General features: G+C 44.1%; 2 protein-coding genes across 4 annotated transcripts in view; both read left to right on the plus strand.

The window, feature by feature from the left end:
• aqp12 (aquaporin 12) overlaps positions 1-2,893 on the plus strand; it is a 6,691-nt gene extending 3,798 nt beyond the window's left edge. The window contains exons 2-3 of the mRNA XM_048542632.1: positions 874-990; positions 2,041-2,893. Of these exons, the coding sequence (XP_048398589.1) occupies positions 874-990; positions 2,041-2,222 (299 nt within the window). The 3' untranslated portion in view covers positions 2,223-2,893. The remainder of the gene's footprint in view (positions 1-873; positions 991-2,040) is intronic.
• Positions 2,894-25,968: 23,075 nt separating this feature from the next.
• On the plus strand, positions 25,969-59,719 carry LOC125457900 (single-pass membrane and coiled-coil domain-containing protein 1-like). 3 transcript variants are annotated; one of them, XM_059650853.1, is made up of 4 exons: positions 25,969-26,140; positions 26,259-26,422; positions 52,196-52,345; positions 59,144-59,719. In XM_059650853.1, the coding sequence occupies exons 2-4, from the start codon at positions 26,289-26,291 to the stop codon at positions 59,589-59,591; spliced, it is 732 nt and encodes a 243-aa protein (XP_059506836.1). In that variant the 5' UTR covers positions 25,969-26,140; positions 26,259-26,288; the 3' UTR covers positions 59,592-59,719. The 3 variants fall into 3 exon arrangements, with proteins under 3 accessions (XP_059506836.1, XP_048398604.1, XP_059506838.1); XM_048542647.2 differs by having other exon boundaries at positions 25,970-26,122; XM_059650855.1 differs by lacking the exon at positions 25,969-26,140 and adding an exon at positions 49,117-49,163 and having other exon boundaries at positions 26,309-26,422.
• The last annotated feature ends 1,229 nt before the right edge of the window (positions 59,720-60,948 follow it).

The raw sequence follows: 60,948 nt of genomic DNA on the forward strand, positions 1-60,948 counted from the left end.
ACACACAATCACTCTCTCTCACACGCACGTGCATGCACACACAAACACACACACATACACACACAAACACATACTCACACACACTTACACACACTATCTCTCCCTCACACACACTTTCTCTCTCTCTCCCTCACACACTCTCCCCCTACTGACATGCACCCCCCTACATACATATACACACACACACACACACTCTGATCCCCCCCGCCTCACTTACACACACCCACTCTCTTTCTCCCCTCCCACACACACACACATGAATCTATGGAATGAATTTGGATTTGCAGATACACTTTATTTTGTTCAAAAAGCACACCATTTATAGATAGTCAATGTGGGATTTTATAAATTCCCACTTCAGAAACAAAACCAGTCTCACTTGAAACTAAAACACAGGTTCTAAACAAGATCTCACAACTAACATGCATTTGTCTGACCTAAAATGTCACCTCTTCTTTGCACTGATAAAACCTTTAGTTCTCTCAGGACAGTGACTTGAAAGGAATTCAGTGATTTACATATACATATTAATCGATTGAACCTTTCAAACTGTTTAAAGATTTAACAGCATCTTAGGCTTGTTTAGTACATCCTCATCAGTGTGACCCTTTGACCTTTTACTTGTAAATTCTGTGTCTGATACTACCTCCCTCACTAACACCTGAAGGAGGAGCGAGGCTCCGAAAGCTTGTGTTTTCAAATAAATCTGTTGGACTATAACCTGGCATCGTGTGATTTCTAACCTTGTCCACCCCAGTCCAACACCAGCACCTCCGCATCATGATTGGCGACGTTAGCCATGCCCTATGACAGACTCTGAGAGGGAGTTGGATTTATTGCTTTGTGATCTGTTACTTTGACTTTCCCCTGCAGCTGGCCCATACACGACAGCTCTGTTTAACCCAGCACTTGCATTCTCAGCCACGTTCCACTGTTCTGGAAATACACTGTCAGAATACATGCTGGTCTACTGGCTCAGTCCATTCATTGGTGAGTACCAGCAATCCTCTTTCTCATTCATGAAGGCTAAGAGTCCAAATTTTAGTGCTCTGCGCATCAATGCTATTCTCTCAATGGCTAATCGAACTGAACTGTTGATATTTGTAAGGACAATTTAATATAATGCATCATTTACATGCCTGCTTTGCATTGATGGTGTTTCAGACATATGTGCAACAGTAGCTGCATTGTTTTATCTCTGAGATTATGCACTTATCCTATTAATGTTTCTGTAACGGAATTACTGCTATATAGCCAACACTTCAGACTACTACCATATGTCATCTTATAATATGTGCTTTAGTCACGTTATTTGCAATACCAGAGAAACAATAAGGAGCAAAACCAAAAAGTAGTCAATAACTGGTGGTTAAAATGGAAAAGAGAGCCAGTGAACAAATATGTTTCTGAACCTTCACAAAAAGTAAGCTCCAACTGAGTAATAATCCCTGCAGAGGCACCTTTAGAAATGTAGCTCTTAGCCTTACTGCTGGCTACAATAGACTGAGCCACACTCACCAAGTTGATCTTTGCCATGAGCTGTATTTACTGATCCCAGTTAGAATATTGGGAATTACAAGAGGCCTCAGTGACACTGGCTAGGAACGGGAGATCAGTCTGGGTTCACAGTTCTGATCACCATCCAGTAACGCCACGTTTCCGCGTGGGTGAACAGCTGGATCAGAGGGGTGGCCTCAGGTTATGTTTTGGAATTGCCCAGCACCATCAGGAGTGGGGGAAAATAGTAGCAGAAAAGAGGAAGAATTTACTTAGATTCCAAGTGATTCTTGTGGGTTAGATGGGGAACACAAACTGATTAGTGGGAGATCCTTGTTCACAACGAAGAGCAACTTTGCGATAACAGGTTAAATTGTTACACTTCCAGTGGATAATGGATAGGTCAAGTCATCATAGACAAGTGATCTGCTTGACAGGTTCTTGTGATGATTTATAAGGCTGACAACTCCCAAATGCAATCATGAAACTGTGGTTCACTCATACTCCACTGGATCTGACTCTACCCGGGCTCCTCTGTTACAGCAACAATTTTGGCCATCTTTTTGTTCAATGGAAACATCCCTCGGCTTTTCTGCAAAAATCTCCTCTACACGCAACGGACAAAGTACAAAATTCCCAAAGGAAATTCAGCACGGGATCGGGAAGAGAACAAGTCGGTCAGCAGTCAAGGAAAGGAGGGTCTTGGAAGAGGAGCTCAAAGATGAACCTCCAGATCAGGAAAACACGTGAGACCTGAGGTTTGATATGAGAAGTCTGTTTGCAAACCATGTGTTTTATTTAGTGGAGTGATGCACTGCCCGGAAAGATGGTGAAACTGGGTCTGTTATTAATTTTCCAAAGGAAATTGGTCATATATGCCGATAAGAATTACAACAGACACTAGACAATAGGTGCTGGAGTAGGCCATTCGGCCCTTCAAGCCAGCATCACCATTCATTATGATCATGGCTGATCATCCACAATCAATATCCTGTTCCTGCCTTATCCCCATAACCCTTGCATGCAGTTGGGAAAAAAAAGTCGGGTACGGTGCCAGTTGGGTAGCTCATTCAAATTTCCACCACAAAGAGTTGAATGACCTTTGTCTTCACTCTAAGATTCTGTGATTCCAACATCAGAATTTTAAGGGAGTGGCATGTGTTTAAAAGTCCCCACTGCGGCTTATTTCAGTGCTGAGTGTCTCAACTTGTGTACAACGTAATTATATTTGAGTCAACTCCTTTAGACCCTGTTTGCCTGTTAGAGAAAAGTAACTGGAAGGATTTGTATGGTGTAATGTGCTGGTAGCTGTGTCTCAGTTTCTCCCACTAGTGTTACTCTGATTGTCTCACATCACTGACAATAACCACTGCAGTTGGTACACATGAATGCCAAAACAGACATTTGAGTTAAGAATAAAAGTATTCCAGAATGATTTTTTGTTGACATTATTTACCAGACTGCTTTTAAAGGGATCCAGGGTTGGTTTATGTCTGTAGCTTACTCTTGTAGGCTGAATGGTCTCCATCTTCATGAAGTCTTTCTACACTCATGGAATAAGGTAGACTAGGGAAAGCTCACTTTTTTGTGGAAAGTAATTTAGTCTTTGGTGATCTGTGGGCCAGATTCAAACCTTCATGGAACGATTAGAGTGCAGAAGGAGGCCATTTGGCCCATCATGTCTGCATGGGCTCTCCTAATGAGCAATTCACTTAGGTTAGTCATCCTGCCTTCTTCCTGTAATTTTGTGCATTCTTCCTTTTCAGGTAACAATCTTCCTGCTTTTTGCACGTCTTGTTGAACCTACTACTGTCACACTCTCAGGCAGTGAGTGCATTCCAGATCCTAACTACTCACATATGAAAAGCTTTTATCTTCCTCTCTCTTTTGCCCCCTTTGCTAATTACTTTAAATCTGTGCTCTCTCATTCATGATCCTTTCAGTTCTGGGGGTAAGCAGCTCATCCATTTTTACTCTGTCAAGATCCTTTCTGATTTTCAGGACTTGAATCAGATCTCCTCTCGGCCTTCTCTAAGGAAACGTTCTCCAAACTATCTTCCCAACTAACATTTGTCATCCCGTGAATCATTCTCACAAATCTTTGCTGCACTCTCTCCAGTGCCTTTAGACCCTTCTTATTGAACGCAATACTCCAGTCATGAATGAACTAATGTCTTTTTTTTTCTTATACATTCACGGGTTAAGGGTATCACTGGCTAGGCAGCATTTATTGCCCATCCCTACTCATCCAGAGGACAGTTAAGAGTCAACCACATTGCTGTGGGTCTGGGGTCACATGTGGGCTAGGCCGAGTAAGATTCGTGAATCAGATGCGTTTTTCCTGACAATCAACAATGGATTCATGGCCATCATTAGACTGTTAATTCCAGGTATTGTTTTAATTGAATTCAAACTCCAACATCTGATATGAGCCCCAAATCATTACCTGGGTCTTTGGATGAACAGTCTGGTTACAGTACCACTGGGCCACACCTCCACATGCAAGTTCAATATAACTTGGGGCCTGGGTGGGATGCTCTTCAGAAAGTTGTTGTGGACTCAATGGGCAGAATGGCCTGCTTCCACACTGAGGATTCTATGATGATTCTAAACTTCCTGTCTCTTGTATACCATGCCCCCATCAACAAAGTCAAAGGTACAGTATGTTTTACTTAATGCCCTATCTACCTGCCCTGTAACTTTTAATGATTAACTCAAATGCACACCCAGGTTCTTCTGCTCCCTGGACCCCTTTAGATTTGTCTCCTTTATTTTGTATTACTTCTCCAATTTCGTCCAACAAAATATGTCCTTCTCACACCTCTCCATATTGAATTTAATTCACTATGTGTCTGCCCATTCCACCAATCCAGATATCTCCTTTTGGAGTTCCATGCTGTCCTCTCACAGTTCATGATACATTCAAGTTTTGTATCATCTGCAAGCTTTGGAACTGTTCCCAGCACACAAAGGTCTAGCTCATGAATATATGCCAGGAAAGTCAAGGGTCCCAAAACTGACTCCTGGGGACCTCAACTACAAACTTCCTCCAGCCCAAATAAACATCTAGTAACCATTACTCTCTGTTTCCTATCCATGATGCTACTTGTTATAATTTAAGCTGTAACTTTGCTCTCATATTTAAATCCTCTGTCGTGCTTCAAACAGGAAGGTAGGGGTAAGGCTGGGGAGGCTCACAGACTCCTTGAGGACCTAAGGAAGTGTCTGTGACTCTTGTTGTGATTCTGATGTCAAAGTGGACCCTTACAGACATCCCAAATCATGGACTTGAGTCAGCAATGTTATTAAGATGTGACTTTTTGATACAATTTAGAATACAGATACTCCAATCATACAGATTGAACCCCCCCTAAGAGACAGGCATTTCCATGCTCACAAACTGAACTCCATGTCAGAGAAATGAACCTCATACACAGATTGAAATCGACACGTAAAAGGTGTATATTATTTTCTGAGATTGGTTGTATACAGGCCACTAATAGAAAAGGGAATGAAACATTGCCCATAATGTTGACAGTACCATTTGAAAATGAGGTTGTTGGCTTGCTCGCCGAGCTGCCTTGTTCTCAGTTAGTCACCGTACTAGGTAACATCATCTGATGAAGGCCTCTGATGAAGTGATGTTGTCCTACTCCGCTTGGAATTTGTACTGTTTCGTCCGTCATGGTGAGTCATGTCATTTCTGGTTTTGTTCTGTATGGGTTTGTATATGGGGTCCAAATCTATAAGTTTGTCCAATGTAGTTTACAAAATACTATGTAACTACTGCTGCAAACATTACATTGGACAGACAGGAAGGAAGATAGCCATAACACAAACATCAGCTGGCAGCAAATGGCATGAACTTTCCTTAATATAAGTACATTCTGACAATGAAGGCCATCCGTTTAACTGGGACAGCAGAACCACAGTAGCCCAAGCCAAACATAGACACACACGGGAATTCCTAGAGTCATTGTTCTTAACCCATAATGCAGTCAACAAACCAACAGAATTGGACCCCATGTACAAATCCGTACAGATCTAAACCAGAAATGACACGACTCACCATAATGGACCAAACAGTATAAATTCCATGTGGAGTAGAACAACATCACTTCATTGGAGGCCTCACTGATGATGTCACCGAGCGTGGTGATGAAACGTCTGAAGGAGAACAAGCCAGCTCGGCGAGCAAGTCAACAGCCTCAACCACAACCCGAGTTAAAAGTCTTTGCAAAAACCTTAAACCATTGAGAATCCCAGAGTTGATCTATTTTGGCATGTACAATTTTCCATTTATGCTTTCAAGTTGTTTTCTGTTTGGAACTGAATTGCCTCTTTTCAATTTGCAGCTTTAAACTTCCCATTTGAATTATTCCAAAAGCATTCACACATCATAAACAAAGGACTTGTGGCTTGCAGGTGGTGAACAGGTTTTACAGAACCAGGAGGTGAATTAGTCACTGCAGAATTCCTAGTACCTCACCTACGCTTGTAGTTACAATATTTATATGGCTGGTTCAATTCAATTTCTGGTCAATGATAACCCTCGGGATTATTATTGGTAGGGGATTCAGTGGATTTGTATGAATTTATCATGATTTAATTACAATGGGTTACTTTCCTAGTGGCTGTGAACAGCTTCCCAACTACTTAAGCCTACTCAAAATTTGAGAAACTCCACACAAACATCTTGTGATAACAAAGTGTGAAGCTGGATGAACACAGAAGGCCAAGCAGCATCTCAGGAGCACAAAAGCTGACATTTCGGGCCTAGACCCTTCATCTTGTTCCTAGTGAAACTCTCGGTGGCAGTGTTACATTTTCTTTTCTGCACAAACATAGACACTGCAAAGGAGACGTGAAGCTACCGGCTTGCCTTTGAAACATTTGCTGGAGTCTTTTCAAACCATTGAAAAAAAGTGGCTCTGAGCTTTTTGGCTTTACAAATCAACCACCAGAGAAAATATCAGAGATGTGGGAGTGTGATCAGGCACAGAACATCCTGTCGCTGTTTGCCCAACCATCATCTTTGTCATCCTTTCTTGGTTTCTAGTGTAATGCTTACTTGTTTAAGAATGCCATGAAAGAACTACAATTTTATTTGTGTTCTGCTTTTACTATAGGTCCACTCTGGCTACATACTGTTTTTTTTTAAGTATGGTCACTTTAATGTGCCTATCAGGAAAAGACCATCAATTTCAGCCTTTGCTCACCCAGATACTGCAATATTGTATTGATATTCAATAGTGTTATCATTAAATAATAAGGGAAAGAGGTTCATTTCTCTCCTGTTAGAGATAGACATTGTCTAGCACATGTGTGATGTGAATGCTGTTTGCAACTTAGTAGCCCCAAGCCTGAACATTGGCTCTTGCTACATATGGGCTTGAATTGCCTCACTATCTGAGATGTTGCAAATGGTGTGGAACATTACACAACCATCAGTGGGTGTTCCCACCACTGAGCTCAGGATGGATGAAAAGTCAATGATAATGCAGCTGAAGGTGGTAGGGCCTAGTTTTAGCTCAAAGTTGCATTAAAATCTGGAATCAATGATCTCGGTGGACCCCAAACTGAGAGCATCGGTGAGCAGGTATATACCACATATGTACTACTTGATACCACTGGTTGACAACATCTTGTGGACAGAACATACTTGGGCAAGTTTCCATAATGCTAGGTTGATGCCAGTGTTGTAGCCAGGAACAAGTTTGTTCAGGAGCACAAGTCTTCAGTACTGCTGCCAAGATGTTGTCAGGGCCATTACTCTTCGCAGAATCCTGTGCCTTCAGTCAGATCTTGATATCATGTCTGAAGACTGGTATTTATGATGCTGGAGACCTGAGAAGATGGCCAAATTGGATGATCTGTTCAATACGATCTGGCTGAAGATGATCACAGTGTTTCTTGGCTTGTTTTTTTGAACTGATGTGCTGGGTTCCTCCATCACTGCGAATATCCTTGGAGCCTCCCACCCCAATTTGTTGTTTAATTGTCCACCATTATTCACAAGCAGATGTACCATTTCTCCACAGCTTCGATCTGATCTATTGGTTGAGATTGTTTAGCTCTCTGTAGCATACAGTTTCCATGGTTTATAGCATGCATAGAAATATACAGAAATCTGCACCAGAAAAGTATGGATGATCTGTCATTGAGAACATGGATTTTTGGGTACAAAGGGAATTAAGGGATATGGGAATGGTGTAGGAAGATGGAAGATTCATATTGAATGGTAATCAGGCTGCTAAGGACAAAAAGCCTACTCTTGATTCTAAAAGTGTCTTGATGAGGAATGCTGAGCAATCGAAGTATTAAGACAAGGAGCATAGGCACTGCTGGATAATGTTAAAGATATATTAGGGTGGTACAGTGGCTCAGTGGTTAGCACTCTGACTCACAGCGCCAGGGACCCGGCTTTGATTGCACCCTCAAGTGACTGTCTGTGTCGAGTTTGCACATTCTCCCCGTGTCTGCGTGGGTTTCCTCCGAGTGCTCCGGTTTCCTCCCACAGTCCAAAGGCGTGCAGTTAGGTGGATTGGCCATGGGAAATTGCCCGTAGTGTCCAGGGATGTGTAGATTAGGTGGGGAAGCCATGGGACATGCAGGATTACAGAGACATGTTGCAGAAATGGCGTGCTCTTCAGAGGGTTGGTGTGGACTTGATGGGCCGAATGGCAGTCTTCCGCGTTGATGGATTCTATGATTCTATATCAGCATGTTTGTGAGCGAGGTATCACTATTGTGATGCTCACAGAGAGGAGAATTTGATTGACATCTGTATCAGAGCAGCTGTGCTCTAGACAGATGGATTAGATGAAGGGGAGGCTCTTTTAACAGAGTGGTGAGTCTGTCTTGTGGGCCAGTGATAGTGTCCCTACCTCTGGGTTGGGAGAGCTGGCTTCACGTCCCACCTTCTCCAGTGGTGTGTAATAACACCTCTGAACAGGATGATTGTAAAAATAATTTAACACTGAGTGGTGAGGCCCTCTTGTGGTGCAGTCATAGTGTCTTTACATCTGTGCTGGGGGCACCAGGTTCAAGTGCTCCAGATGTCTGTCATTTAATCACTGAACAAGTTGATTAGGCGAAGAAAAGCTTCACTACTAAGTGATGAAACAGTGTGGGAGAAATCTTGGTGCTTTGAGATGATACTGAAATATATATCAGCATATTTGAGAAGGGACAGCAGTGTCATATTAGACATTATGGCATGTGGCAGTAAGTTATGCAGGAAAGGACATTTTCACTTTGATCAATGCCCACAATATATTACTGAATGGTCTGGGATATCATTGTATGCATTTGAATGATTGTTGGTTAGGGGATACTAAGGGGCTTTAAAAACTCTGGTAAAGCAGAGATATCCTTGATGAAGGGTCTAGGCCCGAAACGTCAGCTTTTGTGCTCCTGAGATGCTGCTGGGCCTGCTGTGTTCATGCAGCTCCACACTTTGTTATCTTCGATATCCTTGAATATTTCCTTTTCCACTTGCTTGCGAATCCTTAGCTGCAGAGAAATCACCAGCAAAGCCTTTAAGATCAAGCCCGAATCTACAATGTGAGCTAGAAACCCAAAAGGACTAGACTAGTACAGTCAGCTGCCTCGGAAGTCAATAAGATGCCAAACAATGGTACACTTACCACATGGTGAAGCTAGATTTCTCTTCTTAAAGACAGGCTGTCTATCCTCAAGGTAGCTGCACTTAAGATGGGCAGAACTTAATTGTTAGAAAATAGAACAAAGATTGGAGAGGATATTTCAGAATGAAGGATGCATAGTTGATTCTATTAGTGACAGAGCTGGGTGGGAGAATAGACAATCAGGTTCTTAATGGGACCAGAAGGCCTGAGAAGTGTTAGGTTAATTCCTAGCATCTAAACCCTAAAGACCTGGCAGCTGAGCTGCAAGAAGTTACCTCACACAGGTAGTCAAGGCTAGCCAATGCACCTTCACATGACATCTCAACCCCACCACATTCCATAAAATTCTCGGACAGCTCAATTTACCACACCCTTAGCAGCATTCATTGGCACTCGGGGCTCGTGCCTTATGTCCAGACTCTCCAGCTCACCCGCACACCCCGTCAATGCTGCTAACTTCACAACCACCCCTTTCAGCCTACGTGTTCCTCCAGCTGTTCAACAATGGCAGGCAGTGCGAAACGTGATCTCTCACTTCCTCCTTCGTCTCTTAGAGTACAAGGTGATACCCAATGGAAGGAAGCAGAGTAAAACCAGCTAGTGATGACAGTACCTTCATTTGCTGAGCTCTAAGGAGGTAATGATGTTCAGCATTGTGGGGTTAGCTGAGTCACTGGTGCCTGTACAGGTATCAAGGTCTGAGATATCACTGAGACCTGAGGATAATGGTTTGTTTCTGATTTATTTGCCTTCTCATCTCCTAGCTCCTGTGATGACATCTTAAAAGGAGGGCATTCCGTACGCTGTGCCCATGTTAGCTCTCTGAAAGATAGTCACAAACCTGTTTTCTGCCATTAGGAGCAGTTTCTCCATGTCTACTCTTGCCAGACACTGCAAATTTTAAGCAACTTGATCACATCTCCTCTCAACCTCTACTTCCACTAAGGAAGACAGCTGCAACTTCACTAACCTGTTCATCTGACTGGGGTCTCACATCCTGGAACCATTTTCTAAATCTCTTCTGTGTCCTCCCCAGAGCCTTCACATCAGTGTGGTCTCCAGGACTGTGCCCAATGTCACGCCATGTTCTCTATGCTTCTGTATTCCATGACCAGAACTTTGTTACTGAGGTCAATAGCTTGAGTTGGAAAATTCCCCAGATTGCCTCTGGAGAAATTGCCTCAAATAGTACAGTCTTCATTCTGGGGGTGGCTGGGAGTTCGGGGGTCTATAGAAACGACAATGGGGGGAGAAACAGGCACTGAGTCAGGGTGGTTAACAGCCCATGGTTTTCCAGCATTTTGCCTCAGTTGGTCGGTTACACTTAAAACTACACTTATCTGTGTTCTGTTATCACTTATGTGTTCTGTGCCCATATGTTCTGGTAAACCCTGACTGTGTGGCCCCTATTTACCACAACATTTCTGCATGGACTGATCTGCTCAACCATAACTTTGGTGTCCCAGTCCTCGATTAAATCATTTCTCTTTCTCAACCAAGCTAATCCCATGTTATGGCCCTCATCTCCACTCCCTTAGGCTAAGGGTTGCAGAGCTAAATAGATATGGCAGATAACTGGTTGAGCCATTTGAGGTCAGATCTGGCTGGACTACGTTCAACACTATTGAGTTCTTTTCCCCTTTGCTGATACTGCTCAATGTTCTATTGGAATGCAAAGATAACGCCTGGTATGTTTTGTCTTCTGTGAACCATCTATTTAAGCTCCTTTCTTCTATCTTCTCCATCATCACCTCCAGCCAGAATTAAGAAGTCCTTATGGACTTATAACTTAAGATCGAGACCACCTGATCAGTCACCTCTCTAATGTTTCACTAGCTTTCTAAAGACCAAACTTCTTGACTTGTCCTAGATCTGAAATCGCAACTTCTTTTAGTTCTTTCCCAACTCCCCTCATGTCCTCACTAAACTCATCTGGTCCACAAAACCCATCTTCTGCTCCCTTGAACTTCTTTCCACTGATCTCCAACTTCTCTTCCTGACCCCTACGTGAGATGGTATGGGAGAGAAGGAGTGTGTGTGTGTGTGTGTGTGTGTGTGTGTGTGTGTGTGTGTGGACTTACAGGATGCACAACAATGCAAAGTCGCTGAGCAGAGGCTGATAGCCAAGTTCCATGCCCAGGAGGACGGCCTCAACCGGCATCTGGAGTTCATGTTGCACGACAGGTGACCCCACCATACTATACACTCTCACATGGACATACACACGCACACACACACATATACAAACTCTCTCTCTCTCGCACACTCTCATTCTTTCTCTCACACACATACACTCACATCTCTCCCTCTCTGTCCCACTCCCTCTCCCCCATCACACGCATGTACACACTCTCTCTCCACCTGCTCCACACACACACATACACACTCTCTCTCTTTCCCCCAAACACACACACCTCTCTCTCTTTCTCTCCCCCAACAACCCTCCCCAACTCCTCTTCACACACACACTCTCTCCCCCAACCTGCACCTCCCCCCCCCACACACGCACACACACACACACGTGAATCATGGGGTATATTTGTATTTGCAGATATATTTTGTTCAAAGAGCACATAGTTTGTAGACAGTCAGTCAATGTGGTGTTTTATAAATTCCTACTTTAGAAACAAAACCAGTCTGACTCGAAACCAAAACACAAACAGATTCTAATCAAAGCTTCACAACTAACATGCATTTGTCTGACCTAAAATGTCACCTTTTCTTTGCACTGATAAAACTTCTAGTTCTCTCAGGACCATAACTTGAAAGGAATTCAGTGATTTACATATACATATTAATCAATTAAAATCTTCTAACTGATTAAAGATTTAACAGCATCTTGGGTTTGTTTAATACATCCTCATCACAGCTGTGACCCTTTGACCTTTTACTTGTAAATTCTGTTCTGATACTCCCTCCCTCACTAACACCTGAAGGAGGAGCGAGGCTCCGAAAGCTTGTGTTTTCAAATAAACCTGTTGGACTATAACCTGTTGTTGTGTGATTTCTGACTTTGTCCACTCATGCACTTCCACATCCTGAAAATTCACATTATGTGTGTTCTTATTTATCTATGTAAATCAAAGGGATAATTATCATAATTAAATTGGCAACTTACTGTTTCACACGCAGTGTGTGCAGTTGATGTGCTGCAGTTAAATACAAAAATTAATTTTAGCACTCAACCCACTAGCCACTCAAACCCATTTCATCTTGGCAATTAAATTTACCCCCACGGTGTCTCTGTGTCTAGCGACTCCCATCATTTGTAAGAGAAATCTTTTGTCTGAATAAATGCTGTTTGTCCTCTTAGAATTCCCTGAAGCAATTTGAATGGTCTGGTTGAGACATTCTGCAGCCATATTGAAACTACGCGCTGGTAATATTCTCAGTAAAACAACTCTCCAGGACAAGAGATAACCCAATATGGAGCTGGATGAACACAGCAGGCCAGGCAGCATCAGAGGAGCAGGAAGGCTGACGTTTCAGGTCTGGACCCTTCTTCAGAAATGGAGGAGGAGAAGGGGATTCTGAAATAAATAGAGAGGGGCGGGAAGTGATGGAAGGTGGATAAAGGAGCATAGCGGTGGAGAGGGGACGAACAGGTCAAGGAGGCGGGGATGGAGCCAGTAAAGGTGAGTGTAGGTGTGGAGTTAGGGTGGGATTTGGTCAGTCAGGGGAAGACAGACAGGTCAAGGAGGCAGGATGTAGCAGGTAGGTAGGAGGAGGTGGTGGGGGTTGGTCAGTGAGGTGGGAGAAGCCGATAGGTGGGAGAGAAGACAGACAGGTCAAGGGGGCAAGGATGAGTTCGGCTGGTTTTGGCATCTTAGGAGCAGGAAAGCTGACGTTTCGGGCCTAGACCCTTCATCAGAAATGGGGGAGGGGAAGGGGGTTCTGAAATAAATAGGGACAGAGGGGGAGGTGGATTGAAGATGGATAGAGGAGAAGATAGGTGGAGAGGAGACAGACAAGTTAAAGAGGTGGGGCTGGAGCCTGTAAAGGTGAGTATAGGTGGAGAGGTAAGGAGGAGATTGGTCAGTCCAGGAAGGGCAGACAGGTCAAGGGTACAGGATGATGTTAGTGGGTAGGGAATGGGGGTGTGGCTTGAGGTGGGAGGAGGGGATAGTTGAGAAGAAGAACACCGTTAGGGAGGCGGGGATGAGCTGGGATGGTTTTGGGATGCGGTAGGGGGAGGAAAGATTTTCAAGAACCGCAACATCCTGCCCACAGTGGTCGAGAACGCTCTCAACTGTGTCTCCCGCATTTCCCACAATGCAGCTCTCACACCCCGTCCCTGCAATAACAACCGAAACAGAAACCCCCTTGTCCTCACATACCACCCCACCAACCTCTGGATCCAACGCTTCATCCTCTGACACTTCCGCCATCTACAATCCGACCCCACCACCAAAGACATTTTTCCCTCCCCACCCTTGTCTGCTTTCCAGAGGGACCACTCTCTCCGTGACTCCCTTGTCCGCTCCACACTCCCCTCCAGCCACACCACACCCAGCACTTTTGCCTGCAACCGCAGGAAGTGCTACACCTGCCCCCACACCTCCTCCCTCACCCCCATCGCAGGCCCCAAGAAGACTTTCCACATCAAGCAGATGTTCACCTGCCAATGTGGTTTCCTGTATCCGCTGTACCCGTTGTGGCCTCCTCTACATTGGGGAAACCCAGCGGAAGCTTGGGGACCGCTTTGCAGAACACCTATGCTTCGTTCGCAATAAACAGCTGAACCTCCCAGTTGCAAACCATTTCAACTCCCCCTCCCATTTGTCAGACGACTTGTCCATCCTGGGCCTCCTGCAGTGCCACAATGATGCCACCTGAAGGTTGCAGGAACAGCAACTCATATTCCGCTTGGGAACCCTGCAGCCCAATGGTATCAGTGTGGATTTCACCAGCTTCAAACTCTCCCCTTCCCCCACCGCATCCCAAAACCAGACCAGCTCATCCCCGCCTCCCTAACCCGTTCTTCCTCTCACCTATCCCCTCCTCCCAACTCAAGCTGCACCTCCATTTCATACCTACTAACCTCATCCCACCTCCTTGACCTGTCCGTCTTCCCTGGACTGACCTATCTCCTCCCTACCTCCCCACCTACACTCACCTTTACTGGCTCCATCCCTACCTCTTTAAATTGTCTGTCTCCTCTCCAACTATCTTTTCCTCTATTCATCTTCGTTCCGCCTCTCCCTCTCTCCCTACTTATTTAAGAACCCTTTTCCCCTCCCCCATGTCTGATTAAGTCTCTAGGCCCAAAACGTCAGCTTTCCTGGTCCTAAGATGCTGCTTGGCCTGCTGCGTTCATCCAGCTCCCCACCTTGTTATCTTGGATTCTCCAGCATCTGCAGTTCCTATTGTCTCTGGTTTTGGGATCAGTTGTTTATTGTAGGCCTTTGTTATTGTGAATGATTGCTGTCAAATCTTTTTCCCCTGCCCATTTCTTACTCTCCTGGGTAACAAAGTGTGGGGCTGGATGAACACAGCAGGCCAAGCAGCATCTTAGGAGCACAAAAGCTGATGTTTCAGGCCTAGACCCAGGTTTTCTGATGAAGGGTCTAGGCCCGAAACGTCAGCTTTTGTGCTCCTAAGATGCTGCTTGGCCTGCTGTGTTCATCCAGCTTCACACTTTGTTATCTCAGATTCTCCAGCATCTGCAGTTCCCATTATCTCTCTTACTCTCCTGGCACATTTTCTTTACTAAAACCCTCATTGTCCTGATATGACATCCATGATCTGTTTATTTTTTCCTGGAAGCAAACCCTTTAACAGCTTATACATTTTTTCCTTTGTGTCCCCACATCTTCTCTGTTAGCTCATCTCAATCTCTTCCCAAATTGCGCTTAGTGTGAGTATTTCCTTGGAGCATTGAATGATAAATATTTCCCATAATCTTATCCCGTCAGCCTGAAGGCCAAATTGTGAATGAAAAAGTTTGACAGGGTAGAAATAATCTTAAATTCAAGTTCATTATGCAACGCTGCAATTGTAAAAGTCATTGCAAGTGTGTTGACATGTCCTGTGAAATGATGACAGCACAGATCTCATTGTTCACTGCAGACTGTAGCTACAGGTAAATAACTATGAACTGCTCACATATAACCCTACTGGTTAGTACTCTAATCCGCCTTATAAAGCTCTTTATACACGTATACAGACAAACACACAAAATAATGATGTTATGGATAGAGGGAGAATCTGGGCTGAAAGTTCAGCATTCCATAGGGTCCACTGAGATGATCCTTTTGGATTGCTAGGACATGCTGCTCCTCAATCTCTCTCCTCCAGGTACTTTCACATGCTTGCAAGATGCACGGAACGACCAGTTCACAAATTACAAATCTCTGAAAATGGAAAGAAAAACCCTGCAAATGCTGGAAATCTGGAACTAAAACTGAAATTGCTGGAGAAACTCAGCAGATTCCAGCAACATCTGTGGACAGAGAGCAGAGTGAATATTTCGCATCTGGTGACCCTTCTTCGGAACTGCTGAGTTTCTCCAGCAATTTCTGTTTTTCTTAAAGAAGTCTCTGACACAGCTCACCGCAACTGTTGAGAGAAAATAAATTGGATTTCTTCAGGTTTTAATAGTATTTTATTTAACTGCAGAGAACAAGCAGAATCTCCCTTTCCTGAAGTCTGATAGTTTCTACCAATCTCCTCCACATCCTTCCCCAAGCAAGCTGTTCAGTTACCTTGCAGCCAAACACACAGTTGTCAGCAGGCAGAGGACCTTTGTCATTGACAACTGCAGACCAGAGGGACTGCTTCAGTGATACCCTCAAGGCCTCACTGGCAAAGTGTGGTATTCCCACAGACACCTAGGAATCACTAGCGCAAGACTGTCCCAAGTCGAGGAGGGCCATCTGGGAAGGTATTGAGCCCTTCGAGACTTGCTGTTGGGAAAAAGCGAAAGCTGGGCAAAAACAGCAAAAGGAGCATGCTGCCACACCAACACCCCACCCCCTATTTCCTGTGACCACCTTCTGCCCCAGGTGTAATGCAGCCTGCAGAAGCCATCTTAGAGTGGAAGAAAGTCATCCTTGTCTATGAGGGACCACCAATGATGATGATCCCATAATTCAATCAACAACTGGTTGTTGACTGAATTTCCCTCCCTACACACCCCGTGGCTTCAGCTCATCTGCTGTAAGGACCCCAACTGCTTGAACATCCAGACAAGGATACCAGCCATAAACTATGAACTGACTTAGTACTTGGTCACATGTACTTACCTCTACTTTTAATTTATAATTGTATGTGTGGAGTTTGAGTCCTCTGTTGTATTTCGGAATATAGATTAGCCATTTAATGTTTTGCACCCACACTGATTTCAGAACAATAAACTTGTTCTCTCACTTTGTTTAAAATCTCAATTAAAAACTATCTGGCTAATTCTTTACAATTAGTACATTAAACTTTTGGGTAAGCACATCTTTCAAATTGTTATACATATATGAGACGATCAAAGAAAGAAAGGATAAAACAGGAAAACAATTCTATTCTTTCTACCTGGTCATAATAGTATCTAATATAGTCACGTTTTCCAATACATATCATGATAATTCCAGTTATCTTATGCACACTCAATAATCATACTTGATAAAGCTTAAATTGTTAGTTCCCAGTTATGGCTCATGAACTCATAAGTGCCAATTGTTACATGATAGCCCCATGTCGTGAACCAGAGATTGTTCACATAAATGACATAACCAGTTTCTCAACGTGATCAGTTTACATAATTTAATAATTTGATTTATCATTTTGTTTGTAAACCCAGATTATATCTCTTAGCTTCAATTGCTTATATTTGGTTTGGAACCAACAGCAAATTAACAACATTTGGACAACATAGCCAAAATGCAGTGGTTGTAATGCTTACATTATTTGTAACGTCAATAACAGGAACCACAGAGAATCAACCTATTTTCATTCTGTGAAAAAGAAAGTGCTGGAGCCAGATGCGGAATGAAACTACAGAAAGCCACATACATTTAAACACCCAGATGTCCTGTAAAGATCAGAATTACTGAAAGTTGGTAAGTCACCTGGTGCAGATGGAATGCATGCTAGATTTCCGAAAGGTGCAGAAATTGAAAATAGCAAAGGCACTGACCACAGTTTTTCAATCCTCATTGGATATGGGCGAGCTGCCAGAGGACTGGAGGGTTGCTACTGTCATATGGCAATTCATGACAGCAATGAGGATAAATCAAGTAATTGCAGGACAATCAATTTAACATTGATGGTGGGAAGCTATTATCAAGATAAAATAAGTTTTCATTTGAAGAGACATAGACTAATCAAGGAGAACCAGCATAGGTTTTTAAAGGGAAGTCATTCCTGATTAATTTGCTAAAATTCTTTCATGAGGATATAGATAAGGCAGATTAGTGCTGATTTAAGAATCAGCGCTGTTTAACTCAAAGGATCTATCTTACTCCACAGATCACATAGAGATGCCCTTCACATCATGCTGAGATTGCAACCATACATTCATTCAGATCTTCCATATTTCCTGAATCTGTTATGTAACAGTCTACATAATTAGAAATGATCAGTCCAGTATAATATATTGAACTTAAAATGCTCAACAGTCTCTGTTTCCTGCTGCCTTGTGAATATTTGGTTGATATGATAATGTCACATATCCCTATTACTTCCATGTGGAGTTAGTGTAGGATAGTGTCACATATCATTTAATATACATTTAAGTCATATAAAACACTAAAAGCATCTGGTTCAAATTCTTCATCATAAGTCAAAGTGACAATAAAACACAAGCCTTTACATGCAGTATATAGGAAATGTATGTACCAATTAGGATCATAAATGCCAAGGACTCTTTTAGAATTTTGCAATTCTTTGGTCTTGGCTATTTACGTTAGTGTCAGCAAAACTAGATGGAGTTTTGCAAAGTGGTCCATCGCTTTGTAAACATTTTTTGTTTCGTTATGAAAGTCAAATTTGGATACCATTTGTCATCACATTGTCTGTGTGTGTGTGTGTGTGTGTGTGTGTGTGTGTGTGTGTGTGTGTGTGTGTGTGTGCTGTTAATACTGCTGCTATCATTTAGTTACAGAATATCTTTGTTGTGCATACATTTTATGTCCTAACTCTTACAGTCCTCATTGTAAAAGGCCTTATTTATAATGGACACCACCTTACAATTAGTATTCCCTTTTCACACTCCCCTTCTAAAAGTCTGTCTGGTACAAATGTTTATCTTCCTGGAGTGTTTTAATATATCTCAATATTAGATCATTTTATACAATGCCAATTGTCTTATTGTGCTGAATAACCTCTTGGTTACCATATATACATTCTACATAATTGAATTGTGTGATGATTACATGCTGCTTCTGCCAAAAGACAAAAAGGCTGTGTGCACCACAACAGAATGACAACAGGGCCAAGTGTTACTTATTGATTCTGCACTGTTACTGACTGTACCTCTGCCAGCTTTGTTGCTGATGGTGCAGCTTTCACTCATTAAAAACAGTGCTCACTGACTAGTTCGTTGGTAAATCATCTTGTCTAACTAACTGAGCCAAGTAAGAGTGGCAGCTGGAAACAAAGAATATGCAAAGATTTAGAAACAAAAACAAAGTTTCTGGAATAGCTCAGCAGGTCTAGCAGCATCTGTGAAGGAAAAATCACAGTTAATGTTTTGGGTCCAGCGACACTTCCTCAGAACAGAGTTGCCAGACCTGCTGAGCTTTTCCAGCAACTTTGTTTTTTTGTTCCTGATTTACAGCATCTGCAGGTCTTTTGGTTTTTATTTTGCAAAGATTTGGAGTTCCTGCCCAAAGGCACCTTTGGCAGTGTATGGAATATGGTTATTGGCCCAGCACTGCGATGATTGAAATGGCTCAAGATGTCAGAGTATGCCAGCAACACTAGTTCTTGGAATTTTTCCATTTGAGTGCACAGATCTCAAGGCTGGAATTTGCTGCCCAACACTTACAATTTTTTGATAGGCTTTGGGAGGTGAACAGGTGGGGAAAACACTATTTCTGCATGTTCTTAATTTCTGTAGGGTCAACTACTATATCATTGCATTGTGCCTGCCTTTAACAATTTGCAAGAGAACTATGTTCTGTAACCTATCTCCTATCAAATTTGCCTTAGGAATGTTGATCACTGGCATTGGCTATTGTCATGACAGTGGAGCAAAGATTCCATTCAATTTACCAGCCCATTTATTGCACAGGCCAGAGAAGAAATAACAGTTTTTAAAAAAGGGTAACCAACAACTTAGAAGGTTTTGGCACCATTGAGCAGGAGTAGTAAGGTGAGATCAACTGTAAGTTTCTCTTCTCTATCCCTTCTGCCCTTCTGTCCATAGCCGACCCTCTCAAAATAAATGAAATTCAGGGAAGCAGAGTTCAGGGAATCTACTCGTGGTATGTTAATGAGTCCATGCTACATATCTAGTTAACACCAAAGATGCTTCACACAAATGAAGAATCTAGGCCTGAGCTTCCACAATATATTGTCCATTAAGGCACCACTGTTGAGTACAACTCAACACTCATATAACAGCCATGCACTGACTCTGCATTTGAACTTGACTAATCTGTGATATGGACATCTTTGAGTCAGACACACAGCCAGTCTTGATATGATCTCTGTGATACTCTATACATTAACTCAGATAACATATACCACCATATTCTAGTTGGTGCAGATGTTTTGTAGTTTATTATTGACACAAACTATTTACGTTGCTCAAATATCACAGATGTAAACATATCTGGGTTCTGTGCTTGCTGGTTTTCAAGTACATCACATATACATAAGTGACTAATTTAGCACATTAGACTGGCTCCATTGAGATCCTGACGGAAGGTGGGAGAGTATTTTTGTGCTGGACTGTCATATATCAGGATATCATGTAACTGTTTTTAAGGTATGTTACCTATCTGGTCTAGAATCTATGCAACAACACAATAGTTTGTGCTCTTTAAAGTGACTTAAATTAAAAGTGTTAGCTCCAACACGCTAAGTGCCTAAGTGAAAAAGACACCATTCCAGAAGTCGAGTTTAAATAACAATTTCTGGTGGCACCAACAACTTATATTTATAGAGCTATATTAAAATGCTCAGTCAGTTCACAGGAGTTTTAAAATAATCTTGGACATTGAACTGCTTTAGATGGTGTTAGGGAAGATGATCAAAATATTGGTGGAAAGGATGATTTTTGTAGAATGAGGTGTAATGTCTGACAGTGCAACGTGCTAATGAATAACAGTCTACACTGTCACTGGAAGTGATGCAGTGTCACAAGATCATGCTTTCTCATGCCGCCTTGTAGTAACACAAAGCCACAGTAAGATTTTTCTTAAACAAAGTTTTCCTTACCTTAGAAGACTCTATAAATATTATTTAACAGTAGTAGAAACATCTTCCCTGTATCTGGCCTGTCTATCCGTTAGAATTTTATTTGTTTCAATGATCTCCCCTCTTGTTCATCTAAACTCTAGCAAATACAAGTCCAGTTGAACCAATCTTTCCTCATGCAAGAGTTCTGCTATCCCCAGTGTCAGACTGGTTAACTTTTGCTGCACTTAGTCTATGGCAAGTAATCTACAGGGGAAGGAAGTCCTCAAGCAGGTCCCAATCAAACAGAAGTTTGGCTAAATTGGCAGCCAAGATTTCCCAGATAATGCACTGCATCCAGCCTTGCTGGGAAGGCAATCAATAGTGTATTCAATGAGTGTTGTGCAGACAACATCTTCTCAGGCAAGAGATTTACAAAAAAAAAGCTATGTAAGGGATGAAATAAAAGCACTCAATGCCCACTTAAACTGCTAAAACATATCATTGTTGGGTAGGCGATAGTTAAAAAGCACACACAACAATGTATTTATACTTTTTTTCAAAGATTAGCACAGGCTTTCAGAGAACAATAGCACACCAGCCTAAAAGAAAAATGAATCAGGAACAGAAATATTGTCAGAATCTTGGATGAACACTGCACTTGTGGGATGACTTTACATTAACAAAGACAATTCAAGTGAGTGGCCAGGGATCAACATCAATAAGTGTTTTAGGTTGACAGGTACAAACATATCCCAAAAATGGCTCACTCAATGGTGCATGTAAAGTTTAAATGCAAACATGCAAGTAAACAAAACAGGGGAGGCAGGAAAAGTGTGAACCAATCACTAAAGCTAAATATTTCCAATGTGACAGGGAAAAAGCAAAAGCACTGAAATTGTCCCACGACAGAGTTGAAATGCCATTTTTTGCAAGAATGGTCACTTCCGAGCTGTGTACCACAGCAGAGTGTGCACAAAGGCAAGTTTTTGAACAGCATTAAGAGACATGAAATAGAAGATATCAACAATACAAGGGTCACTAGTTCTTCAGCAGTGGTAGGTAGAGACAGAGTCACAGATATAAATAAACTGTGACAAGATGGTATACAGTTAAGAATAGAGAAAGGACTGGAACAAAAACAGACTTTTCTGGAAAAGCTCAGCAGGTCTGGCAGCATCTGTGAAGAAAAATCAGAGTTAACGTTTTGGCTCCGATGACCCTTCATCAGATTGTTTTACAGAAAGAAAGTGACGGAGATATAATTTCCTCTCTCTCTCTCTCCTTTCCAGTAGAATCATGTAGATTAAAATTGTAGACAAATAAACAGATGTACAAGTACTGCTTGTGATTAATTGAAGAAAACATTTCACTGTAAATCTCTACCAGAATAGAGTCAACATTCATGGGTATAATTTGGGATTATTTTACATTATATATTTGTAACCTTGAAATAATCTGTGCTCCTTCAGTTGTAAATTCAGACAGAATGCTAGACACTGTTGTGCCAAACAAAAGATGTTTATTAAGATGGAAGGAAAACTCTGAGAAACGTTATTCAGATAATATCTACCAATACAGCCAGCATTGTGAACCTTGCATTCAACATGTGTAAATTCACACACAGCTTTAACAGTTAATAACTTTGTTAACACACTTCACGAAAATCATTCCAGTGGTATGTTGTAATGCATGGTTTTCTGCCCACATGTAAAACATAGTTAACAACATGGTTAATGCATGCATTTAAAATAGTCTGAATCTTTTTGGATAAGTAACAAAATAATAATTGTTATGAATGATAAATCTTAGAGGATGCAATGTAGGGACTTAATGCAATGATGCTGAGTAAACAGTGTGGTCCCGGCTTTAATTTGACCAGGTAACGTCACATTTCTGCAGGGCTTGTTGTCTTTAAACATAATGTCATTGACCACTCCTGTCAGAGGAGCTCACTTACCAAGTCAGCCAGCTCCTAATGAGTGCATTAAAGTTGCCTTACAAAAGAGATTCCAAACTGTGGCCTCCTCTGCTTTATCAGGTGGGGTATGAATGATCTAACTTTTCAAAGGAAAGCAGAGGAATGGATCCCGCATCAGCTAATGTCATTAAAACTACCGGTCCTGTCAGGGAGCTGTAACTTCCCAAGTGAGGGAGCAGTATCTCTTAATTGCTCTAATGCATGAACAATAGTGCAATGTCTTCAGGAGGAGAAGGAGAGACAGAACTTTAGGACTCCTCACATCCTACACCATCATTCCTCCATCCCCACCCCCATCCCATTGCCACCAATATCAATGCCTGCCCCCCACTTGTGCATGTACAGGAACTGATTACATTTGTAAAACATATGCTTCATTATTCAATGTTGTCTTGTGTAATTAATTATTCTGTAACATTGAAATTATTTCTGACTGTTAGATTTATTCCGGGATTTAGATTTCAAATCTCACCCTGTGTTCCTTGTACCCATGTCATTGGGTCAGAATTATATAGTTTAAGGTTATTTACATCCAAATTTGGGCAGGTGAATCATTTACCTAATGTCCCAAAGAGATATCCCACATTTGTGATTGGATGATTTCATCTGTGTCACATTGTTTTTCTCTATTTGACCAGGATAGAGGCACCAGCATACAGGAAAATCTATATTTGTAACTTTCATAATAGAATTGGCTTGTTACAGGAATTTACAGAATGCAGCAGCTTTCACAATCTTCCCAGCAACATGCCCAAATGATACGCCACTTCAATTGATTACACAGGGCATCAAACATTTAAAGACAATCCAACAATAGCAGTGGACATACATCAGAATCTTATGGATCCAAAGGTGTGCTCCTTATAGATTGCAGAGACAAGTAACAGCATGCGAGTTTAAACTGTGTCAAGAAAGAAGCCAAGCAGCAATGCTGGTCTAAACCTACACAAGGGCCTCAGAAAGGTGAACCTCCCTGGAGGTGAAGAGCAGCTTGAAGAGTTTGAAGTGTGTATTTGTACGATTTCTACAGAGAGTAATGCCTGTCTGCTTCCTCTACCAACCAACATGTTTAGGAAGCCACTCCACCCACAGAACAATACATGATATAGCACAGCATAGAAAGAGGATATTCGGCCCATCATATCCATGCCAGGATATTTTTCTGGAACTATTTCCATGACATCACTTGGATTTGATGTAATAATTTCACTTGGAGCCATGGAAGTTGATGTTCACAAAACAACATGACCCACTATCAGTAGTATCCTTACATACAGATGAGGAAGGACACCACTTTGATTGGGACAACACATCCATCCTTGGACAAGCCAAACAGAGACACGCACGCAAATTCCTAGAAGCATGGCATTCCAACCGGAACTCCATCGACAAACACATTGATTTGGAGCCAATCTACCATCCTCTGAGAAAAAGAACAGGAAATGACATCACCAACGCAGGAAATGACATCACCAACCCAAGGAAACCTAAACACATAAATAGAAAGTGGGACATAACACCAGCACTTTGTCGGAGGCTCACTGATGATGTTACCTAGAATGGTGACGAAACGTCTGAAAACTAACCTTCCAGCTCAGCAAGCAAACTCACGTCCCGTTCACTAAGTAGCGAGGAATGAAGGGACACATGAGAGGGGCTGAGGAGGAGGCAACTGCCTGGAAGCTCTGGGGTGGTGGTCCCTGCATGGGTGGCCACTGAAGCTGGAAGCACTTTGGCCCTTTGAATGTCCTTCGGGTCTGAAATCTTGCGGAGGAGTTTCCCCTGGCAATTCTGTGGGACCCTATTAGCTTCACATCCCTTTGGTTCCTGAATGCTTTGGAGAATGGTGCGTCGGAGACTGAGCAGTGATCTTATCGCGGATGGTAAAATCATGGGCACATAGATACGGTGAATGGCCAAGGCCTTTTCTGCAGGATAGGGGAGTCCAGATCTAGAGGGGCATAGGTTTAAGGTGAGGGGGGGGAGATTTAAAAGGGACCTCGGGGCAACATTTTCACACAGTGTGAGTACATGGAACAAGCAGCCAGAGGAATTGGTGGAGGTGGGTACAATTACAACACTTAAAAGATATTTGGACAGGTACAAAAGATACCAAAGACTTAGAGGGATATGAGCCAAACACACGCAAGTGGGACTAGTTCTAGTCAGGAAACCTGGTCAGCATGGACGAGCTGGGCTGAAGGACCTGCTTCCGTGCTGTGTGATTGCAATTGCATCAATTTCCTTCATTGGATTCGACCCATGAGGACATTCAGGGAAGAGTGTCCTGCAGGTAGCTCCATCCCCCAACCCCTGTAGACTCGGGACCTGAAAATGGACCCAACTTGCGAAAATAACTCATTCCCAGAGGATACCTCACCCCGGTTTGAATAGCCTCTTGTAGGCTGCCGTTACTAAACGGACACGGAAGAAAGCCACGTTAAAATATCGTGTGGAACAATAAACGCTGGGTCGCAGATCGCAAAAACCTTTCCTCTTACTTTATTTAGAAAGCTACAAATGCTTGCTGCGTTATTTACAGATCAGCACGCACACTGTCCTTACGAGTTTGCAATCACGGCATTCCAGGAATTATACGTCGGTTCACTGCAGTTGATTTTCCAAGTTTCCTGAAACAATTTATAAATGGGGCACTTCTTGTAGTTAATCATGGGCCTGCCGGTCATTTGAATGGCGGAGTGGACTGGGTTCCGTCCCCTGGCGAGCGCACATACACGGTCGGTCGAGATAGCATTCTGTGCGAAGTGTGTGTTGCTGCTAAAGACATGACCCGTTCTGCGACTTATTGGAATAAGACGGTGGACTGCTCGCGTTTTACCTACAATCGCATTACAGTCCATCACCTCAGGGCGATTACAAATCTGGAAAATATTCCTGAAGATCATTTGTGTGTTTTTTTTGTTTTGGCGGCGATTAATCTCAACACAAAATTCAAATTGGTAACGGCAGGAGTCACAGTGGCAGAAGTGATAAGCTGGAGCTGAACTGATCCCAGACACTGCACCCAGGTAATACACACACCGGAGGTCAGTCTTACGTCTACCGCACTTGTGTTCCAGTGACAGCAGTGCGGATCTGTACTGAAAGCAACAAACGGCTGGAGATCACAGCGGGTCAGGCGGCATCCGTGGAGAGAGACAGAGTCAGCTCACGTTTCGAGCCTGGGTGACTCTTCATCGGAGCCGAAGTTCTCAGTTCAGCGGAGATTTGATAGCACTGTTCTCGCTGGCGGTCCTGCCCTGTTTAGGGAGTGAGGCGGTCGGTCGGTGGGTACGGAATCGGCGACCCCGTTGCTCGCTGATATTGACAGTCCGCCGACATCGACCGCGCTGCCTCTTAGGTAGGCTGTGCTGTCAGAGCCCTAGCACACTCACAGTGTAAACCACCCCCACCCCCCCCACCCACCCCGGCCCCGTCACTGAGCACCGCCCCTCGGCTGCTGCAAACTTATTGCTGTTTGTCAGATCTAATCACTTTTAAATTTAGAATCTTTTGGTCAACACCAGGCTCAGGTTTCCGAGCAGCTAATGCAATAACACAGCCCTCTCCCACCCACCTGCAGCGTGAAGTTCCCATGATCGACTACTAGCACTTTGATGAAATTATGGTCTATTAAACTACTCCACTGGCCCACTGCCTCCAGGTGACACAATGTGGCGCGGTTAGCACCATTCTGTGCCCCAAGTTCTCGTTTATACTTATTGCAACGGTTTAAAACAGATGGCACGGTCGCCTCGCTGCTAACCCAGCTCTCTCTCTCTCTCTCTACCCCCTCGCAGCCTGTAATACGCTGGCAAGGCTGACTGAGAATGAACAGGCGGCCCGGGAAATCAGAGAGGCGGCGGGTCAACGCGGAGGAGCAAACGGGCAAAGCCGAGCGGCGAGAGTTGAAGGCTTCCTCGCAGAAGGTGTCCACGGAGCTTCTCAGGCACAGGATTGTCAGGTAAGGGGCAGGCTGAGGCAGTGGGTTTTACTGAATAAAAAAACCCCAAAAGAACTGCGGATGCTGTAAATCAGGAACAAAAACAAAGTTGCTGGAAAAGCTCAGCAGGTCTGGCAGCATCTGTGGAGGAGAAAACAGTTAACTAAGTTCTGAGGAAGGGTCACCGGACCCGAAACGTTAACTCTTGTTTTCTCCTCCACAGATGCTGCCAGACCTGCTGAGCTTTTCCAGCAACTTTGTTTTGGTGTAGCGGGTTTACTAGGCGAGCGAGGAGTGAAGTCAAAACTGGAAACTGCTGCACTGACTCGGCGGCACCCGTGGAGAGAGAAGCACAGTCCGGTGAGGACTTAAGTTTTTGAAAGAAGAGTCCTGCTGAGTTTCTCCAACACTTTCTGTCTTTTATTTCCTATCGTCAGCATCTGCCGGATTTTTCTTTTATTTGTGAGAAGTGAGCATGTGCTAAATTCAGCTACTATCCCGCCCGGGCTCGTATCCAGCTCTGAGCCAACAGGCGCCTCATGAATGCAACGGTGGTCGCCTGTGGTGCATAAGAAAGGACAAGCACTCACCCTACTCAATGCTAACCTTGTCGTATCCTTGCTGTCTGCTCCAGATGTTCCACTTATTTGTACTATCTCCTGGAACAACAAGGCTGCTCCCTTCGCTGGTCTTAGATTTCCTCCGTCATGGTGAAAGAAAGGTTGGGACAGTAAGATCCTGCACGTGTGTCGGCTTATTGGATGTGGTGCATAACATGAGAGAGGACTGGAGCAAGAGACTGGGTGAAGGCGATGTCTTGAATGAGAAGCAAGTTAGATTAATAATGAAGGCATTCATCGGACAAAGTGCAGGATCAGAAATTGTCAGAAGACCAGAAGAGCCTGTCTTAAGTAGAGTGGGTGAAGACAACATAAGCAGGAGGTGGATGTGTATTAGCAGTGGCACAGTGCGTTGTTGAGGCTGACACTGAGGAGGAATGTGATGCAGGGAACACCGTCATCTGCAAGGTGCCCCACCAAGCCACTCACCATCCTGACTTCTCTACAGAAGGAACATTGGACCCCAAACATTAACTCTGCTTTCTATCCACTGATGCTGAGTTTCTCCAGCGATTTCTGTTTTTGTTTCAGATTTCCAGCTGCAGTTCTGTGTTCTGTTTTGGAAAATATCTCACCGTTCCTTCAGTGTCACTGGGTTGAAATGCTGGAATTCCCTTCCTAATGGATACATGGACTGCAGCGGTACAAGAAGGTAGCTCACCATCACTTTCTCAAGGGAAACTAGGGACAGGCTGGCCTAGTCAGCAATGTCCATTCTCATGCTTGACTTCAAAAAACAGGGTGGTCACTGTGGTAGAGGAGAAGGGAGTCACTGTGACCACTTGTGATACAAGTTCTGGAGAAAGAAGCTGTACTCATCTTTATTTACCTTAAGAAGTTATCCAGCCTCTTCCTAACCTGCACCCAGGTGCTTGCATGATATTACTGCATATGATTTCCTGTCACCTCTAGCCAAGGTGCTTCATATTTTTTGCACTTCATAGAAAAGTATGTTCTCCTTATCTTTACCAGGAAAGTGTCTGAAAACTTGCAAGCACAATGCCTTCCACCATGGCTCACCAATCAGCACAAGAAGAAATGAAGGTGGAAAGTATATGAACATGAATGCCACATCCCTTTAAAAATGTGCCTTGGGCTTTTAAATATTCTGCATCAGGACCTACCATCAGGAACTGAATGGTAAAAGTATGTGGACAGCTAATCTACCAGGTAGAATATTAGTTGCCCGGCCACTGTTCATTTTATAGTGCGGTGCAAACATTAAAATCTCTTTCTGTCTTCTTAGTGCACTACCTCAGTTAGCTGAGCATCATTTTGAGACCTCAGGGGATTGTGATCCCTGTCCTGTTGTGAGTCACCCACACTCAGGTAAGAGTGTGTTTCTCAGGATTATGAGCATGACCAATGGTGGAAGAGCTGGTACCTTGACTGAAAACAGCTGCTCACAGGTGGAGGATCATTTAGGAAGGAGGTTTCTATATCCTTTAAGCTCACATGAGAAAGGCAATGGGAAACCACTTCATGCATTATTTCCTCTCATCTTATTTCTCTGAAATGGAAAATGGTAGGCTCTGAAGTAACTGAAGAAGAAAGCACAAATTGTTGAGGCATGAAGAAATAGGCAGAAGACTCCGCCCTTAGGTGGGGTCTCTAGAGAAAAATCCACAATCATATGACGAGTTTTAAAGTCATTTCATTAAGCACTAAGCAAGGATTTTAAGTTAAAATAAATCAAAGTTCATAGGTACAAGAAACAATTTGCCTAAGGTAGAACTGGAAACAACATTGAAAGGTATGATGGAATACAAAAAATGGGTAGCATTTCAATAATTAATACATAAGTTACTCCAAAAATATATTCCTTCAAGACACAAAATGCCCACAGAAAAAAGATCTAATCATAAGTTGGTAAGGTTGAAGATAGCACTGTCGGTGAAGATGCTTATAATATTGTCAACAATGGCAGTAAGTGAAAAGATTGGGAGGATATCAGAATTAAGTAAAAGAAACCATGAAGTTGATAGGAAAATAGAAAATCAGAGTGGACTAGCTAGAGATATTAAAAAGATTAATGTAAACATTTCTACAATTAAGTAAATAGGAAAAGATTAGCGAACTTGAACCCAGAGCGATTAGATACAAATGTAGGAGGAAATAATAAAGTGGCAGTGACGGTTGTTTTCAGCTGAAGTCACACAAATCATTAATAATGGTTCACAAAGAGTCTAGTGAGACCTTACAGAAATCAGCATAAAGAAGTAACATTAGAGAAACAAATGGGATGGAACATAGGAACATAAGAAGTAGGTAGGCCACCTGGCTGGTCGAGCCTGCTCCACCATTCGATAAGATCATGGCTGATTTTTTTTGTGGACTCAGCTCCGCTTACCTGCCTGCCTACCATAACCCTTAATGCCTTTACTTCTCAAAAATCTATCTACCTTTGCATTAAAATCATTAAATGAGGAATAGTGACAATTCCCTGCATCAGAAACCCTGCACCATAGGGTTTCAGAAAAGGTATGTGCCTAAGAAGTGGATGCATGGATTTTGATCTTCCAGAACTCTTTACATTTTAGAGCAGTTTCCAAGAATGAGAAGGTATCAAATATAACCTCACAATGCAGCACAGAGTACTGTTTCATGAGCTGAGTGAGAGTGGTAAATGGTAATCAGAAGATGTTTTCTTGTCCATGTTCTAACTGATGCAAATAGGCTTCACGGGCTATTCTCTCAACGGCAAGGACATTCCAACCAGACTATATACCATGTAACACAGTCTGGCAGTTCTGTGTCAGGCAGGTCAAAACCAGGAGGTGATAAAGGAATCAGGCTTTTGTTGGACCAATTTGTGGGATAACACTCTCAATATTTGTACAAATTTGCAAATATTAGTGAGGAAAGAACAGGGCCCTTTAAAGATCAGCAAGGCCACCTACGTGTGGAACCGCAGGAGATGGGGGAGATACTAAACAAGTATTTTGCATCAGTGTTTACTATGAAGAAAGATATGGAAGAAGATAGAGAATGTGGGGAAATAAATAGCGACATTATGAACAAATGTCCATGTTACAGAGGAGGAGGTACTAGATGTCTTAAAATATAAAAAGGTGGATAAATCCCCAGGATCTGATCAGGTGTACCCTAGAACAGTGGAAAGCTAGGGAAGACATTGCTGGGCCCCTTGCTGAGATATTTGTATAATCGTTAACCACAGATGAGGTGCCAGAAGACCGAAGGTTAGCTAATGTGGTGCCATTATTTAAGAAAGGTGGTAGGGAGAAGACAAGGAACTATACACCAGTGAGCCTGACATCGGTGGTGGGCAAGTTGTTGGATTTACATGTATCTGGAAAGGCAAGGACTGATTAGAGATAGTCAACAAGACTTTTTGCATGGGAAATCGTGTCTCATGAACATGATTAACTTTTTTGAAAAAGTAATGAAGAGGATTGATGAGAGTAGAGCAGTGAACGTGATCTAAATGGCCTTCAGTAAGGCGTTCAACAAGGTTTCTCATGGTAGACTGGTTAGCAAGGTTCGATCACATGGAATACATGGAAAACTAGCTATTTGGATACAGAACTGGCTTGAAGGTAAAAGACTGAGTGTGGTTTTCTGAAGAAGGGTCCCGACCCAAAACGTCAACTTTTCTGCTCCCCTGATGCTGCCTGACCTGCTGTGCTCCTCCAGCTCTACACTGTGTGGTTGTGGAGGGTTGCTTCTCAGACTGGTGACCTGTGCCCAGTGGTGTGCCAAACCAGTGCTGGGTCCACGGCTTTTTGTCATTTATATAAATGATTTGGATGTAAACATAGGAGATATGGTTTGTAGGTTTGCAAATGCAGCAAAGTTGGAGGAGTAGTGGACAGAGAAGAAGATTACCTCAGAGTGCAATCGGATCTTTGATCAGATGGGTCAGTGGGACAAGGAGTGGCAGATGGAGTTTAATTTAGATAAATGTGAGGTGTGGCATTTTGAAAAGGCAAATCAGGGCAGGACTTACATACTTAATGGTAAGGTCCTGAGAGTGTTGCGGAACGCGGGTCTGCAGGTTCAGAGTTCCTTGAAAGTGGAGTCATTGGAAGGCAGGATAGTGAAGGCAGCATTTGGTATGCTTGCTTTTATTGGTCAGTGCACTGGGTTTAGGAATTGTGATGTCATGTTATAGCTGTACAGGGCATTGCTTAGGCCACTACTGGAATACTGCATGCAATTGTGGTCTTCCTACTATACAAAGGATGTTGTGACACTTGAAAGGGTTCAGAAAAGATTTACAAGGACATTGCCAGGGTTGGAGGGTTTGAGCTACAGGGAGAGGCTGAACAGGCTGGGGCTATTTTCCCTGGAGTGTCGGAGGGAGAGGGGTGACCTTATAGAGGTTTATAAAATCATTAGGGGCGTGGATAGGGTAAGTAGAGGTCTTTTCCCCAGGTTGGGAGAGTCCAAAACTAGACAGCATAGGTTTAAGGTGAGAGGAGAAAGATTTAAATGGGGCTTAGGGGCAACTCTTTCCCACAGAGGGTGGTGCGTGTATGGAATGAGCTGCCAGAGCAAGTGGTGAAGGCTGGTATATAAATCTAATATAATTACAACATTTAAAAGGTATCTGGATGGTTATATGACTAGAAAGGGTTTGGAAGGATATGGGCCCAATGCTGGCAGAAAGGACCAGATATATTTAGGATATCTAGTCAGCATGGACAAGTTGGACCAAAGAGTCTGTTTCCATGTTGTATATCTCTATGACTCTAAAACTTTGAAGATTGACTGGACTTGGCATGCCTCCGTTGTTTCTGAACCTGTTGCCAAGTACCCAGTCAGTTTTATGCTTGTGTTCCTTTTTGTAGCAGTATGGCATAGCTTAGTGGGTTTTTAGGTCATTATAGTGAGTTGGTAAACGAAAAATCTCCCAGGTTTGGGGCTACAGTCATATACAGACTTCATTTGATAAGAATGGCATGTTTCATTCCCTAAAGAAAATTAATGGATCTGTCAGAGATAGTAGGAACTGCAGATGCTGGAGAATCTGAGATAACAAGGTGTAGAGCTGGATGAACACAGCAGGCCAAGCAGTGTCAGCAGCCTTCCTGCTCCTATGCTGCTGCTTGGCCTGCTGTGTTCATCCAGCTCTACACCTTGTTATAATGAATCTGTCAGATGACTTTATAATAACCCAACGGCTTACATGCCAATCACATTAGATTTGTTCCTTTCATTGATAATGTTAAGAAAGGTGGTGGGTATTAATTGTCTTTAAACATGTACAAAACAGCAGATATCTGAGACACTGGTGCGTTAGAAGAGATCTGTAGGACTGAGAAAGTCAATAAATTCTCTCCACAAAGAAAGGTTATCTCACCAACTGACTTGGAATTTTTTAATATTGCTAGTAGAGGATGGTTGCTTAAAAGGTGGAGATTAGAAACAAAGTTATCTATCAAACAGAAGATAATAATTGGAATTACTTTGGAGAAACACAGTTGAAACCAAATGTAAATTGTCAGGACATGATTTTTCACTGACATTCTGTGCAGCTGAATCTTGTCATCAATGGAAGAAAAGAAGTGGATATGTAATTTGGGTGATGTTTTTACAAAGGGAAAAAATGGCCCTGACATTGTCACATTCTAGCAGAGGATCAAGTGTAAAGAATTTTTGCAGCTAGAGGCTCAAAAATTGGACAATTCCATTGAAATTCATGGACAAAATTTATAAGAAAAGTGATCTACTAAATGCAGACAAGGTATAGTGATACTTTCACAAACTTAGAAAACCAGACAGTTACTCTAAAGAAGGATATAGAATGGAATTTAACAGATTATTTTCAAGATTTTAAAAACATCTATTTGGAGATTCCTAATTCAATGCTTATCTTTAAATTGTTTGGACAGCTGGAGTTAGAATTTCAGAAAGAAACATGCTTTTGGAACAGATGACACAAGTCTTGAAAAAGACTGCTGAGTAAACATTCATCGCCAGGAGCCTACATGGTACAAATGGGACATTCAGCAGTAACAGAAAAAAATGGAGTATTCAATGCAATCAATATTTCAAGATTGTCTACATTTGGGGCAAGTGGCATTATGAAAGTAAGATCATACCAAGAAGAATGATAATAGAGATACTTCTGCCAGTTATAAAACATGTCAGAAACTGGGGAACTGCAAAAGAAGAATGAACTGAAGGAATGACCAGGGAATGATCAGATATTACTTAAGATAATGCACTAGTTCTCTTAAGAGGAATAACAAGGTTTTTGATGTAATAGCATGAAAGGTTCAGGAGAACCTGACAGAGGAATGTACCATTCACACGAAGCTTTAGATCAATAATGAATGTTGCAGTTGCTGACACAGTCCAATATTGGATAGTGGTTGTTCATCCAGTGTGTGGAGTGGACTCAGTAAAACAGTACTTGGATTGTCAAAATAATACGGACTAAAGTAAGGTTGAAGAATCTGAGAGTTCTACTTGCTTCAGGTTTGGGGTGACAACATGCTAGAAAGTAAATAAAAAGTGGTGAATCCATATAAAATATCTGGGATAAAACACTGTGTCAGTAGTGATATGGTATCAAGTGAAATATTCTTCTTGTCAAGCAAGCTGTCTTTAAAAAGGCTCAAATGATCTGGATATGGAACACAAGAGAAGTCTTTGGGAAGTCAGTGGATTTAAAGTTTACATGATCAAGATATTATTGCATTCCTTTATCGAGTCCAACTTCTCTACTTAAAATATTACGAAGTGTTAATGGTATCAGGAAATGGGAGTTTATAGGAAAACAGGTAATTGTGTCAAAACTACAATTGCAGTCAGCCTATCCATTTTCTTATAGGTAAGAATCCCATTCAAATATGCAGGAGTAAGGGACACAAGTAAACTAAACTTGTAGACAAGATCAATCATAAATGTAATGTTTGAAAAAAAAAGGACACAATCACAGCTCATTGTGAGTCTCACACGAACAAGAGACTTTAATGAAGTTTTAGCAATGGGCTTGAAAGTGTGGAATAAGGAAAACATTTTCAGTTTACACTACATTGACATGGAAACTGGTCTTAGCCAAACAACAACAACATCCAGTCAAGAAAAACTGATTGTGGACAACTGAGAACACCAGCTAAATTCTTTATTAACAGTGATGGAAATGTGACAGTGACAAATTTAGAGCTATGTGTGAAAATATGAACAAAGCTGTAGAAAATGGCTTTGGAAGTAATTGAAAAAACGACATAATAGATAAAATTTTTCATTTAATGTTAGTGGATTAGCCAAGTTGTAAACTAACATCTGCCCTGATGTAGGTAGACATGCAAAGAACTCAGTGTCATTAGTGGGGGCTAAGGACCATATCAGTTGTTTTTTTGGGATAAATCCAAAACTTCCCAGGTAATTAATGATCATCCCTAGCTTGTGAAGAGACTACAATTAGCTCCACTTTTTCTGAGTTTTTAAATGCCCTGTGTTTAGGGAAAAGGACATTCATTAAGATTAAGATTTCAGAGAAAATTTGGGAACGTTAATGTATTGTACAAAGCCATAAAAGTAAAATTTTAATGCGTGAGCATAGTATACTACAAAAAAAGGTCAAAAAAAACGGAAACATTCAGGATCAAAATCAGAATTACTAGTAAAGCTCAGCTGGTCCGGCAGAACTTCTGAGAAAGGGTCACTGGACCTGAAATTTTGACTCTGATTTTTCTTCACAGATGCTGCTCAGCTTTTCCAGCAATTTCAATTTTTGTTTCTGATTTCCAGCATCTGCAGCTTTTTCAGTTTTTATTTGGAAAGATGCAGGTATTGTTATAGGTAGAGATGGAACAATAGTAGCTTTACAACATGGCAATTGAACTGTTAGGGTACATTTCTCGAGGTTAATTGGCACTGATCATATGTTTACAGAATCCAAGCAAGTAACAGAAAGGCACCATGTAGTTCACATGCACAAAAACTGTACATTTATCGGGACCAGATTATGCCAATTGAAGAAATGACTATTGACACAGTGACACCGAAGAACATGATAAGGCATATCTAAGGAGGATATCTCAGAAGTCAATTACCAGAAGTTGAGACTAGAGGATGTGAAGGGGCCAGTAGATGGAAGGATGACACTATTATAAGGAGAGTGGGGAAAAGTGATGTAAAATACAAACACACAAGTTAAATATGCAAGATGAAGAGCAGGTAGGAGGATCCACTGATTGGCAAAATGAGGCAAAGATGTGATAGACCAGAAAACTTATTCTGAGTTCTGAAAGTAGACCTGGAAGTGAGCATGGTCGAATGAGAAGATTAAGAACTTGACAAAGGACCGTAGAACTCCTTGCTGTAACAGTTGTCACAACTCACTGGAGTAATTTGCTGAAAATTAAGTCTGAATATTCCTGGAGCCATCACAAATGTGAAAATATTTCATCAAATGATCCAAAGTCTGTCAATCCAACATGTCAGGAATACCACAAGAAGAATAAAGCAATTAAAATTGAGAGGTTTTAGTGGCTAATAACAAATTATAAGATTAGGTGCCAAACAAAAAGGGATAGAATGATGGAATGAATTTGGTATATACAATGAGGTGCCAAATAGGGCCCATTTAACACATTGACACAAACTCAAGAGTTTTAGAGAGAGATTTGCTGATCAAAATATTCAAGTTGATTTCCCCTACATCAGGACAAGGATTTTCAGACAAATCTAGCACAAAAGAAGATAGTTAATGGTAGAAAGCTGATCATAACCCCGAACTGCTTATACAGAAACTGAATTTTCAACTACATATGCTTTTTAAAAGGAAGACATAAAATCCAAAAGATGGCTAAGGATATAAATTCACAGGCTGTCTAAAATTCCTATGTGGATTAGAGTCCCAAAAGGAATCACGGAATGTTGCACTTGAAGACTGGAAGTGGAACTTCAGACAGCAACATTCCAAAGGGAGAAGATGTTATTCAAAAGATGAACTGTGATCTCGTGGGTGTTGTGACCCAGATTGAGGACATGGTATGAATTGGGAGACAGGCAGTTCAAGGTGAAATACAGGCTTGTATTTTACCCTGATAATAAAATGTGAGGCTGGATGAACACAGCAGGCCAAGCAGCATCTCAGGAGCACAAAAGCTGACGTTTCGGGCCTAGACCCTTCATCAGAGAGGGGGATGGGGAGAGGGAACTGGAATAAATAGGGAGAGAGGGGGAGGCGGACCGAAGATGGAGAGTAAAGAAGATAGGTGGAGAGAGTATAGGTGGGGAGGTAGGGAGGGGATAGGTCAGTCCAGGGAAGACGGACAGGTCAAGGAGGTGGGATGAGGTTAGTAGGTAGATGGGGGTGCGGCTTGGGGTGGGAGGAAGGGATGGGTGGGAGGAAGAACCGGTTAGGGAGGCAGAGACAGGTTGGACTGGTTTTGGGATGCAGTGGGTGGGGGGGAAGAGCTGGGCTGGTTGTGTGGTGCAGTGGGGGGAGGGGACGAACTGGGCTGGTTTAGGGATGCAGTTGGGGAAGGGGAGATTTTGAAACTGGTGAAGTCCACATTGATACCATTAGGCTGCAGGGTTCCCAGGCGGAATATGAGTTGCTGTTCCTGCAACCTTCGGGTGGCATCATTGTGGCACTGCAGGAGGCCTATGATGGACATGTCATCTAAAGAATGGGAGGGGGAGTTGAAATGGTTTGCGACTGGGAGGTGCAGTTGTTTGATGCGAACTGAGCGGAGGTGTTCTGCAAAGCGGTCTCCAAGCCTCCGCTTGGTTTCCCCAATGTAGAGGAAGCCACACCGGGTACAGTGGATGCAGTATACCACATTGGCAGATGTGCAGGTGAACCTCTGCTTAATGTGGAATGTCATCTTGGGGCCTGGGATAGGGGTGAGGGAGGAGGTGTGGGGGCAAGTGTAGCATTTCCTGCGGTTGCAGGGGAAGGTGCCGGGTGTGGTGGGGTTGGAGGGCAGTGTGGAGCGAACAAGGGAGTCACGGAGAGAGTGGTCTCTCCGGAAAGCAGACAGGGGTGGGGATGGAAAAATGTCTTGGGTGGTGGGGTCGGATTGTAAATGGCGGAAGTGTCGGAGGATGATGCGTTGTATCCGGAGGTTGGTGGGGTTGTGTGTGAGAACGAGGGGGATCCTCTTTGGGAGGTTGTGGCGGGGGCGGGGTGTGAGGGATGTGTTGCGGGAAATACGGGAGATGCGGTCAAGGGCGTTCTCGATCACTGTGGGGGGAAAGTTGCGGTCCTTGAAGAACTTGGACATCTGGGATGTGCGGGAGTGGAATGTCTTATCGTGGGAGCATGCTCCACACTGCCCTCCAACCCCAACACACCCGGCACCTTCCCCTGCAACCGCAGGAAATGCTACACTTGCCCCCACACCTCCTCCCTCACCCCTATCCCAGGCCCCAAGATGACATTCCACATTAAGCAGAGGTTCACCTGCACATCTGCCAATGTGGTATACTGCATCCACTGTACCCGGTGTGGCTTCCTCTACATTGGGGAAACCAAGCGGAGGCTTGGAGACCGCTTTGCAGAACACCTCCGTTCAGTTCGCAACAAACAACTGCACCTCCCAGTCGCAAACCATTTCAACTCCCCCTCCCATTCTTTAGATGACATGTCCATCATGGGCCTCCTGCAGTGCCACAATGATGCCACCCGAAGGTTGCAGGAACAGCAACTCATATTCCGCCTGGGAACCCTGCAGCCTAATGGTATCAATGTGGACTTCACCAGTTTCAAAATCTCCCCTTCCCCAACTGCATCCCTAAACCAGCCCAGTTCGTCCCCTCCCCCCACTGCACCACACAACCAGCCCAGCTCTTCCCCCCCACCCACTGCATCCCAAAACCAGTCCAACCTGTCTCTGCCTCCCTAACCGGTTCTTCCTCCCACCCATCCCTTCCTCCCACCCCAAGCCGCACCCCCATCTACCTACTAACCTCATCCCACCTCCTTGATCTGTCCGTCTTCCCTGGACTGACCTATCCCCTCCCTACCTCCCCACCTATACTCTCCTCTCCACCTATCTTCTTTACTCTCCATCTTCGGTCCACCTCCCCCTCTCTCCCTATTTATTCCAGTTCCCTCCCCATTCCCCTCTCTGATGATGGGTCTAGGCCTGAAACGTCAGCCTTTGTGCTCCTGAGATGCTGCTTGGCCTGCTGTGTTCATCCAGCCTCACATTTTATTATCTTGGAATTCTCCAGCATCTGCAGTTCCCATTATCACTGATTGTATTTTTCCCTTCCTGGAATACACAAGAAAGCAGGTTACAAACCAACTACAACCTGATCTGTGTATACAGCGTGATAGCTTGTGGTTCAGCTTCCACAGTTCTAAAGTGTGTTGACAAGGGAAACAGCTGAGAACTTCCACTAGATATTCCTGCATGGGCAGATAAAAAGGAAACGTCTCACTGATTGCTGAAAGCAAGCTAGCACAATCACCATTGAAGGAAAGTGGACAAATCCTTTTAGCTAACTGCAGAACAAAAAAACTCCAACAATTATCAAATGCCAGAGTCACTGTTACCAGAGTCATCCACCTTAATGGCCACAATGGTTCACAACTGATTTATCATGGAGAAGCCAAAGATAGGTTTGCATATTCCTTTTTAAGTTTTACCTTTTAGACTCACCTGTCATTTCTGTGAATGTGAACCGCAGTTTATTATTTTTGGTTGGACAGTAGGAACTGCAGATGCTGGAGAATCTGAGATAACAATGTGTACAGCTGGATGAACAAGGCAGGCCAAGCAGAATCATAGGAGCAGGAAAGCTGACGTTTCGGGCCTAGACCCTTCTTCAGAAATGGGGGAAAGATAGAGGGTTCTGAAATAAATAGGGAGAGAGGGGGAGGCAGATAGAAGATGGATAAAGGAGAAGATAGGTGGAGAGGAGACAGGCAGGTCAAAGAAGCAGGGATGGAGCCAGTAAAGGTGAGTGTAGGTGGGGAGTTAGGGAAGGGATAGCTCAGTCCAGGGAGGATGGACAGGTCAAGGGAGGTTGGATCAGGCTACTATGTAGAAGATGGGGGTGGCGCTTGAGGTGGGAGGAATGGCTGGGAGTTGAAATGGTTCGCGACTGGGAGGTGCAGTTGTTTAGTGCGAACGTCCCAGTTGCGAACCATTTCAACTCCTCCTCCCATTCCTCAGATGACATGTCCATCCTGGGCCTCCTGCAATGCCACAACAATATTACCCAAAGGTCGCAGAAACAGCACCTCATATTTCACTTGGGAACCTTGCAGCCCAATGCTATCCATGTGGACTTCACAAGCTTCAAAATCTCCCCTCCCCTAACCGCATCCCAAAACCAGCCCTGCTTGTCCCCGCCTCCCTAACCTGTTCTTCTTCCCACCTATCCCCTCCTCCCACCTAAAGTCCCACCCCCATCTCCTACCTACTAACTTCATCCTGCCCCCTTGACCTGTCCGTCCACCCTGGACAGACCTGTCCCTTCCCTAACTCCCCAGCTATACTCACCTTTACTGGCTCCATCCCCGGCTCTTTGATCTGTCTGTCTCCTTACCTATCTTCTCCTTTATCCATCTTCTATCTGCCTCCCCTTCTGTCCCTATTTATTTCAGAATCCCCTTCCCCTCCCCCATTTCTGAAGAAGGGTCTAGGCCCAAAACATCAGCCTTCCTGCTCCTCTGATGCTGCTTGGCTTGCTTTGTTCATCCAGCTGTACACCTTGTTATCTATTATTTTTTCTTCTTGTGTTTTGGGAGCTAATAAACTCATTCTTTAACTCAGGAAAGACTAGATAAATTGGCTCCTCCTAAAACCTGGAAGCAAATATCCAAGAGGGAAGGGATTCTTTTTAAATTAATTGTTATGGTCAACCAAGGGAGGAGTTAAATAAAGAAGGGAACTTAGTTAATCTCTCCTTACTTGGGACATTAATGGTCCTTCATGCTGGAACCAGATGTTGACATTGTGATTCTTGGAGGTCAATCGTCTCAGTCCCAGGCCATCACTGCAGGAGTTCTTCAAATTGGTATCCTAGACCTGACCATCTTCACCTCCTTCATCAATAACCTCATTCCATCAGAGGATTAGAAGCAGTAATATTTGCTGATAATTGCACAATGTTTAGCACTGTTTGTCACTCCTCAGATTATGAAACAGTCTACATCTAAACACAGAAAAATCTGACGATATTTAGACTTGGACTGATAAGCAACAAGTAATATTTACACTATATATATGACAGGCAATGACCACTTCTAACAAGACAGAATCTAGCCGTTGCCACTTGCCATTCAATGGAAATACCATGGCTGAATCCCGTATTAAGATCCGGGGTTTTAGCATTCACCAGAAACTGAATTGGACCGGTCATATAAATGTTTACAAGAGTAGGTACAAGGAATTCTGCAGTAATTAAACCACCACTGCCCAACACCCCTCCCCCTCTATAAGATTACAAAGTGTGGAGCTGGATGAACACAGCAGGCCAAGCAGCATCTCAGGTGCACAAAAGCTGACGTTTCGGGCCCAGACCCTTCATCAGAGAGAGAGATAGAGAGAGGGAACTGGAATAAATAGGGAGAGAGGGGGAGGCGGACCGAAGATGGAGAGAAAACAAGATAGGTAGAGAGGAGAGTATAGGTGAGGAGGGGATAGGTCAGTCCAGGGAAGATGGACAGGTTAGGGAGGCGGGATGAGGTGGTGGGTGGGAAATGGAGGTGCGGCTTGAGGTGGGAGGAAGGGATGGGCGAGAGGAAGAACAGGTTAGGGAAGCGGAGACAGGCTGGGCTGGTTTTGGGATGCAGTTGGGGGAGGGGACGAGCTGGGTTGGTTTTGTGATGCAGTGGGGGGAGGGGAAGAACTGGGCTGGTTTTGGGATGCAGTGGGGGAAGGGGAGATTTTGAAGCTTGTGAAGTCCACATTGATACCATTGGGCTGCAGGGTTCCCAAGCAGAATATGAGCTGCTGTTCTTGCAACCCTTGGGTGGCAACATTGTGGCACTGCAGGAAGCCCATGATGGACGTGTCGTCTGAGGAATGGGAGGGCCTCCTGCAGTGCCACAATGACGCCACCCAAAGGTTGCACCATTTTAACTTTCCCCTCCCATTCCTGAGTGGACTCGAATGGCCGAATGGCCTTACTTCCGCTCCTACGTCTTATGGTCTCTACACCCCATGGATTGCAGAAGATAGTTCACTACCACCTTCTCCAGTGTAATTAGGAATGAGCAACAAGGACTGGTCTAATTAGTGACATCATATCCAAGGAAAAAACAACGATAAAGCCAGCCTGTGGATTTTTTGGTTCTTTTAGCAATATCTTCCCGAGAATGCTAATCAATTCAAATACATTTTGCAAGGGAATTATTTTCAACAGGAAATCTTTTGGAAACCAGCTAAAGAATCCAGTGGTAAAGAAGGGAAACTAAACAAGTATATTTATGGGCTGAATAATGCATCAAAGGTTAGTACTTCTCAGGTCCATCCTACTGAAAATGGATTGCATTCAGTTAAAGTAAATCTAATGATATTTCACTGGTTTCACAAAGAGGACCTAGCAGGCACCTTTATGATGCACTTTGAGGATTTTCAGTGAGGAGATTCTGCAGAATTATTGCTCTTATGGGGCGGCACAGTGGCTCAGTGGTTAGCACTACAGCCTCACAGCACCAGGGACCGGGGTTCGATTCCAGCCTCGGGCGACTGTCTGTGCAGACTGTGCACGTTCTCCCCGTGTCTGCATGGGTTTCCTCCGGGTGCTCCAGTTTCCTCCCACAGTCCAAAGATGTGCAGGCATGTTAAATTGCCCATAGTGTTCAGGGGTGTGTGGGTTATAGGGGCATGGGTCTGGGCGGGATGCTTCAAGGGGCGGTGTGGACTTGTTGGGCCAAAGGGCCTGTTTCCACACTGTAGGGAATCTAATTTAAATGATACATGATAAATACAATAAGAAAGGAATTTCACATTGGTAGTCAGGCTTTGGGGGCCATTAAATAATGGTGCAGAGCAAAATTCCACAAAGCACCATTAGAAAGAGGAACAATTGGATATGCATAGCTTGAGGGTAATCAAACTACAAGTGTAGGTGTGGCAAGGAGGAGACGGGCCCTCCATGAACTACCAGAGCAGTACAGGGAATGTATCCACACTGTGATAATGGGAACTGCAGATGCTGGAGAATCCAAGATAACAAAGTGTGGAGCTGGATGAACACAACAGGCCAAGCAGCATCTCAGAAGCACAAAAGCTGATGTTTCGGGCCTAGACCCTTCATCAGAGAGGGGGATGGGGGGAGGGAACCGGAATAAATAGGGAGAGAGGGGGAGTCGGACCGAAGATGGAGAGTAAACAAGATAGGTAGAGAGTAGGTGAGGAGGTAAGGAGGGGATAGGTCAATCCAGGGAAGATGGACAAGTCAAGGAGGCGGGATGAGGTGGTAGGTAGGAAATGGAGGTGTGGCTTGAGGTGGGAGGAAGGGATGGGTGAGAGGAAGAACAGGTTAGGGAAGCAGAGACAGGCTGGGCTGGTTTTGGGATGCAGTGGGGGGAGGGGACGAGCTGGTATATTGTATCCATTGTACCCGGTATGGCTCCTCTACATTGGGGAAACCAAGCGGAGGCTTGGGGACCACTTTGCAGAACACCTCCGCTCGGTTCACAACAAACAACTGCACCTCCCAGTCGCAAACCATTTCAACTCCCCCTCCCATTCCTCAGATGACATGTCCATCATGGGCTCCTGCAGTGCCACAATGATGCCACCCGAAGGTTGCAGGAACAGCAACTCATATTCCGCTTGGGAACCCTGCAGCCCAATGGTATCAATGTGGACTTCACAAGCAACAAAATCTCCCCTTCCCCCACCGCATCCCAAAACCAGCCCAGTTCGTCCCCTCCCCCCACTGCATCCCAAAACCAGCCCAACCTGTCTCTGCTTCCCTAACCTGTTCTTCCTCTCACCCATTCCTTCCCCCTACCTCAAGCCGCACCTCCATTTCCTACCTACCACCTCATCCCACCTCCTTGACCTGTCCATCTTCCCTAGACTGACCTATCCCCTCCCTACCTCCTCACCTACACTCTCCTCTCTACCTATCTTGTTTTCTCTCCATCTTCGGTCCGCCTCCCCCTCTCTCCCTATTTATTTCAGTTCTCTCTCCCCATCCTCCTCTCTGATGAAGGGTCTAGGCCCGAAACATCAGCTTTTGTGCTCCTGAGATGCTGCTTGGCCTGCTGTGTTCATCCAGCTCCGCACTAATGTATCCACGCTGATGGATTTGTTCTGCATCACACTCTACTCAATTGATCTAACCTGTTCCCACCTCCATCCCACTCTTTACATACAAAGATGTTGTGCAGAATAAGTTGGGAGTTATATTTGCATCAGCAATCTTATCTAGAACAAATAAAATGCATCCAAATAAAGAAGGATATGGTTAAAGGGGTTCCAACAGCAAATAAAGCATGAAAGGAATTAAATCCAGGGAAACGTACAGTCATGGATGTGAGTTTGCTCGCTGAGCTGGAAGGTTAGTTTTCAGACGTTTCATCACCATTCTAGGTAACATCATCAGTGAGCCTCCGACGAAGCGCTGGTGTTATGTCCCGCTTTCTATTTATCTGGTTAGGTTTCCTTGGGTTGGTGATGTCATTTCCTGTTCTTTTTCTCAGGGGATGGTAGATTGGCTCCAAATCAATGTGTTTGTTGATGGAATTCCGGTTGGAATGCCATGCTTCTAGGACCGGAATTCCATCAACAAACACATTGGCTCCAAATCAATCTAGAATCCCCTGAGAAAAAGAACAGGAAATGACATCACCAACGCAGGAAATGACATCACCAACCCAAGGAAACCTAAACAGATAAATAGAAAGCGGGACATAACACCAGCGCTTTGTCGGAGGCTCACTGTTGATGTTACCTACAATGGTGACAAGACATCTGGGAACAAACCGGCAAGCTCAGTGAACCAGCTTACATCTCAAACACAATAAAGACCCACTCTCTTGTGGACCGAGAGGAGGAGAGTGCTATCTTGGAGGTGAAAGGAGGACGTCGGGTTGGCTGTGCGCCCTTGCGACCAGTGGATCTTAATGCTGGCTTCAGCCTAACGCTGGTTCAGGGGAGCAGCCAACCTGCAACGATGGCTGCGGCAAGTGCTCGTGCCCCAGATCAGGGGGTCCAGAACACCATTCGTGTTTCTGTAAAGAAGGTGGATGAAGGTGCACCTGTGGACCGCACCTTCTTCGTGAAGAGGGTCCTGTTGGACTGTTGTGGGTTCGCTGCTGCGGACATTTACTGCCTGCAGGATTTCCCCGGAGGAGGTTTTTACGACGTAACCTTCAGGAGTGCCAAGCTTTGCGAGCGCTTCCTGGAGGTTTTCAAGGAGAAAGGAGGTGAGGGCCCCCTCTCTGTATTGACCGCTGTCCCACTGTTTGTGATGCCAGCGCAGAGGAGCCGTATGGTGACTGTACACATGTACAACCCGCATGTGCCAGCAGTTGATGTCCTGACCTTCCTCGGAAGGTACGTGAAGGTGGAAGGGGACCTAACTGACATCGTGGACCCCTTTGGCATCTGGACGAGTAAGAGGCAGGTCAAGGTGACGCTGAGGATGGGCGCAGACGGGAATGTCGCACACCCACCGTCCAGCTTCGCAATCGGCGGGAGCAGGGGCTACCTGAACTATGCAGGGCAACCTAAAGTCTGCCATGCCTGTGGTAGGTCAGGTCACATGGCGGCCGACTGCAAAGCCACCATCTGCAGGAACTGCAGGGAGGAGGGACACCTTGCAAAGGATTGCCCACGAGAGAGAAGCTGCAACCTTTGCGGGGAAGCGGGCCACTTCTATAGGGCATGCCCGCGGCGGGGTACCACCTACGCCCAGGTCGCTGGCAGGGGAAATGCGGGGCCAGTCCCCCCGGAGGAGAGGAAGGCACCAGGGCCCAGCAAGGACCCCACTAATGTGCAGGAGGGCCAGGCCGTGCAGGAGGGCCCAGCCCTGCAGGATGGGCCCGAGGCCAGCAAATCACCCCTGCAGGCTCCGATTTCCCCCCCCCCGACAACCCGGAGCCAATGGAGGCGGCGACAGGCGACCCAGGGGAGTGGACGACAGTCCGGAAAGCGAGGAGGAAGGTGTGTCGACGGGCCCAGGAACCGCAACCATCAGGCGGGAAGAGGCAGCTACAGGGGGGCTATAAGAGCTCCTCTGACGAGGAGGATTCGGAGAGGGCCCACCCGAAGCAGAAGTTAAAGGTCTCGAGGGGGAAGGAAAGCAGCACCCCGCTTCCAGGTGACGGGAGGCATGCTGAGGCTCCCTCCGACACCCAGTCAAGTGCTGCTGGAGCACTGGAGTGCCCCCCGGAACTTCCAGGCGGGAAGGAGGAAACAGCGCGTCCCCAGCCTGACCCGGAGCCGGACCCTCCTGCCTCCGCACCCCTGACGGGGGGATGCCACCCGGAAGGCAGCACGGACGGTTTCCTGAGCCCGGAGAGCGTCCACCAGTTAGCCCGGGCAATGGGCATGAAGGGACAGATGGAGGGGCTGGACCTTGGACTTGGGGAGGGTACTGCGGTCACTGCCCGCAATGGGGGTACGAGTTGCGAGCATTAATGTGCGCAGCGTCAAGTCAACCGCGAGATGTGTGTCCACTTTGGCCTATCTGAACACCATCAAGGCGGACCTCCTGTTTCTGCAGGAGTGCGGGATACCGCACCTCGGCAGGTACGGGAAATGGTCCGGCGCCTGGACCTGTGGGCCTTCGATCTGGTCGGGGGGTAACGACTGTCGCTCCTCGGGCCTGGCTATTCTGCTGCGGGGGCGCGATTTCACCATCTCTCAAGTTCAGGAGGTGGTGGGGGGGCGCCTCCTAGTGGCTGACATCACCTACAGGAATGCTCCCCTGAGGCTGATCAACGTGTACGCCCCAGTGGTACGGAGTGAGCGGTTGGCGTCCTGCAGCGGCTTCCACCCCTGCTGGCTACGTCCAGGCCGGTCATCCTAGGCGGAGACTTCAACTGCATCATCGATGCAGATGGAAGATCCGGCGTGGGGACAGCGGGTGGGGGGAGTCAACTGGACGTCACGTCCAGATTCCTGATGGGCACGGTGAAGGACGCCAAGCTGCTCGACGTCTTCAGCACCCCTGCAGACGGAGCGCAGCAGAGGTACACCTGGTCGCGGCCAGACGGGTCTATCCGCTCAAGGATAGACTTCCTGTTTGTGTCACGGACGTTCTCGGTCAGGTCCACCGGCGTCGAGCCGGTGTTCTTCTCTGACCACTGCCTCCTGCTGGCCGACTGTCACTTACAGGGCGACCAGCCAGCCGGCAAGGGGACGTGGAAGCTCAACACGACTCTGTTGACCCCAGAGAACATCGAGGAGCTTAAGAGGGAGTACACCGGTTGGAGAACCGTGAAACCCCTCTTTGAGTCTCCAGGCGACTGGTGGGAGATGGTGAAGGAGAACATCAAGAGGTTCTTTGTCCTCAAGGGTGTTCAGAAGGCAAGAGAGAGGCGGGGAAAGCTGTCGCGACTCCAGAAAAGGGTGCAGAACCTGCTCCTTCTGCAATTGATGGGGGTCGATGTCACGGAGGACCTCCGCGAGGTGAGGGGCCAGCAAGCCTCGCTCTTCGCCGCGGAGGCCTCCCGGATAATCTTCCGGTCCAGGGTCCACTCTGTGGAGCAGGACGAGACGTGCTCGTGTTTCTTCTTTCAGAAGGTGCACAAAGAGAGCTCTGTGCTTAGCCGGCTGAAGGAGGACGACGGCTTGGTGACGTCGTCTTGGCCCGACATTTTGAGCATCAGCAGATCCTTCTATGCCGGACTGTACGACACGAAGCCCACGGACAGCACGGCCTCAGAGTCGTTCCTGTCGTCTATCACGGAGGTCTTAGACGATGGCACGAGGGAGTGGCTGGACCGGCCGATATCCCTGGAAGAGCTGGCCAGAGCCCTCAAGTCCTTGCAGAGGAATAGGACTCCCGGAAGCAACGGCTTACCAGTTGAGCTGTATTCCGCTCTGTGGGGCCTGGTTGGCCAGGACCTGCTGGAGGTGTACGATAGTGCGCTTCGGGCAGGGGAAATGTGCAAGTCCATGAGGAAGGGCATCATCACCCTCATTTACAAGAGGAAGGGGGAGAGGGAAGAAATTAAGAATTGGCGTCCCATTTCACTTTTGAACGTGGACTACAAAATCCTGGCCAAGGTCATAGCCAACTGGGTCAGGTCTGTCCTGGAGTCAGTGATTCACCCTGACCAAACCTGTGCTGTGCCGGGCAGGAAGATCGCTGAGAGCCTCGCGCTCATCAGGGATACGATCGCCTACGTACAGGACAGGCGGGTGGACACCTGCCTCGTCAGCCTGGACCAGGAGAAGGCCTTCGACAGGGTCTCTCATGCTTACATGAGGGACGTCCTCTCCAAATTGGTGTTCGGGGAGGGCATCCGCAATTGGATCCGGCTGCTCTACGCCAACATCGTTAGCGCAGTCTCGATCAACGGGTGGGAATCAGACAGTTTTCCTGTTAGATCTGGAGTCAGGCAGGGCTGCCCATCTCTCCTGCCTTGTTCGTGTGCTGTGTGGAGCCCTTCGCTGCCTCCATCAGGAAGGACGTGAGCCTGAAGGGCGTGACTATCCCAGGCAGCGGAGGCCTTCAGGTCAAGACCTCCATGTACATGGACGATGTTGCCGTCTTCTGCACCGATCGTCGGTTGGTGAGTAGACTATTGGACATCTGCGGCCAGTTTGAACTGGCCTCGGGTGCCAAAGTCAATAGGGGTAAGAGCGAGGTCATGTTCTTCGGGAACTGGGACGACCGCTCCTTCATCCGCTTCACCGTCAGGACAGACTACCTGAAGGTGCTGGGTGTTTGGTTTGGTGGAGCTGGGGCGTGCACTAAGACTTTGGAGGAGCGTATCGCCACATTGAAGCAGAAGCTGGGCAGGTGGACGCTCCAGTCCCTCTCCATCGCGGGTAAGAACCTGGTTGTCAGGTGCGAGGGGCTTTCGGTACTGTTGTATGTGGTGCAGGCCTGGCCTATTCCCTGGACCTGCGCCGCTGCGGTCACCCGGGCCATCTTCCACTTCATTTGGGGGTCAAGGATGGACCGGGTCCGCAGAGACACCATGTACAAAGACCTGGGAAATGGGGGAAAGGGCGTACCAAACGCCACCCTCGCCCTGACGGCTACCTTTGTGTGCGGCTGCATCAAGCTGTGCGTAGATCCTCAGTACGCAAACACCAAGTGTCACTACTTACTGAGGTTCTCTCTGTCCCCGGTGTTGCGAAGGATGGGCCTGGCCTCGTTGCCGCGGAACGCTCCGAGTAGTTGGATTGTTCCGTACCACCTGTCCTTCGTGGAGAAATTTTTGAAAGGAAACACCTTTGACCACAAGGCCGTCGGGCAGTGGTCAGCACGTAGTACCCTCGGGACCCTTCGGGAAAAGGAGAGGGTGGATCCCGTCGTGTGGTTCCCCACGCAGACTGCCAAAGTCGTTTGGCAGAATGCCACATCGCCAGAACTTTCAAACAAGCACAAGGACATTGCTTGGCTGGCGGTGAGAGGGGCTCTGCCAGTGAGATCCTTTATGCATGCCCGGAATCTCTGCACCACCGCACGCTGCCCTCGAGGTGGCTGCGGGGGGGACGAGACTGTCGATCACCTCCTTCTGGAGTGTGCCTATGCGCAGGAGGTCTGGAGGGGGATGCAGTGGTATTTGTCGAGGTTCGTCTCGAGCAGCTCCGTGACGCGGGACTCCGTGCTCTACGGGCTGTTTCCGGGGACGCACACCGAGACCAACATCAACTGCGCCTGGAGGACCATCAATGCGGTGAAAGACGCTCTTTGGTCCGCCCGCAACTTGCTGGTCTGCCAGCTGAAAGAACTGACCCCGCCCGAGTGTTGCAGACTGGCACACTCCAAGGTCCAGGACTACGTGCTGAGGGACGCGCTAAAGCTTGGGGCAGCCGCCGCCAAGGCGCGGTGGGGAAAGACCACCGTATGAGCCCCCTGGTCCAGAAAAGGAAAAAGAACCCTATCTGGTAACTGGGCCCAGCTGGCGCCTTCCCCAACTGGTCAGGGGGTCAACTGGGACTGTGCGGGGTGACGACTGCTGGGGTGGTTTCTTTGCTTTGTTTTTTTTTTCTCTGTTTTGTTTTTTTCCTTTAGTCGGTGTACGTACCCCCTGGGTAATCCGGAGTGGCTTGCATGACTGGGTAGGTGTATAAATGTTTTATTTTTTTGTACATTCTATGAATAAAGTATATTTTTTCAAATAAAAAAAAGGTGATGAAACGTCTGAAAACTAACCTTCCCGCTCAGCGAGCGAACTCACATCCAGAACCTCAACCTGAGCTACAAATCTTCTCAAAACTCGCTAACGTACAGTCATATTGTCAATCTCAAATGATCCTAAAGCTAGACAGTTAGCCATTTTTCACAAGCAAACCTTCCAGATAGATGTTCTGGTGCAACACATTCTTGCTGGGAAAGAAGAAAAAATGTTGCTCATTGGCCTGGGAAACAAGGAAAACAATAAAAAAGATGTTTAAAAGCCTCTTACCCACTGAACATTGGCTATAGAAGAAGCAATGGATAACGGATATATTGTTTGATATACTGAAGGAAATGCTATTAAAGGGGCAATTTAACAAAAAAACACCCATTGCATGTTATGTGGATAACCATTCTCTATTCCATCCAACAAATGGTGTTGCATTGAAAAGGATGAGAATTGACTCTGCTGGTGTGAAGCTGGAAAGAAAAGAGATTTTTTTTTAAAACTAGCTTATTTGTCACCAACTGTCAGACAGTTTTCTAAACAGGAATGTTTGTCCTAAGAAGTTATCAGATGTCCTTGGAAAGCGATGTCTACTGTAATGATAAGACCATGGAATATTGTGTACTAAGAATATGGAAAACAAATGCTTCTTTAATGGGTTTACAATTATTCATACGCATAGTTGTTTAAAGCTAGAGGAATAAAGGGTCTGTTAATTGTTGATTGTGTTTTAGTATCAGACAAGGATAAAAATGAATCTACTTCCTTTTGACTAATTTTGGGACATTTATCAAGTGCTAATTTAAAGAAAAGGTTAATCTTCCATGTCTGTCAATCACATTATTAATGTTTGTTGATGTAATTGTTAAAGTTGAGATAGCCAGGTCCTTTATTTGTTCATGGGATGAGGGCATCACTGGCTAGGCAGCATTTATTGCCCATTCCTAATTGTCCAGACAGCACTTCAGAGTCAACCACATTGCTGTAGGTCTGGCATCACATGTAGACCAGACCAGGTAAGGATGGCAGTTTCCTTCCCTAAAGGACATTAGTGAACCAGATGGGTTTTTCCTGACAACTGGCAATGGATTCACAGTCATTTTTAGATTGTTAATTCCAGATATTTTATTGAATTCAAATTCCACCATCTACCATGGTGGGATTTGAACCTGGGTCCCCTGGATATTATCTGGGTTTCTGGGTTAAAAAACCAACAATAATACCACTAGGCCATCACCTGCCCATACGCAGGTGCTAAGGATTATTTGTCTTTGAGTACGTATGAAAGAGTCACCTGGGATACTGGATGTTAGGCGAGAGCTGTAGGACTGAGCAAATTAATAAACTTTCTCAACAAAAAATTTGTATGTTAGTTTTCATTAACCGGTGCAGACTCTTAACAGCCACTCCCCTATTCTAATGTGGATATTATTTCTAGACTAAAATGAGACCCAGTCACTATTTACATTTCTAATCACAGTTAAACCTAGTTGGCAAATTGTGCCAAGTTGCTGAAGAGGTGTCATAATCATGAAGTGATGTAATCACTAAATGAGATAGGTGCATTTCCAGCTAGAGGCCACTTCTTTTCTGACCAATCAGAGCATGTATGAACTTTCAACAAGTTCCTATGATTGTTTTGATGCTGTCAAGTCTGACATCAAGTTGTGCGAAGAGAAGATTCAAGACTCTTACAACAGGTTATGATAATAATATGAATTATAACACAGTTAAGATTTCTGCCAGCAGCAGGATAGAAATACCTAACCAACAAATCTACTGTGATAACATTTATCGTAATGTGCTGGACTGCTGCAATAGCTGGATCTATTTGGTTCTTATTACGCTTATTGGGATAATTATATAAAATAATACAAATTGACCGCAACAGCACATAGGCAGCCCAGTAGAGCACAGAATTTTGTACAGAAGTGAGAAAGGAGGCATCCTGACAAAAGGGCTTAGGAGTGGCAATACAGATTTAATAGCAGAGTCCTAAAGACTTCAGGGACAGAAAGATCTCAAGGTCCATGTGCACAGATCCCTGAAACTGGCAGAATTTAAGAAACTAGTTAGCAATCTAAGTGGGATTTTGAGTTTCATAAATATATATTTTGAGGACAAGCACAGGGAATTTATATTTGTCCTTTATGAAGTGCTGGTTAGAGTATATTTGAGTACTGCATCCAGTTCTGCTTACCATACTTGAGGAGGGATGAGGTCATCATTAAGAGGATGCAGAGATTTACCAGAATCTCTGTTGTATGGATGAAAGGATTTTAGTCAAAACGGTAAGTTTGGGAAGATGGGATTGTTCTACTTGGCTTAAAAAAAAATCAAGAGAATATTCAGTAGCAGTGTACAAGATTACGATGATTTTCAATAAGCTAGAGAAAGAAAATCTTTTTTAGTTGCTGAATGTACAAGGACTGAGGGATACATATTTAAGGTTTTAGCCAGAGATGCTTGGGGACATGTGAGAATGAACATTTTTACACAGTAAAATAGAACAACCTGGTTTCTTTGCTGCCTGCAGAGATGGTAGAAGTAGATCTAATGAATAGTTAAAAGAAAACTGATTGGGCACTGGAGATGAATGATCAAGGAAGGTTACAGGATGAGGTCAGGAAATGGTACTAATAGATTGGTCAACAGCAAACCAGTATGGACTTGACGAGCTAAATATCTTCCCTCTGTGCTGTGCTCTAAACCTCTATTTCTTAAATTGTTCTTAAACCTTTAAATTTCCCTTACCACTGGTGATAGCAAAAAAAGGTGTGTTCCCTACACCTACCAATTCGACAATATTCAAGCAACGGGCTGGTCCTTGTAATCTGGCTTCTGGTGACCCTTTGTCATTCTGGATGGATAAGCACCAATTCTTAAGCATGGATTTTTGTTCAGAATATATGACAGAGAATTTTGTGCACTTTCAAGTCTGCAGTTATTTTTGATTCAACTTTTCAGATTGGAGAAGAGGATAGAGGAATTGAAGGCTGAATATCAGAAACTCGATCAGGATGCAAAAGAACTCATTCAATCATTTGAACCAGACTGTGAAAGCATTGCAAAGGAAGCCGACGAAGATGAGCTCTGGTCATCACTCTTGGAAGACAGGTGATGTGCAGATAGAAGAAACTATGCAAGGACAGTATGCAGGGGTATTTAAAGTAGAATCCACACCTTAAATTCTGTTCCATTTGGACTGAATTTGAAATTCAGCTTGGGAGCTGAATTTCAATCCATCCACAAGAATTGCATAGGGCTCAGAGATTGACATTTTAAAAAGCAGCTAACAATGCGTAGTTTCACTGCTGTCAGGCTGAGAAATTGGCCAAGGGCTCTAAATATTGGATTTCAATGAAATAACAAGCAGTGAAATTTCTTAATTGACATGGGAGGTGTAATATCTTTTATGCAGCTGTACAGGTATCAGTGATTTAGAACAAAATCAGAGCCTGAAACTAAAGGAGAAGAGGGTTGCCTTTGGTCTTTGAGCCTGATCAGCTAACTGTTTGATTTTAATACTTTTAAAACTTCTCAATTTTATTTTTCTTTTGTAAATCTATAATAGCATGTAAGGTGAGGACATTTTTTTTCCTGACGTTTATACTGTGATTTCTCTCTTGATTGGCTTTTAACATTAAGGATTCAAATTATGTCATCACAGTGCAGTGTTTTTGATCAGTATGATTGTGCTAATGCTGTGTTTTTGAATTAAGTGTGCATTGGTTTTTAGTTAATTTCTGGGGGGTCCGTAGATCGTTAAAGTGTTAGAAAGATCTTTTAGTAGGGTGATGTGCTCTGTCAGACGTGGGAGATTGGGCAGAATTTGAATGTTACTGGAGACCATGTCTGTGGGAAGTGTGTTTGGTTGTGAAGTTGATCAGACTGCATTATTCAGTTGGAGAGGGAGTTACAGGTAATGAGTTTGCAAGAGCAAGGTGCTGTGATATGGCAGTTTTAGGAAGGTAGAAAAGCTGCAGATTCAGACAGGGAGACTGCTCGGAATGGTAGGAGAGGTAGCCAAGTAGTGTGGGAGCCCTCTGTGGCTATCCATGTCTCAAACAGGTATGCCGTTTTGGATACCGTAGGGGATAATAGCATTGACAGCCATGTTTCCAGTACCTTGACTGGCTCTACTGTAATAACACGTACATCAGGTTCCCAGCAATCAATTGTAATAGGGAACACTCTAGTCTGTAGCCATCAGGATGGTATGTTGCCTCCTTGGTGCCAGAGTCAAGGATGTCTCAGAGACAGTGTAGAATATTCTCAAAACTGAGAGAGAACCCAGCAGGAGATCGTTGTACACATTGGATCCAATGACTCAGCTAAAGAAGGGGATGAGTTTCGGCAAACAGATGTAGGAAACTGGGCAGGATGTTAAAAGGTAGCTCCTCAAGAGTAGTAACATCTGGATTATCCAGTGCCACGTGCTAGTGAGATTCAGTATGGGAGGATAGAATGGATGAATGTGTGGCTGAGGAACTAGTGCAGGGGAGAAGGATGCACATTTTTGGACCATTGGCAACTCTTGAGGGAAAGAAATGATCTGTATACAAGGGACGGGTACCACTTGAATTGGAAGGGGACTAATATCCTTGTGGAGAAATTTGTTAGTGTTACTTGGGAGGCCTGGAACTAGTAAGAGGGTGGGAACCAAAGAAATAATGAGAAAAGAGAAAAGGTACAGTAAGTAAGGGGAGCAATACAAATAGTCAAGGCAAACAAGAGCATGGCGGAGAATGAGGTAAGACATAAATTAAACTGCATTTAGTTCAATGCAAGAGGTCTGACAAGTAAGTTAAATGAACTTAGGGCATGGTTGGGAACATGGGACTGGGTTATCAAAGCTATTACAGAAATGTGGCTCTTGGATGGACAGGACTGGCAGCTTAGTGTTCTGGTATATAGATGCTATAGGAAGGATAGAAAGGGAGGCAAGAGAGGAGGCAGAGTGGCATTTTTGGTTAGGAATAACATTATGACTGTACATGGGAGGATATTCCTGGGAGATCAACCGGTAAAGTTATATGGGTGGAACTGAGAAATAAAAAAAGGGATGAACTCCTTGTTGAGATTGGATTATAGCCCCTTTCCCCACCACCTCTACCCTCAACAGTCAGTGAGAAATTGTGAGGCAAATATCTAAGGAGGTCTCAGATATCTGTAAGAATAATTGGGTTGTAATGACGGGGGATTTTAACTTTCCAAATGCAGACTGGGATGTCATAGTATTAAGACTTGGAAGAGGAGGACTGTGTTAAGTGTGAACAAGGAAGTTTTTTTTTGAATATGTGGATGTACCTGCTAAAGAAGGACTATTATTTGATATTCTGTTGGGAACTAAGGCAGAGCAAGTTACGGAGGTGTCAGTGGGGTAGCATTTTGGGGCATATGATGATAATTCAATTAGTTTTAAAATTGTTATGGAAAATGATAGAACTGATTTAAAAAAAAAGCTGAAGTTATAATTTGGAGAAAGCCAATTTTGACAATATTAACAATATTAGACAGAACTTTCAGAAGTTGATTGGGGAGGCAATTTGTAGGTAAAGGGACAGTTGGGAAGTGAGAGACCTTTAAAAATGAGATAACAAGAGTTCAGAGACAGTACGTTCCTGTTAGTGTGACGGGAAAGGCTGGTAAGTGTAGGGAATGCTGGATAACTAAAGAAATTGAAGCTCTGGTCAAGAAAAAGAAGCTATATATCAGGTACAGACTGCTAGGATTGAGTGAATCCCTAGAGGAGTATAAGGGCAGTACGAGTATACTTAAGAGGGAAATCAGGAGGGCATGAAATGGGACATGAGATAGCTTTGGCAGAGCTAATTAGAATCTAAAGAGATTCTCTTAAGTGAATGAAGGGCAAAACAGTAACTAGGGAGAGAATGAGTGCAATACTAAACGAATATTTCACATCAGTATTTACTGTGGAGAAGGACACGGAAGCTAGAGAACTTGGGGAAATAAATAATGATGTGTTGAAAAGAACACAGAAGAGGATGTGAAGGTCTTAAAACATATAAAGGTAGATAAATCCCCAGGACCTGATCAGGTGTTCCCAGAACTGCTTGGGAATTTAGGGAAGAGATTGCTGGGTCCCTTGCTGAGATATTTGTATTTGTAAGAAAAAGCCAGGGAACTATAGACAGGTGAACCTTAGATCAGTGGTAGGTAAATTGCTGGAGGGGGTTTGGAGGAACAGAATTTACGTGCATTTGGACTGATTAGGGATAGTCCAAAACTAGAGGACATGGGTTTAAGGTGAGAGAGGAACAGTTTTAAAAAGGACCTGAGGGGTAACTTTATCACAGAGAGTGCTGCATGTATGAAATGACCTGCCAGGAGAAGTGGTGGAGATGGGTACAATTACAATATTTAAAAGGCTAGGTATATGAATAGGAAGGGTTTAGAGGGATATGGACTGATTGCTAGCAAATCGTCAGATTGGGGCATCTGTTGGTGCAGACAAGAAAGACCGATAGGTCTGTTTCCCTGCTGAATGACTCTATGATACAATAGTTAAGGAGCCAGACTAGGGAAAAATTCTCAAGGTTTATGGAAAGTTCTTCCCTTTACACCAGTGAAAGCATCAGCGGAATAAACACTGAGATCTGGTGTAATCTCTTTTGAAGATTAATAACTGATGCCAATTTTTACTAAAGGATTCGGATCAGGTAGAAACCTCACCTAAGGATGTGGGCCAGAATCTCTGGTTCATGGTCCTCTATACCAAGGCTGAACAGGGTCAGAGGTTTCAGGCCTAAATATGTTGTTCCTCAGTAAGATGTGTAGGTCACAATGTATAGTTGTATGTTGTAGTACCTACATTATCAGGATCCCACCTAACTATTCACAGTGTATATGATACATATTGTATATCAGTATATATATAGAGATACATATAAAACATATAGCTAAGGTTACAAATTCTGAATTAGAAGATACAGGTCCCAATTTCATTTAAATCGAGATTGGATTATGGGATTCTGCTTAGTTTCAACTGATTCTTTGATGCAACATTTGTATTTGTTTGGGAGTTTTTGGATTTCCCGAGAATAATTCCTTCAATGTATTCTTAAAGTCTGAACAGGACTGATGCTAGTGCACAAATTGACTTGAGGCTTTCTGAGGCACCAGTCCTAAACTAGGCCGAAATAATTGATCTCATAGAAATTCTCTCATCCTAAATGTTGCACTGTATATATAATGAACACATATAAATAAAATTGGGACATTTGACCTTCAAAGTTACTTTAGTCAGAATAGCAAAACGTCACTGCATCTTAGAAAAGTGGTTCACATCATGTTAGAATACAAATCACTGCGCAAACAGGTAACATTCATGATCCCAACTTTAAGGAAATGCAATAAGAATTAGAGCATGGTGTATGGGAAGTAAGGCATCCATTATTACATCAGTGGAGAGTTTCTGATTCTATGTGTACAAATTCAAAATGTCAATTCTTCATTAACTTGTGTGATTGTCAAAAAAATCATTGGCCGTAGGATGCTATAAGATTTTACAAAGCTGTTTACTTTCCCAATTTTTAGAATTATTGTCACTGCTTGACACCACATATGAATTCCAGTCCACTCCTAAGAAAGTCACAGGCTCTCGACACATAAATTAAGATTTAGGAGCACATACATAATTACAAGCAAGCAAATGTGCCCATTATATTGTAAATTAAGGTAGCACTTGGATCAATTGACCAATCCATATCAAATCTTAGTCATAAGTATCCCCAACGTAATCACTGTAATCTACATTTATGCTTTTAAAATGGCACTCCTATTTTTGGGATGTTATTCTTTTGTCTGTACATAACATGCCCTTTCTGCCCAGACCTGCTGTATCTTACACAACAGTTTTTTTTGGTGTGAAACTGTTAATTTCTTGAGGGCAAGTCCCAATAAATGGCAGTTATTCCAGTTCAAGGTTGTTGCATCCTGCTTTCCACTTAAGCCCCTAATTTTAAGTCCTTTTCCATCAGGCTAAAGTTTCTCTGTGCAGGACAATATTTTAACACATTTACTGTCAAAATTATGTGATGTGTTCCATCTAAGTGGGGCGGCACGGTGGCTCAGTGGTTAGCACTGCAGCCTTACAGCACCGGGGATCTGGGTTCAATTCCAGCCTCGGGCGACTGCCTGTGCGGAGTTTGCACATTTTCCCCGTGTCTGCGTGGGTTTCCTCCCACAGTCCAAAGATGTGCAGGCTAGGTGGATTGGCCATGCTAAATTGCCTGTGGTGTTCAGGGGTGAGTGGGTTATAGGGGGATGGGTCTGGGTGGGATTCTTCCAGGGGTGGTGTGGACTTGTTGGGCCAAAGGGTCTGCTTCCACACTGTAGGGAATCTAATCTAATCTAAAATCTAAAGTAATGCATCCCGATCATCAATAGGTAGTATGAGCCAATGGTGCATTTAATTTGATCTGTACCAGTTGCCTTTAACTTGGTTGTCATTTTTATTTTATATCCTGTGACCTTTAGTTTACTGACCCTCTGAGAATTAGAATTAGCTTTATTGTCACATGTACTCACATGAATACAGTGAAAAGTTTACAAGTTGCCACTTACGGCCTCATCTCAGGTACAAAGGTACCTAAGTATAGATTCTTAAGTACAAATTCTTAGAGAAAAGAAAGGAAAATAATGAAATAAATCGAAATAATCTGACAAGTTTAAACAGTTTCTCTTCATTTACTCTATCAAAACTCTACTGCTTTTAACATCTTTTTCCACTCATGCCTTAACCTTTGCTGCTCCAAGGAAAACAATCATGACCACTTGAATCCAAGTGAAGCAAGTCACATAACTCACATAAAGGAAATTCCTTCATAGTACAATTCTGGTAAATCTCCTTGGCTATGCTGCATAGCTATTGATTCAAGTGGTCCAGATTTTTGGGGCTTTTAACAGCTGCTTTTCGAGCATTAGTGTCTTATGCAGCTATTTCCAACATGGTGGGAAATGTGGAAGGACCCTCCAGCTGCATATGCAGAACCTTTATTCACAGCATTAAGAGCATTGGAGTAACTGTCAGGATTCTGCCATAGGAATTAGTAGACATATCGGCACATCTTGAAAAAATCTGATGCAGCAATGTACAGCCTGAAAGATCCTGTGACATTATAGTTAAGGGCCAGAGTGTTCTATCAAGAAGGCTGAACTTTATATGAGACTTGAGCTTCAGTTGAAGATGGTGACATAACTTTCTCATGGCTCCTTTGTAGAGCGAAGGCATTCAGATATTGCTCCTTAACAAAGGTCAGGCAGGACGAATGGTCCCTGAAGAGTCACTGTAGATATGACCATCATTTTTTCTTGCAGCTACTCATGCTCTGCGCTACCCTCTCTCCTGCTGCTCTCCCTTGCCTACTGGCCCCAAAGAAATTTGAAACTACCAGGACAGCAGCCAAATTATCAGACAGAGAGTATCAACAGTACAACATCAGCAAAACATTTCTATCTTTAGACAGAGACACAGCCAGAAGTTCACCAGAGCTTGGAGTGACCAATCAATTACTAACCTTCAAATAACTTTGAATTTAAAAGCATCCTAACTAACTGTCAGTAGGATTTTCTGACGCCAACAATGCAGCCTATTGCAATCATGTAGATAATGTACTTTCAGCTTGTAAAGTAAGTGTAGTTTTCACCTGCATATTGTATGTTTAGGAGGGCATTTTGTGTCAAAAAAACCACAGGTGCTCTGTGATCAAATTGTTAAACTCATGTGTTTGATATTCCACAAGCTGAATTTGATGCTAAGTATCCAGAGATCAAGGTTGATATTTTCAAACCATTTTTTGTGGTCTGAAATTTTAAAATTGTGTTGCTGGTCCAAACATATTTCTATCTACCAGTACCACATCTTACTGTGCTTTCATTTCTACCTAATAGGCTCACACATGTGGAAGTCAACATATTCTTCAGTTATGTTGTTGACATTCTTCAGTCTTTGCATCTTCGTGTGTTGGAGAAACAGCCAGGTCTTGCAAGCTTTCTGCCCACGCTGTCTTCTATCTTGAGGAGGAAAATTTGGGATATGGACCTTGAGGCTACATGGACAAGTGTGCTCCCAGAATTTGGTCTGAATGAATCTGATACAAAGGCTCTGTGTGCATTCTTTGTGACCCACTGTAAAGATGCTGAGTATTACCCATTAATGGAAAGAAGAAGGCACAACCTAAACATCAAAGAAGTTTTAGACAGAGCTGTGCCTAGCCGCATTCTACATCATTGTCTGTTCCATCTTGTGCAGTTAGCAGAGAAAGAAAGTAGTATGATGACAACTGAGCAACACCAAGTCAATAATGCAAGCACACGAAGGAGACCAAGACCCAAGTGAAGAGCAGGATATAGACAGAACGCAAACCTCCAGGTCTGGAGATTAACCTCATCCTTCCACAATGTAACATTCTTTGCTTTGAGTTAATAAAATCACGCCACTAATTTTTTGCCAAATAGGCACGCCAAGGTGGTATATTGATTTTGGGCAATAAAATGCCCCTTGTATCTCTTATTGAATGTTGAATTGACAAACAGCCATTCAATGTTTGTACCTGTGACATAACAAAAATCCAGCATCAAAAATCACAACACTACAGAGTGAAGGATTTCCAAAAATTGAGGTGCGAAGGTCAGAACACTGTAAAGATAGAAGATTTCAGTCAGGCAGTGGACAGACCCTTATGAAACTTCCAACCAACTCCTAAATGTCAAAATAGGATATATTCCAATTGTGAGGAAGGGTTCTGTAACTGAAACATTGCGTACTCAGTCAACTGACAATTGAAGTCTTTCCAGTGTCTGCTTTAAATTTTTACATTGTCAGCATTTTTTTGTGATTAAAGTTCAGCCTGCTCAGAACATGCAAACATTTAAAACTATCCCAGGTGTGGTTTGTCTGATGTGAATTTCAGTGCTGGTTTCCTGTGATTAAACAGCTTGCTTTGTGCTTTTAATCAATAGTTTAATTTATTTTATAATTGATGCCTGTATCTAATTAAAGGTTAGAAAAAGGAGTAAGTTCCACAATGTAGAGACCTGACATCAGAGTCATACAGCATGAAACAGATCTTTTGGTTCAACTCTTCGGTGCCGAAGAGTTACATATCTTAATATTATCTAGTCCCATTTTCCAGCATTTGGCCCATACCCCTCGAAACCCTTTCTTTTCATATAAACGTCCAGATGCCTTTTAAATGTTGTAATTGTACCTGCCTCCAACACTTCCTCTGGCAGCTAGTTCTATACAGGTACCACCCTCTGCATAAAAAAGTTGTCCCTCAGGTCCTTTTTAAATCTTTCCCCTTTGACTTTAAACCTATGTCCTCTGGTTTTGGACCCCCTTACCCTAGGAAAGAGACCTTGGCTATTTATCCTATCCGTGCCCAACAGATTCAAGAACAGCTTCTTCCCTGCTGTTATTACACTTTTGAATGGATCTCTCAAATTTTAAATAATGGCAATCTTGCATTTTGTGTATCTTCTGTGCAGCCAGTATTCTTTTCTCTGTTCTATTACATTAATGCACTTTGTATAGTATGACCTATCTGTACTGCATGCTAAACAAAACTTTTCTCTGTACCTAGGTACATATGACAATAGTAAATAAAATTAAATAACGATATTACAAACCTCCATAAGGTCACTGTCATTTTCAACACTCCAGTGAATAAAGCCCCAGCCTATTCAACTTCTCC

The sequence above is a fragment of the Stegostoma tigrinum genome, chromosome 14, assembly GCF_030684315.1.
Source record: "Stegostoma tigrinum isolate sSteTig4 chromosome 14, sSteTig4.hap1, whole genome shotgun sequence".
NCBI lineage: Eukaryota > Metazoa > Chordata > Chondrichthyes > Orectolobiformes > Stegostomatidae > Stegostoma > Stegostoma tigrinum.

Excerpts from the sequence above, each read along its gene's own strand:
- LOC125457900 (XM_059650853.1), top strand. The coding sequence starts at position 26,289 with ATGAACAGGCGGCCCGGGAAATCAGAGAGGCGGCGGGTCAACGCGGAG. Across the intron at positions 26,423-52,195 it reads CTCAGGCACAGGATTGTCAG|ATTGGAGAAGAGGATAGAGG; the intron begins GTAAGGGGCAGG and ends TCAACTTTTCAG. Across the intron at positions 52,346-59,143 it reads TCATCACTCTTGGAAGACAG|GCTCACACATGTGGAAGTCA; the intron begins GTGATGTGCAGA and ends TCTACCTAATAG.